Source organism: Suncus etruscus, chromosome 3, assembly GCF_024139225.1.
Source record: "Suncus etruscus isolate mSunEtr1 chromosome 3, mSunEtr1.pri.cur, whole genome shotgun sequence".
NCBI classification, from domain to species: domain Eukaryota; kingdom Metazoa; phylum Chordata; class Mammalia; order Eulipotyphla; family Soricidae; genus Suncus; species Suncus etruscus.
The window spans coordinates 109774634-109846510 of record NC_064850.1 but is presented as its reverse complement, the minus strand read 5'-3'; the positions used below and the strand labels follow the sequence as shown (position 1 = coordinate 109846510).

Below are 71877 nucleotides of genomic sequence, written 5' to 3'. Positions count from 1 at the left end.
CTGTTTCTGCCTGAGGAAAGGCAGCATTTTGTGATTCAACCTTGGGAGATGGTGATCTAGAAACAGGCTTGATTCTTCCTCAGCAGAACAGATGCTTGAGTGATGGGGTCCATGTCACAAGCTTCCTTCTGTCCTTTTATTTTTCTCCTTCACCCATCCTGGATGCTGCATGGGTGATCCCCGTGAATCCTTGCTGGGTGCTTTCCAGTTGGATTCATCCAATGAGAAACTCCAGGCAAGGACAAGGGTAAGACAAAGAAGCTAGAGCTCTGCTCCCTAGCTATGCCCTAAGGATGGCTATGACTTGACTGGACCCAGCTTCCTTGTCTTCTTTGCCTTTAAACATTGGTGGCTGAAGATTCATGACAAAACATTTGCCACTGTGACCATTTTAGGTGTCCTACTCCATGGTGTCATGGAGATTTATAGTATTGTGTGACCATAGCTAAGCTACTCACCTGTTGATGTAATGGCCTTTGAACATGCCTCTTGGATATCCCACTGTAATGACAGTTGGACCTGGAAGTGCCCCCTGGACACACCCCTTGGACATGCCCCTGTAACATTGGGTATAAAAAGAAAAACTTGGACAGTTGGAGGGGAATTCAGGGTAGTGACCAGAGCAGTGCCAGCTGGTCCTGGGGTAGGGATAGGGGGAAGATAAAGCATCAGCAAGATGCTGCCTGCTCTGAACTTACCCTTTCTTTTCTATTCTCTCTCAAACCTGGGTCTACAGAATTCCTCTGGCTCCCTCTAGCCAGTGAAATTCTCTCTCTCTCTCTCTCTCTCTCTCTCTCTCTCTCTCTCTCTGTTTTTCTCTCTCTCTGTTTCTCTCTGTTTTTCTCTCTCTCTCTGTTTCTCTCTCTCTGTTTCTCTCTCTCTGTTTCTCTCTCTCTGTTTCTCTCTCTCTGTTTCTCTCTCTCTGTTTCTCTCTCTCTCTCTCTCTCTCTCTCTCTCTCTCTCTCTCTCTCAACCCACAGGCAGCAGCAGGCTTCAGATCCAGAATAAAAAAACACTTGGTGGGGCCGGGAGAGATAGCACAGCGGCATTTGCCTTTCAAGCAGCCGATCCAGGACCAAAGGTGGTTGGTTCGAATCCCGGTGTCTCATATGGTCCCCTGTGCTTGCCAGGAGCTATTTCTGAGCAGACAGCCAGGAGTAACCCCAGAGCATCGCCTGGTGTGGGCCAAAAAGCCAAAAAATAAAAAAATAAAACAAAAAAACACTTGGTTTCTACTTCTCTCTTCTCACCTCTCTCCCTCCCAGGCTGACCTGGGAGCTACAAATTAGCTTCCCTAGGTGGGCATTTGGCCCACCTAGCAGCTGAGCCTCACAGGCTCCTGGGAACCTTGCAGTACCCTATACTTACAGTCTTGGGACCATGTAGCTGTGCAGTCAAGCAGCAATGTAGCCGTGTAGCTTGTGGCTCTTATAGCAGAGCAGTAGCTGAGCAGCCTGGCAACTGTAATAAATAACTGTAAATAACAGCAGTAGTCTGCACTCACCAAGGTCAAAGACCTGTTCATGGACCCCGAGAGAACTCAGGTGTAGAGCACAGGCCTTGCATGCCTGAGGTCCTGACACTCAGACAGACCCTGGACAGATTCATGAGCATCTGTGCTGCCAGTCTTGAGGGAACAACCCCATGGCTCTGGGCACAGTCAGTCTCCAGCCCCACCAGAAAGAGGGAGGGCTGAAGCCCAGAGAAACAGCCAGACTGACCCCAGTGCAGTCCTCTGACCTGCAGGGCGGCCTGGCCCCAGAGCAGTCCTCTGGCCTTCAGGTTGGCCTGTGTTGGAGGGAAGCCAGGAAAACTTGCCAAACCACTTGATTTGCAAACCCAGCCCTGCCTTTTCACCTTTACTTCAGGCAGCAGCACTTACCCAGGGCCCCATCCCTCCTGATTAGTGCTGCCCTGAGAGAAGTGATTGCTCAGCATGGAGAGGCCTCTCAGAGCCTGACAACTGTAACCAGGCCAGATGGCGAGCATGTCAGCCACCGGGTCCTTCCTGTTGTGCTTGACTCTGCAGATGGATTGTTCTGGGAAGTGATGTGTGTGTGTGTGTGTGTGTGTGTGTGTGTGTGTGTGTGTGTGTGTGTGAGAGAGAGAGGAGAGAGAGAGAGAGAGAGAGAGAGAGAGAGAGAGAGAGAGAGAGAGAGAGAGAGAGAGAGAGAGAGAGAGATGGAGGGGAGGAAAGAGAGAGAGAGAGGAAGAAAAGGAGAGGAGAGAGGAGAGAGAAGTGGGAGGTGGACAGGCAGGCATTTGTCGCCTGGAGAGATCTACAAGGTGCAGCTGCCCAGTCTCCATGGGCTGCAGCACACATCATCAGTGAGCAGCAGAGTCCCCAGGAGACGCAGCATGACACCCAGCATGAAGGAAGCCACAGGCGTGCTCAACTCTCCCTGACCCACACCCGGCAAACAGGAAAGCATTTGCAAGCTTCCCTTGTGGCATGGTGAGTCCTGCCGGCCTGAGCAGGAAGACAGCCTTGCATACTGTGTCTTGCAATGCGACAACAGAGAAACCATCTGCAGCTGCATGTGTAGACAGCAAAAAAGCCCAACATGCTGGCATTTCAAATTGGGAGAGGGTGAGGGAGAATCTGCTCCACTAAAGAAAAGGGAAGTCAGCGTCTAGAATTGACGGCAGGGGCTTCTGGAAGCTGATGGAATTCGGCTGTCTCCCCTGCCCACCCTCCACCTGCTCCCTTGGAAGGCCCGGAAAGAGAAACTGAACACAGTGGGGTTGTCTCACCCGTTTGCAAACTCCTATGATGGAACAGCGAGCCAGGCAAAGCAGCCTCGTTATCATTATGGTCAAGCGATCTGCTCGCTCCAGAAGGGGTGTTTTCAAGTTAATCGTAGATCAACTGAGCAGCCACTAAAAAGATGATGCATTGGCTTAATTCCGTGTTGTTACAGAGCCCAGCCGCTGAGTTAATATCTAAGTGGAGATGTTGGCAGACGGCTCCTTCTGGTAATAATATTCATTTTTATGAATGGCTCATTTATTTTTTATACTTTCTTCTTTAGCCTCGCCCTTGTCTCTCCCCCTCGGAATGGAGCTGACTCCCAGAACTAGGCTGTAGCCAGGGCAGGATGCTTTCTTTGCCTTTGTGCTGCCACTCAGCACAGCATCCACAGGGGGAGGGGGCAAGGAGGGAGAGTAGGAAAATGCATCTGTGGCAAGATGGATATGCGAAGTACCAGTCAGCTAGTGAGCAACTGCACCTACGCAGGGTATCTTGGTAGGTGTGTTTGTTTCAAATCTAGGAGGTGATTCATCATCAGAGGGACCAACTCCCACACAGCTCACCTCCTGCAGGAGGAAGCTTTATATGCAGAAGGCGTTTTATCTTCTCCCATCTAATCACCTGAAGAACAAGAGGCGCATACTTACTTGGGAAAAAGGGGGGGGAGACAACTCTCAAGAAAAGGAAAATGCCTTCGTGTTCAGAAGGAGCAAGCTGTGTCCAGCTCCCCTGGCTGCTCAGGGGTTCCTGAACATGAGCTTTCTCCTGCTGCTCTGCCCACCAGGCAATTGCATCCTCTGCTTGTCAAATGTTTGTGGTGAAGCAGGATATTGAAGCTGAAGTCCCCAGACCCCTATCAGACCTCCACACTGCTATTTCCTCTCTGGCCCTTAGCACTCTGCCTCAGCTTCCCACAGGACAAAGTTGCAAAGGAGAAATCTGGGAAAGGAGGTCTTTGGCATTGCAGGCCTCTCTGGATGGAGAGCGGAGGTTCATTAGAACATTCCAGATGCAGAACTCTGTGGGTCTACTGGCCCACCTGGAATCCAGGATCTCTGCTTCCTCGAAGTGTGATTCTTAGCCAGGTGCTCAGATTCTTTGTGCCTCTGTCTCTGGAAAAATGAATAGAATCGTCTCCCTCACTTGCTGAGAGGTTTGTTGGGAGATTTAATGAGCAAAAGAAATACAATTGCTTAGATCATTGTCTGGTATGAGATATTTTTAGCCACTGTTGCACCTGTGGTTTGAAGTTTCCCCCATGCTAACTACACCATCATCTTAAGCTAGTGAGCAGGAGGCACATCAGAGGGACTAAGCCTCTCCCCACTATCCCCTGGGTCCATAATACAGGAGCTGCTTTTTGAGGTGCAAGGTTTGTACTCCATCTTTGAGCACCCATCCCTGCCACATGATCTCTGAAGGAAATCGCTTCTGGGCCCCAGCAACAGATACTTAAAGAGGGCTTCCCCTGGCCCACAAGAGGGGAACTGGCACCTTCTGGGTTTCAAAGCTGGTCCTGCCTCACTTGTGATGGGGTGGACTCCATGCCCAGGAAATCAAAGCAGATCCTGCAGCAGGAGGACTCAGACTTCTAAGAAGATTGGGAGAATTCACCCTGAGAAAAAACTTCAAGGGAGTTTAGAGGCTGGCCGGGGAAAGGTGGTGATGGCCCGGATTCACAAAGGTTCTAGGTTGTGGTGCTCTCACTTTTGTTTGTGCTGCTTGCCAGGGATAGAACCTCTTCCCTGTGCTGCCCACACACACCTGGCTGCCTTGTGGCCAGAATCTGCATTGTGGGGATCACAGACATGAGCGAGGCACTGTGGAGTGAACTCCAGGCTTCACTCTTGCAAGGTAAGTTCGCAGGTCCACCAACTCATTCTTTTCCCCTTTTATCCTTCTTGCCCTTTCCAGTCATCTCCTCTTCCTTCTCCTCCTCCTCTTCTTCCTCCTCCTCTTCCTCGTCCTCCTCGTCCACCTCTGCCTCTTCCATTTGCTTTCAGTTTATTTCAGGGGAAGATTTGACACATGGAGGCTGCAAACAAGGCCTTGTGAATCTCCTGGCATGGTCTTTGATTATCTGCAATGCTGATAGACACCTCCGACCTTCCACCAAACCTCTGGCTCCTGAGTTGGTTTCTACAGCAGTATTTTGGGACATCAGTGATTTTCAGCTCTGCTCAGATGCCTTTTGCGTGTGTTTCTCTGTAAGGACTGTTGACTTAGACATGGGTTAATCTAGTTTCTTTATTTTTTTCAAGCAGAGAAACTGAAGGCCAGTTAAGCAAAGCCACATTCTTGAAATTCACGTTGTTAGTGGATGACAGAAGCAGAAATTCATGGCATTGGGACTTTCATTATACAAAGAGCTTTGGGCTTTTGGATGCAAAACCTTCCCAGGCCTGCAAATGCCAACTTCCTTTTCCTCCCCTTGCAGGTATAATAAGCCTGGTAATGGGGACTTGATCAAATGCCATATTTAACAACAGACGTAAATTCTTTGCTTCCTAATAAAACTGGAATGTGGTATGTGCCCAGAAGAAACCAATTACCTGCAATAAGGACCACATTTTGTTTATTATTTTGCTTGTTTGCTTTGTTTGTTTGTTGTTTGAGTCTACAACCATCAGGGACTTCTCCCTACTCTGTATTGAGGTCACTTCCAGCACTGCAGAGGTCAAACCTAGGCCCCCCACGTGTCTATGCTTTAGTGCTCTGAGCATCTCCTGGGTCATGAGCTTCCTTCCTTCCTTCCTTCCTTCCTTCCTTCCTTCCTTCCTTCCTTCCTTCCTTCCTTCCTTCCTTCCTTCCTTCCTTCCTTCCTTCCTTCCTTCCTTCCTTCCTTCCTTCCTTCCTTCCTTCCTCCTTCCTTCCTTCCTTCCTTCCTTCCTTCCTCCCTCCCTCCCTCCCTCCCTCCCTCCCTTCCTTCCTTCCTTCCTAACTCACTCCCTTTCTACTTAAACACCACGGTTAACGAAGTATTCATAATGCAGTAGTTTTAGACTTTCAATATTTCAACACCAATCCCAGTCTTCCTAAGATAAAAATAACATACCGGGGCCGGAGAGATAGCATGGAGGTAAGGCGTTTGCCTTTCATGCAGGAGGTCATCGGTTCGAATCCCGGCGTCCCATATGGTCCCCCGTGTCTGCCAGGAGCAATTTCTGAGCCTGGAGCCAGTAATAACCCCTGAGTACTGCCGGGTGTGACTCAAAAACCACAAAAAAACAAACAAACAAACAAACAAAATACCCATACCATCTATATAGCTGTTTTCTAGCCTTTTAAAATCCCACAGAAATTACTAGTAACAAAACTATGTAAAGTAGTACGGAGCATGTAATCACCAAATTAGGGAAATGCTCGATGATAAAGGAGCCAACGGAGCAAGCGGCTGTCCGGATATGAGCACCACACTCCAGAAATTGCTTAGAAAATGCCATTATGGCTCCAGCATTTATCATCCTATCAAAGGTGAGTCAAGGCCAGAGTTTATGACTCTTGTCTTCTTTGTGTTATTTTTTTCACAACACCTAACTCAGTCTCATGAACACTTAAAGCAAGTCGTCTGATGAATAGGAATGGAGAAAAGGAAAACAATTGAATCCTTTGAAAATGCAAAGTGAATTCTTTACACCAGTAAGGCCCTTTGTTCTGCTAAGGACCATTTGGATATTTTGATTATTTGCAAGCCATACAGTACAACAGACAGACAGGTCATAGGCAGCTGACTGAGCATTGGTGTCTGTCCCATCATGCACCAGGGCCAGATCTCCACACATTGCTTTCCAGGCTTAGAGTAGGGGAAGTAAGCAGTTTCCCTGGGGACAGTGGGTGATTGGCTGGTCAGCCACAAGCAAGGGAGGAAGCTCAGATGCTACTAAGGAAAATGTGGAAAGGTGAGGTGCAGGGACCTTCCCTCCCAGCTTATACCAGCAGCCTGACTATTGGAAATGAATAGGTATCAGTACTCTGGTGTGTGGTTCAGCGGTAGAGTACATACCTTATATGCATGAGATCCTAAGTTCTGCTCCTGACACCACATGGATTCTTGAACACCACTGTGTATAGCAAGGGTCCTCAAACTATGGCCCATATCTCTCACCGATGTTTTTTCCACTGCGTATGCGTGGGATGTGTTCTGCACTCTGATTCCCCTCTTTCTGCTTCTCAACTCCTCTGTTCCATGCAGGGGTCCTCAAACTACAACTTGCCAAAAGCAGGCCCATAGTTCCATTAAAATATTGGTGAGTTTGTTGGTTTAACTTTACTTGTTCTTTATTTTAAATATTGTATCTGTTCCTGTTATTTATTTATTTTTACTTTGCTTCAAAATAAGATATGTGCAGTGATTTGTGCATAGGGATTTGTTCATAGTATTTTTAAAAGCTATAGTTTGGCCCACCAATGGTCTGAGAGACAAGTGAACTGTTTAAAAAGTTTGAGGACCCCTGGTGTATATAGTTCAGTGGCACCATCATAAGTATGGAGGGGCCTCCCAATCAAGAAAATAAGGAAAAAAACAAGAATGGTAGGAAGGGATGTATGTGATTCACAGATTACCAAAGCGTCATACAACCCCAAGGACTGGAGAGATAGTACAGCAGATAAGGCAATTGCCTGGCAAGCTGTCCACCCATGTTCGATCCCCAGGATCCCATATGGTTTCCTGAACACCTCCTGGAGTGATTCCTGGCCAAAAGTAGTCCCTGAGCAACACCAGGCAAGAGCAAAATATTTTTAAACCATAACCTAGACATCCCTCAACCCCTCATCCCCTTTCCATCTATCCTTTTTTTAGGTACAAAAAAATATAAGCCTTTGAGCCAGAGAGATAACACAAGGGTAAAATTATTTGTCTTTCACATGGCTGATCCAAATTTGATCCCCAGTACCTCATATGTCCCCTAATCACCACAGTGAATGATCCCTGACACAGAGCCAAGGGTAAGCTCTGAACACTGCTAAGTATAGCACACACACTCTCCCCTATCAAAATAAAAAGGAAAGGAAAGCGTGGCTCTTATAATGATCTCTACAGACATTGTTCTATGTGCAGGCAAACAAATTCTCATTGATAGACCTATAAACTCTACCCTCTTCCTTTCTCTATAATGCCCTCAAGTTGTAGTGCTAAATTGGTTCTGTCTGAACCAAGTGACAACCTTCTGACATCCCTAAATCAATTTGTCCAACACTGGATTAAAATCATTCCTGGAAAACCATTTTCTGGGTGCGCCCTGTTCCTCTTGCTGTTGTTAAAAGTCCACTGTTAAATTTCATCCCTCTTATTCAATCAGTTTCCAAATCCGATGCATTCTCTATTTATCGATCTAACATTTTGAGGGCATTTTATCTTGAGATGATTGGTACTGAGGGCCCAAGGCTAAGCCAAACAGGTATTTATCTCAAGAAGCTGACAACCCCAGGCAGGCATTTATCTGTTCTCCAGAAGCTTAGTATAATCAAGACAGGCACTCCTGGAATAATCACACTAACAAATGTCAAACTGCAAAGGCAGCAAGTTCTACAAAGAAAAGGCACAGAGAACATACCCTAGCAGTAGAGTGGCTTTGATGGAGTTGAATTGGAAGGATGAATGGCACAGAATGGTGCCTAAGGCAGGGAGCGCTTCGGTGACGGGCTCCATTGAGGCAGCAGGAAGAAAGGGCAAGGTGTATTGCTGTGGGTTGAAAGTAGACAACTGCTGAAGCACTAGGAGCTGCTAGGGAAGCAAAAGCATAAGGCAGAAGGGTTCAGACCATATCAGGACTTTGAGCTTACTCGGGAAAGCCTTCGCAGGCATGTGGAAAGGGACTTGTTATATTTCCATCATGCCCCTTCTCTTCCAGCCCTCTGCCACTTCTCTGGCTTCCTTCCTGAACTCACTCCCTCGTTCATTCCTCTGGTGCTCCCCAAAGTCTGCCTCAGAGCCTTCCCCCCCACTTAATGAAATTAACTTTAAAAAGGCTGCGCTCTGCCACCTGTCCTTGTCCACTCCCACAAGTCCTGCTGGGACCACAATGGGCTCTGATTCTCCCTGCTGGTGCCACACTTCTTGAGGATGTAACTCTTTATGACACCCCCCTCCCCATACTATAGTCCATTCCCACTTCTCACTCTCTTAAGAGAAGACCAGTGTAAATGCCAATGACCCCAAATACAGAAACTAGTATCCTAAGGTAGAAGACTTTAGAAGGATTCTGGGGGTGAAATTTCAATCAAACTTGGTTTTTTAATCACTTGTTTTATTCTAGGAAAGATCTATGTTAAATACAGAAACTTTGGCAATTACAGGTGCTCACAAGAAAGACTATTCTAAATGAAGTGTAAATTTAGGCTCTTTATTTAAAATTTCTTTAATGTTCAATGGTCATTATAGTAAAAAAAAAAAGCAATTTACGTGATTAGATTTAGTGATTTAAGCTGCAGGGGTGGGACGTTTATTCTGCTAGATGCCCTTTAGTTGTGTAGAACAACGTTCCTGGGCCAAGTAGTGCAGGCTGGTGGTCTGTGAGTGACTGACGGAGCATCTGTGTCCATTGTCGGGGACCAGGGTCAGCAACAGGATTGCAAGGGCTTTCTATGGCCCATGGACCAGATGTTCCATACCCTTGGAAGGGGAGAGAGGAAAAACACAATTCTGCTTTGCTAATTTGTTTGCTTTTCTATGGCCTTACGACTGCCTTAATACTCTCCACTGCAGTCTTGTATGGCAAATTGAATTCTAAGGTAAACAGAGTTGCAGAAACTCTGATTTGTCCACATTTGCTGAAGGGAAAGGCTCTCTAGATTATGCCAGTGGGAGCTCAAGGCTCTCCAGCAGGACTGGGTGACTAACAGGGCCAAACAGTTCAGTGTAGTGCAAATGAGGGTGTGCTGAGGGACTCCAGGGCTGTGCTGGCAGTGCTCGTGGACACCCTGTAGTGCTGGGGATTGAACTCGAGGCCTGAAGAAAGCAAAGCTGACTCCAGCCTTCAACGCATTTCCCAGACCGTGGAACAAAATCTTTGTGGGTTCTTTCCTTCTACTTAGAAAAAAAGAATGCTGGTTATATTTAGGTCAAACTAGTCACTTGGTTTTGCAACTAAGATTCTGAAGACATTTGTGTGTTGGAGTGGCAAAATACAAAACAAAACAAAATTTTGTGCTAAAAGAATATTAAAATTAAAAAAGGGACTTTTTTTTTTTCTATTTGGCTCTTACTGTTTGTTTTGGTGAATGAAAATTGACCCACTTTGGATTTTAGACAATGATTTCAAAAGGAAAACAGACAATAGGACATTTAGAAAATATTAAAAACACATAAGAAGAAAATGAAAAGCATCAATAAATGCTGCCCTGACAACTGGACTATTCCCCAGACCTGACCAAATACCACAGAGAAGAGGATGGGTGAGAGGTGGTGGGAGCGCCATGGGCGTGCCAGTTGGTTGGCATGTCAGTGGGCGTGGCATAGATGTGTTGGTGGATGTGGTGCATTAGTGGGCGTGGCATGTCAGTGGGCGTGGCAGGGCTCTGAGCTGGGCAGGGCCTGGGGCTCTCAGATCCCCTTAGAAATTATCTACAAAACCCATTCATTTTCTCCACAACCACCTACTCACCTACAAGGCCAATCAACCAGTGTATGTGTTACACACACATATACACACAAGCACAACACACACATTACACAGCTATCCCTACCCCACACATATCCATCACGATCATACCCTAGACACATTACACATATGATATACCCCATACACCCCACCTCCTTCTCCCCATACCACACACATACCACATATGACTAAGTCCTCCATAGACCACACACACACACACACACACACACACACACACACACACACACACACTCACTCACTCACTACTTCATTCTGGGTTTCAGTAGCCCAATGCCTGCACCCACAGGGTTAAGTACCATGCAGCCCATCCTTTCAGGAGGCATTTTCTCATTTGCTACTAAGAAAGAGTCTCCCTAGCATGACAGAGCATCCTGCTGCCCTTGTGACAGTCCTTGGAGAAGGAGAGAAGAAAGCCGAAAAGACCAGACTAGGTCTGGAGGCCCCTCAGATGAGCTGCATTGGGTTTCGGGGGCCCTGGAAGTAACACACGTGCAGGTTGTGTGCTGTGCTGCTGAAGTCACATCTCTGTCCTAAATTAGGGCATTTACCTGCCCCACCTCCACTCACTAGTTAGCTCAATTATGGTAGTACATTGCTTCCTTCCAAACTGGATTTAAGGCAGCTAAAAATAACACCCAGAGAGAAGAGGCTAATTGCAAATAAAGAACCTAAAGATGATAGCAAGTTTCGTGAGATGGAAGGTGAATGAAATGCAATCAAACCAGAAAATTTGGGGAGACAATGGGGAGGGGGGATGAATTATTCTATATTTGGGTTCTGTGTGCACAGGTGCTATTTATTAGGTCACTGGAGAAGAAGGGAAAGGTGATGACTCAATGTGGTAAGTGGTTGGTTTGGCTGTAATTATTGAGCCTCTATTAGCACTGAACCTGGCCAGCACCAGAGACGCCCAACACTTAATCCTGATTCTTCCAGAGCTCATGGTGTCACTGTTCCTGATTCTAGACTCAGAGCTCTGGCCCCTGACTCACCCATCAGCTGCTCTGCTCCACTGCTCCAGCTTCAGGTAGTGGGTGGAACCAGTCCTCCCACCTGCCTGAATCTCAAGTTCAATACTCTCAGTCCAAGCCAAGGACAACCACATATGCTCTGGACTCGAGGGAAGACAGATGTTCCTGAGGACACCATATCATATATGACTCTGCCTACCATCTCTTCTTCCATATTGCTTTGGGTCACATCGGCTTTAAGAGATTCTATTTCTGCCAAATGCCTGCATCACTTGAACTTACGATGGGCCTGAGAAGAGTTCATGTCCTCTGCTTCCTGAGCCTTTCCATTGCCTCCACCCATGGTACCACAGGACATTTCTGAGGCCATCCACATGAGTTTCCCAGCACACTGCTCCAGGAGCCCAGCTACCAAATCAAGAGGAAAGAGTTCATGGCAAAGACCACAGGGTCAGCACAAAGGCCTGCAGACCTGGCCAGGCACCAGCCTTACTTGCCAGCTGTGTGTACTGTGTATAAGCCATTTAAAATAGATCATCTAGGGGGCAGGAGCTATAGTACAGCAGGTAGGGCTTTTGCCTTGTATGCAGCCAAACTGGGTTTGGCCAAACCAAAGTCAGGGTTCTATCCCTAATACCCTATATGGTCCCCTGCCAGGAGTAATTTCTTAGTGAAGAACTAGAGTAAGCTCCTGAGTGCTGCCAGGTATGGCCCCCAAACAAACAAACAAACAAAATAGTTCATCTAGGGACCAGGGTGATAGTACAGAGGGTGTGTGCCTTGCATATGGACAACAAGAGGTTCCTACCCCTACATTTCATAGTGTCCCCTTAGCTCCTCTGGAGTAATTTGTAAGCACAAAACCATGAGAAAGTCTTGAATACTGCTGAGTGTGGTCCATAAAACTAGCAAAAACAACAAACAAACAAAAACAAAGGAGTAGCACTTAGTGCTGGAGACTTAACTCAGGAGGTAAGGCACTGTAGGTATAATGATCTTGACCATGGTTTCACTCCTTGGCACCACAGATAGCTCCTCTAAGTACCACTGGGGGTAACTCCTGTTCACAAAAGCCAGGACTAGCCCCTTCTCATAGAAGGTATGGTTTCAACACTCCAAAACACAGAACGAAATTAAATTGATTGCCTGGGTGCAGCTGAGCTGCCCAGCAAATGTTGTGCGAAACAGGAAGGGGTGCTATTTACAGAGTCTCTGCCCAAAGCAACAAATTCAAAAATAAGTAATGGTTCCTTTCTTAAACTACACACTTTCAAAATGATTGGTTAGAGCCATAGTCAATCAATCACCAACCTAATCACAGCTTTTCTCTAGGGAAGTTTGAGTGCTAGATGCTCACAGAAGGGCTGCGTCCCTAGCCTGGCTACTGGGCCTGTTCTGCTCATAGTTCTGCATGCCAGCTCAGCTTGGCTGAATGACCTATAGCTGGGAAAGGCATGTGCATTCAGGCACTGGAACTGTGGTCCATTGGGACACTGAGGGCTTGTTCTTGGGCATCTCTGTGCATGCCCCAGGGCTGCAACCTTGAAGAGTACAATTGCTGTCCTGATCCTGATGACTTCAGAAAATGGGACCCTGATTCTTCATCAAGTGACCACACATTTGTCAGCGCCTCAAAGGCAAAACCAGAGGTTTTCCATATCACTTCTATTCCAAATATTTTCTCTCTCAGCCTGAAATAACCTTTGCACTGGCCCCCAGATCTCTCGCTGATCATTCTGCAGCTTCCACGACTTTGCTGTGGGGTTATTTTTCTGAAGAGGGAGGTTCATGCATGAGATATAGAGTTGTGGGAACATGGGAAAGTTTATATGATTTTTGTTGTTTTGTCTTTTTTGTGTGGGGGGTTTCATCTGGTGATGTTCAAGGGTACTTCTGGCTCTGTACTCAAGTATCACTCCTGGCAGGCTTGGGGACCACATAAGATGCAACCCATGTAGGCCATGTGCAAGGTAAGCACTGTATCTGCTGTACTGTCTATTACTCAGCCCCAAGTTTATATGTTTTTGGGTTTTTTTTGGTTAGGTTTTTATTTTTATTTTTGGGCCATACCCAGCAGTGCTCAGGGATTACTCTGCACTCAGGAATTACTCCTGCTGGGCTCAGGAGACCTTATTAGATTCTAGGAATCCAACTTAGGTCAGTCAAGGCAAGCACCTTACCTGCTGTACTGTCTCTAGCACATTTATATGTTCTTGGTTTTTTTTTTTGTTGTTGTTGTTGTTTTTGTTTTGGATTACACCCGGCGGTGCTCAGGGGTTACTCCTAGCTCTGCACTCAGAAGTCGCTCCCGGCAGGCACAGGAGACCATATGGAATGTCAAGATTTGAACCACCATTCATCCTGGTTCAGCTACGTGCAAAGCAAATGCCTTACCACTGTCCTATCTCTCTGACCCCCTGTTTATATATTTTTTAAAGCTGCCTTCAAAGCATACTGACAGTGAAATATATAGGTGAAGTGTTTAATGGTCAGGATTGCCACCTCATTTCCTACCCAGTATTCTTTGCTCCTCTGAAATACAGCCCTAATTTTCGGCTCTATTTGGGGCTCTGATTTCCTGCTGTGCTGAAGCTTGGTGTGCCCTTGAGACTCTTGCAGAACAGGTGGGTGAGCTTTATTTTTCAATGAAGTTCAGGCATGCTTTGTGAATAAGTAATTTAAAATACAGATGTGTATACTCACTCTTGTTTATAAAATATAAAAAGCCATCCAGCTGATAATTTACACATATATACATGTGTAGCTGATATTTATAAAGCAATAAGCCATGCAAAAAAAACTATTGTTATGTGTAAATTCTCAGCATGCCTGGCAAGAGAGACATTACAGCCTTCAATCAGTCTTGCAACTTCAGTAGTTTCACAAATCAATTCTAATCAGTAGTAATAGACCACTGTTTGTATAGGCCTACATGGTAGGATTTATATGTTGTTAGGGCAAAAATTAAGAGATAAATGACTTTTAACTTTACAGATATTCTGAGGAAATGCTTCATATTAGCCATAAAATGAGAGAATTGAATATTCTTGGAGATTTTTTTTAACATAATTTCACTTAATTTTAAATCAACATATCAAGGTCCACTGGGGTGGTAATCAAATAGAACTTTTCCTTTGCATAAGTGAGGGCCTGAGTCCAATTTCTGCCCCCTCACAGATAAAAATCATACAAATAAACACTAATTTATCACTGATTGACCAGATTATTTTTCAACTTGATGATTATAAAATGTGCTCTTTCTTTTTTTTTTCTTTTTTTTTCTTTTTTGGTTTTTCAGGCCACACCCATTTGATACTCAGGGGTTACTCCTGGCTAAGCGCTCAGAAATTGCCCCTGGCTTGGGGGGACCATATGGGACGCCGGGGGATGGAACAGAAGTCCTTCCTTGGCTAGCGCTTGCAAGGCAGACACCTTACCTCTAGCGCCACCTCACTGGCCCCAAACGTGCTCTTTCTATAAGTTGATATTGACTAGACATGCGTTATTTTTCAGGGCTAGAGATTAACATGCTTCACAACTATGAGACTCTGGTTTTGATTCCTGACTTCACAGAATTAAAAAAGTTAATAAAAGTTTTTGGTTTTTTTTCACACATTTTTGATTTTATTAATAATGTCGTAATTTTCACCTAAGTTAGAACAATACAGAAACTACTCTCAATGGAACTTTCCCTGAAGAAACTATTGCTTACTATTATAATAAATAAAAATGGTTTTATTATCCTATGATTCAACTCCACCTAGAGCAGAGAAATGGAAAGGAGGATGGTTTCTATAAGAAGTTCAAGGACCTAAAGCTCCTTTCATTCTTTGTAAAGATCAAAAGCTTCTAACAGTAATATGAATGAGGTGAATGAGTACCCGAGTTCTCATACCTAAATTCCAGTGACCAAAACCCCACTCTCCTTTGGTTCTTGAATAGGTTGGCCTATTACTTCCTACCTTGAGTTTCTAGAGCAGAAGCCTTCATGTCACTATAAGCAGTTCAGTGCAGGAACTGAGCTTCTTAAAATATCACTTCCAAAAAACACTGGAGTGTCTTTAGAGTTGACTACCAGTTTTATTTTATATTGTCTGGAATTCTTGTTTCAGAAACACAACATCTAATTTAGAAAGAGTAATAAAACAAAGCAGACAAAACTTTCCACTGGATGTTGACAAAACACTACCTTCACACACACTCCATGTAAATGAATACAGGGCTCTCTCATTGTAGCCATGAGGCCATGGGCATAAAAGGGAAAGTACTATTTCAAGCCTTTGTGGCTTTGAAGTGGAAACCCCAGAGTTCCTTCTGAAGAGACCCCGGAGTTTCTTCTGAGAAGACACTGCTGTGAAAAGCATCTTGGGTAAATTTAGCTCATGGCACCCTTTCAAGCTTTCCCCACAGCTGCAGCATCCCAGCATGAAACCATATCTTCTCTGGTCACTAATCTTCAGAATTGGAATGAATTCTGACAGAAGGGAAAGTGGAAGTCTTGCATGTTTTCTCAGAATCAGGGTAGAAGTGCTGGTGAACAGTTCCAACAACCTCAGTACAGAACAAAGGATCTTTCCAAGTGCCATTTTCATTGCTGGAGCTCCAGAGTATGGTGAAGGAGGGCTGGCAGAAGTCTCTTCTCCAACCTGGATCTTACTGTGAGCTGGTGCTGGAATAAGTTTTGCATTTCCAGAGAGAACTAACATGACTATGTTAAAAAGTCCCAGATGGCTATTTTCATATATTTACAAAAGCAAGTTTTTTGAGGATTTTGACTAATACAATGAGTCTGGACCCCTCACTAGCTTAAAAGGTAGAAGAATGCAGTAAAACTGGTATTGCTTTCAAATATTCTAAAGTCAGATTCTTGCTCTTCATTACCCACTTAGGGAAAATGAATGTGATTTTTACAGACCATGTCTGAAACCAAATTAAGTTTGGGCTTACCAGCAAGTCTTAAAATTGTTAGCATAGGATGCCTATTGATTAGGCTATCATAAAGGTAGAGGGTAATAGGAATGACTTTTCCCTACTTTGATTCTTAATATCACAGAACATTCCAGAAGAAACTGTCTAAAAAGTGTCTTGTACATATGCTGTATAATTATAAGAATAGCAGAATTTTCAGATGTATACTCAAGGACCAGTTACTGGAGCTTGCTTCTCTTTTGTAGTGGGCAGGGGGTGCTCCCAATGGGTGCTCAGGAGGGCCATGGGCCCTGTTGTTGATTCTTGCCAACCAAGATGCTGGTTCAGTATAAGAGCCTGAGGTCTGATGCTGCTTGAGTCCTACAGTGCTGGGACACTCAGACCTCCAGTGCTAAAACCAAAGATGCTTGGGGGACCATGTGGGGCCAGGAATTGAACCCATATTGGGCACTTGAGAGGCATATACCTTAATAGCTAGACTAACTTCTGGCCCCTGGATCTTGTGAAATTTGAAATTACTTTAAACACTAAATAAGGACAGTTTCAGGATATCATGAAATATTGCTTCCTCAAAGTGGGACTTGAAAACCTTTTCACATCTCTGAATGTCTCAAATTATTTTTTTTCAAATTATTTGACAAAATTTAAGGAAGTTTATAGGCTTACACATTCAGCAAAATCATAGACACTCTGAGAGAATAAAGCAAACTGAGCTTTTGGGGAGTCAAAATGATGAAGAGAAAAAAATTTACAGACTCAACTGGGCAGAAACAATGATTCAGAAAATGGCAGCTTTGGCATAGACATTAGTGTCACTGGAAAGCACAAATTGGATCAGAGTCTTCAAAATAGTAGTGAGAACCAAGATGCCATGTCAGGCTGTACTAGTGAGAATCCAACAAACCAGACTGTCCAATTTATACATCACAAAGACTGTTTTTCGTTAAAGCTCTAAGCAGGCCCCAAACAGTAGAACCTTCCAACAATGTAAACACAACCAGAGAATTCTCTTTCTGTGTGAAAAGATCTCCTGGCTTGAAATTCAGCCTTTAAAATGATCATCAGCATAATTCAGAGGCAAGTACCAGAAATAATGGAAAGGGAAAGGAGTGACTGCTTCTGATATACATTCAGAGTCTCTTTGAATCCCCAAGATACTCAATTCAACAGCTAATGTATGATAAGCCTCATCATGTTTCAGTTTATATGTCATGACCCTTTGAGGGTCAGAGTTAGAAAACCCAAAATGAAGTGGAGACCTATTTATCATGAGTAAGTGAGGAAGAGAGCAGCAGGTCTACACTACATTTTGGCACCACTACTAATTCCACTCAGAATGTCATCTCCTAGGACAGTTGTGTGGAGGGGGACATAAGGCTCCACCCAACTTGGTAAGAAAGAATCTTCCCACGATCTCCACCACAAGCACAGGTATTTCCTGTTCTGACTGCCTGTTTCAGATGAGTGAAGAGATCCCAAGAGATGGGTGGGGGATATGCCCCCCCACCCTACTCTCCCTTCTCACATATCCCCTGAGAAAGAGGTATAGGAGACATGAGTGAGATTTGGGAGAATGGGACCAAACAGGTTATTGGTAAATTTCCTAAAGAGGGAAATTCTGTCTCCTTAATGGTTCATGTTCCTCGGAGAACTTTCTCATGATGACCGGAAATAGCCAACATGGAAGCCAAGGATCACCGAATGACACTTCCTTAGGACTGTGGACTCTCCCATTGTGTCTTCTTGGTGGGAAGACACTCCTCTACCTGGGAGGGGATCCACCTACAACCCTTCTATGAGCCTCAACTCTCTTGGAGAGAAGAATTTGTGGTAGGCCATAACCTAAGAAAGAAGGGCTTAGATAGTTAAAGGAAACGATCCAAAGCCAGTTGGGGAAGAAGGTGGCTCCAAGGAAACAAGAAATAAAACAGCTTCCTTAGAAGGCCTCAGCAAGGTCAGGTGAGTACGAACAGCTAGAGTGGGGCTAAGTAGAGGCAAATATATCCTCCAGACTCAAGGGTAGTACTGAAAGTTGGTGTGGCCTATCCCCACACTTCCCCATCGTGCATTCTTCCAAGCACAGGAGGAGCAGGATAGTGCAGCAAAAGGTTCTGTGTGTTCATGGATGGAAAATTAATGAAACTTAGATCCTCTTCATTCTCTGTTGGCAAGCCACAGGCTCCCCCGGGGGTTGCTTCTCTAGGAAAACATTAGCTGCATTCGGTAGTTGGCTTAGTGGTCACTGTAAAAACAATAACAACAATAAATAATAATAATAATAATAATAAACTATAAAACAAGAGCAGAATTCCATAGAGCTAGCAATCCTAGGTCGTTATCACTGGTGTTGACTGCAGTGGGCACCCATAGACATGATCAAGTGCAGGGTACAAGTCCCAGAACAAAGGTTGCTGAGCGGCTTCTGTGTGCTGAGATCCACGGAGGCCACCAGAGAGACTCCCCAGCTCTCACTCAAATATCCCTGCCCCACACTGCTGTGGTGGAGAGAAGCAGATGGAGCTGGAGGTTCCCCCTTTAATTAAATCGAATCCCATTCGGATATGAATAGATGCCAAATTGCCTTTTATTTCTCTTGAAGAAAGTTTTCCATGTGTTGTTTTCCCTCCAGAGAGTGTGGCCCTGGCCTATTCTCAAGAGCCCGTTTTTTTGTTTTGTTTTATTTTTTGTTTGTTTGGTTTTTGTCGTTCATAACCACGAGGACTCTGGAGGTGCCTGGGAGTGTCATTTGGAATTCAGTCACCAGGCCCCCAGCGGCGGTGTGAACAGACAGAAGTGATGGACGTGCTGTTTGGACAGGGCCATGCTGTTGGCTGATGTGTGCTTTTGTGTCTACTTGGCAGTCTCTGCTGAGTATCTGCCTCAGTGGTTTTTCTCCCCGCGAGACCACACGTCCACCCACGTCTCCTGGAAAGTCAGCAGCCCAGCTCCCCTCCTGCTGCCTCATCTATTTTGAGCCCCTTCCCTCAGTCTCTAAATGAAGTGACCCCAATCTCCCAGGACATGGCTGACAGTCAGAGAACACAACCTGCACTGCCACTGCTCCTAGGCCAGCCCTGTCTGCAGTCAAGCTTGTTTCCGAATCTCAAGTGCGTGAAGTCCGCACTGCCACTGACAGATGGACTGACTGATTGGTGGATGGGCAGATGGAGAGATGCAGGAAGAGAGGATGAAAGGGGGAGAGTGATGTTGAGCACATGTTTGTGCATCTGTGTTTCGCATTGTGTTGGAAAGAAGCTGAGAGAGGAGGCGAGCCGAGCTCACTGGGGAAGGAGGGGCAGAAGCTGGGCATGCTCTGTAGCAAGATTCGCTTTGAATGGAAACTGATTCCAAAGCAGGACTTCTCATCTAAAGAGCAGTTGAGTGACTCAGCCCGCTTGAAGAATGTGACCTTGATCAACTGCTTTGGGCAAACAGGGTTCAGTTCTTGGAAATGGGTGAGCCAGGTAAAAGTTCCAAGAGTCAGGAGTCCATGGTTACTGAATAGAAGGTTCCAGACTGCAGGCTTTTCTGTGGTCTTTGCTGTTTCAGTTCCTCAAAACAGAGGTTACAAGTTATAATGGCTCAGGCCTCGCTGGTACACTTCACTGAGCTGTGTGCAGCAGTTTCAGCAAAAGTGATTTTTAAAAATACATTCATCTTAAAATAGAAAATATAGGGGCTGGAGTGATAGGATAGCACGTAGCAAGTTTGCCTTACAAGTGCCAACTTGGGTTTGATCCCTGGTACCCCATATGGCCCCCAAACATCATCAGGAATAACTCCTGAGCTTAACCAGCTGTGACCTATTTACCAAAAAGAATTAGAAAATACAGATCAGCCAAATAAAAATAATACTAACACGATCATAGTTAACCTTAGGGTATTTATTCTTCTTAACTGCTGTCCGTGATGATAGTTATATTCCTTTGTAAAAATTTTTGTATAAAAATGAGATTGGGGGACTGGAGAAATAATAAAGAGACAGTATCAAAAGGTGTTAAGGTCATTGAATTACATGTGACCAATTCTGGTTCGATCGCTGGCATCACATTCCTGAGCACTGTCAAGAGTCTCCCTAAGCCCAAAGCCAGTAGTAGCTCCTGAGCCCCACCAGGTATGCCCTTCCCAAACAAACAAAAAGAAATCAGAGTTAGGGTTATGACTCAAAGGGCTGGAACAAATGCCTGGCATGCAAAGAAGTCTCGGTTCTGTACTGGCACTGAACACTATGGGAGGTAGCCTGGTGACCCTCGTACTATTGGGGAGATCCTCACCCAGATTAGACTCTATTTACGCTGCATTTTACCCAAGAGTCTGCTTTTCTTATTCATATTGACATGCAGGCACCTTGCTTATCAATAAATAGGATAGCTTTCTAGGGGGTTCTAAAAAATCCCATCCTTTCAGTAGACACAAACTGAATTTTAGCCATATCTTTATGATTAAACATTTAGTCCATTTCCAACTTTAGTTTCTAGCTATTAGAAAATTTTCTACACCTGGGCCAGAGTGATAGATATTATAGGTGATAGATATCTATCATATCACATTGTATCATATATCATATCATATCATAGGTGATAGATAGGGATGGTACTTTCCTCACATGCAGCCAACCTAGGTTCAATCCCTACCAAACGATGTGGTTCTCAGAATTTACTAGGAGTGATCCCAGAGTACAGAGTCAGGACTAATCCCTGAGAACCACATAGTATGGTTCAAAAACCAAATAAGTGAGTAAATAGAAAAATTTCTACATCTGGCACACTTCCAGTTATTACCTTTGCATAAATACCTAGAGAAGGAAATGTTAGAATAAAATGCACTTTTTTTCCCCTTTGGTGTTTGGATCACATCCAGCTGTGCTCAAGGCTTACTACTGGCACTGAGCTGAAGGATTACTCCTGACAGGGGTTGGGATGCCAGATTTGAATCTGGGTCAGCCATGTGCAAGGTAAAGACCCTACCCTACCTTTACCCAAGGTAAAGACCCTACCCTACCCACCCTACCCACTATCCCTCCAGCCCTCTAAAATGCACACATTTTAAAAGTTAGAGTAGCCCACACTTACATTATGCCCATTCTCTGGAACATCTGTACAAATATCTCAACACTTAACTTTAGAAAAATTCCTTTTATCTCTCAGTCTTTCCAATGATATTATTTTTGATTTTTTGTAATATAGTTATGATGCATTTACCTTTACATTTTTAATGACAAGAATAGACATTTTTCTTAAAGCTCTTCTGGTAATTTTAATTTCTTCTCTCTTGCTAAATTGTTTATTGATATTTTTTGTTCATATTTAAAATGTGAAAATTATATTTTTATTGGCTCATGTATTAAGACATTTTTGTTCATCATATATATTGCAAATAATTTTGCATTTTTTGTTTGTCATTCTATTTCTAATTTTAGTTATTGTTTTTTATTGTTTTAGGGTTTTTTTTTTTTTTGGTTATTTATTTATTGGTATTTGGGCCACACCCAGCAGTGCTCAGGCATTACTCCTGGCTTTGAACTCAGGAGTCATTCCTAGTGGTGGTTAGGGAACCATCTGGGATGCTGGGATAGAACCCAAGTTAGCTGCATGCAAGGCAAGTGCCTTACCTCTAGTCCCCCTGCTATACTATCACACCAGCTCTGTGTGTATATGTGTGTGTGTTTTAAATTTTTGGGGAGATAAGTATAAGGGAGGGTATATTTGTTTTCTGTTTTCTGAAATTTTTTTGATAGCATAAGGGCTCAAGCCCTGAGCCCTTTTATATACAAAGCAAACATTCTATCTCTGAACTGTAACTTCTTTCTCCTTTTGTGGCTTTTAAAATACAGAATTCTTGGAGCTGGAGAGATAGCACAGTGGTAGGGTGCTTGCCTTGCATGAGTCGATTCAGTACGGACCTTGATTCGATCCTCAACATCCCATATGGTCCCCGAGCCAGGAGCGATTTCTGAGCTCATAGCCAGGAGTAACTTCTGAGCATCACCGGGTGTGGTAAAAAAAAAAAAAAGAATGCTTGAGTTTACTATAATTGCCTACTTTTCTGATAATGGTTTCTGATCTGCAGGTTTTGCTTTCCTTACTTTTGAGTTATATATCCCTACCTTTGGGCTATATAACACTACTAAAAACTTTTTGAGAATCTCTTTTATCCTCAAGTGTGTTGAGTTCTAAATTTTCCCTACAAATGTTAAACAATTTATCATCATATTTACAGAATGTGACTTGGGGGAAAATCCACTTGCTATGAAATGTTTCCTTTAGAATATAGTCCACGTTCACACCTGTGCTTAAAACTGTTTCCACACCTTCTAGACTGTTCTCCCAGGAATAATCCTTTGCTGGCTCCAGGAGTCATCCTTAATATTGGCCAACATTCCCTGAGCAACCATCCCTTCAATGCACTTTTAAAAAAGTGTTCTTTTTTAAAAAAAAAAACAAAAAACTATCTTAGCCATTTGTACACAGTTATGCCTCCCAAGGAAATGTTCATTAGGCTCTTTAAGAGACAGGACTGAATATAAAATGATCATTTTTTACATTATTATCTTTCATTCAGACAGCATTGGTTCCTCTCCAGCTGCTTAAATCCCTATACCCATTTGTGAAAAATTGAACAATTTATGTTTTATTACCCACCCCCATACTTAGAATGAAGTGCATGCTTGGGTATTTTTTTTTCCCCTGTAGTTGGCTTTTCCTTTGTGTTAGTTGTTGCAAAAGGCACAGCGAGTAGTGTTTGAGAGGCCAAAATCATTCCAGTTGATTCTCAGAGGCCACTTGGTATCATAACAAAATCCAGGGCCTCACATATATGAGAGAAACACTCTCCCACTCTGAGCTACACCCCAGGCCCATCCTGGGGGCTTTATGGCATGTATTGCTTTTATAAGTGTTATCAATGTTGGTACCAACGTGAAAATTAACAGCTTTATATTTTTCAGAGCAGATATGAGTGCAGGGTGAGGGAACCATAAGCTTGAATCAGGCATCAGCCACTTCCTTGACTGGACCTGTTCACCTTCCTGAGCCTCAGTTTTCTGTTTCTCATCTCACCTGCCAAACACATCATAAAACCATGTGCTTGTGGGGTAAGTAAATCATGCATGAAAAAATGTAGGTAAAACTCAATGCAATAGGTCTGACCTTTGTGACAGGTGATAGTCTTATTAGGCAGTTTCTCAAAGGAAAACATTGCTCCAAATACTAAGACTCTTTAAGATACCAGCTTCTAAATGGAACTTTCCATTTCTGAAGAGATTCTTCACTATCGTTCATTTACAGGGGTCTCAAACTCAATTTACCTGGGGGCCACAGGAGGCAAAGTCGGGGTGATCTTTGAGTGCAAAGTCAGTAGTAAGCCTTGAACATTGTGGGGTATGACCCAAACAACTAAAACGAAACAAAACAAAACAAAAAAAGATTCCTCTAGGGTAGGGCCACAAAATGTTGTACGGAGGGCCATTTGCGGCCCGTGGGCTGCGAGTTTGAGACCCCTGATTTAGAACATTCTAGAAGCATTTTTGACAGCCCTTGTGTATGGAGTAGGAATTGTATATTACCAGAGCAGACAAGAGACATTCCCATGAGGGGAAATATTGCTTCAGCTGTGGGCATCGGTGAGACCTTCTCGAACAATCCTCATAGTCTAATCCTCACCAGTGGCTTTATGACCCTGGTGGCTGCAAGACCATAGGTAAGTCAGCTCAGCTGCAGGGCACTCTCACCCCACATTTCTTTATCTAGTTAGCCCTTCCTGGCTGTCTTAGTGGCTATTTATCATCCCTGAAAAATGATCAAATAAGCGCAGACATTTTTAACTCTGGCAAATCCTAGAGTTCCCGTTAAAAATACCTTGGCAAACTGCCACAGACAGCAACAAATGAAATAGAAATCCCACTTCAAACCTCTCTTGCTCTTCTCAATGGCATTGCGTGTGGTTTTAGCAACTTATCTCTGACGGCGGCTTTAATGAGTCATTTTCTGAGTGTCAAACAGATAATTTAAGAAAGTGGGCCACCCTTCCCCAAAGCCTGTCTAGTGACAAACCAACCGAGTGGGTGGAGGAGCAGTGTCTTTGTCCAAGAGCACCGAATGCAGCGCTGCCTGTGAAATGAGGACAGACAGAACTCTGACACCTGCTTTCATAACTACTCCTTTGTCGCAGTCACTGTCAGATAAGCCATCCATGTCCTCCTGTCCAGTTTATCTTGTAACAATCCCTATTTATGACCACAGCAGACACTCCCTGGCTCCCAGAATGAGGATAAACATAGGCTGGCCCTTTCTGTGGTACGAAGGTAGGTTTGTGGGGAGTGGAGAGCTTGCTGTCACACCAAATTCTCTGAGTGATTAGGTCCTTTGACAACTACCAGGTTGTCACCTCTCGCTCCTTGGAGGGTCATGGCCAGGTGGAACAAAGGAGCTCACAGAAGAGATGGCCCAGGTGATTAGGACACACACATCAGGCCCAGGGTCAGATCCATCTGGGCCACTGTTCAAGCAATGCTGTGGCCTTATAAAGCTCAAAGACCTTCTCATACCACCACACAATGTCTACACACCATATGTAATTCCCATGCACCACACACCATACACATGCCTTCCAATATATACATACCATATGCAATACACGAACCATACACATTCAACACAACATAGCCATCCTACATGCAACACAAGTACCATATATATATATAACAACATATACACCCCACATGTAATCCACACACCGTACATAATCTACACAATACATACCATAACATAACATGTTATATACATATATATACCATACAGTCTATGAATACACACTTATATAATCCATACAACATAATTTATAGGGGCCGGAGAGATAGTATGGAGGTAAGGCATTTGCCTTGCATGCAGAAGGTTGGTGGTTTGAATCTCAGCATCCCATAGGTCCCCTGAGCCTGCCAGGAGTGATTTCTGAGCATAGAGCCAGGAGTAAGCACTGAGCAATGCCAGGTGTGACCCCCCCCCAAAAAAAACAAAAGAAACAAAAAACAACATAATTTATATACCACACACAATAAACACACTATACACATAACACACACCAACACAGAACAAACAATATTAAATCACACAAACACACCATATTTCCACCTCTCCTTCCCCCACCACAGTGCTGTTTGAGGCTCTAGTCCAGTGGGTTTCTAACTTGTAATTTTTAATTTATCTCATGTTTGAGAGAAATCAGTTGGCACTTCATCCACTGTACACACTTCATAATTGTTGACTTTTAAATGACATTTGAGGGACTAGAGAGAGAGAGAGAGAGAGAGAGAGAGAGAGAGAGAGAGAAAGAGAGAGAGAGAGAGGGAGAGAGAGAGAGGGAGAGAGAGAGAAACATATAAATTAAGAGGAACTGCTATCAACCACAGGATCTACTTGAACAGAGAGGCCAGAACAAGCCACTGGGCCTGCTCTTCTCAGGGGATGAGGCCCCTTGGTCTGGCACAGGTCCACATAGGTGAGGCCTTGTGCTCAATCCCTGGTGCAAGACCAACCTACCAAAATTTCTAAACTGTTTTTACTTTGTCAATGACAGCACATCATACACAAAATATTGTCATATATTATTAGCCTTCAGCCTTCTGGAGGGTTTCTTAGTGCTGGTGTATTGTTTGTTTTATTAATCTTCAGTTTGTCTTATAACTACTGGAGAATCTCTTTAAATTGAACTAATGAAAAACTATTAGAAGAATGAAAATTTTAAAGCAGTTTTTTTAGAGCTGAGATTTATCATAATATATTGTGTGAACTAGGACAAGATAGATAGTTAACCTCTCTGAGCTTCAAGTTTGACTAGATGGAAAATGATTGTCTTGGTATGACATTTGACAGGGTTCAGTGTAGAGTAGGTGCTCAATAAATAGCATTTACCATATTTTTCCGGCATATAAGATGACTTTTGAAACAAAAAAAAAGTCAACCGAAAATCGGGGTCGTCTTATACACCAAGTATATCCCGAAAAATGTTTCAATATGCCGCTAAACAAAAATTGTCTGAATATTGCCACAAAACGAATTTTCCAACTCAATCCTGCACCAATCAGTGCAAGGCTGCTTGGATCGCCTCTCTAACTCAGCCAATCCAAGCAGGCTTTTTATGCATGCAAATTAGACAATGTTCTGGACCCGAACCTACACTGTAAAAAGCCTGCTCAGATTGGCCAGAGTCAGAGAGGAAGTCTATTACAGTAAACCTTTGAACCTTTGCTTGTTGTGATTGGCTCACTGTGGTACATACAGTTGCAGCACAGGAATGTTCTGTCTGATACAGCAAATATAGGCCTAAACCTATGTTTTAACTGCAAAATTAGGGGGTCGTCTTATACACCCAGTCGTCTAATACGCCAGCAAATATGGTAAACAAAAAGACACCAAAATTGTACTTTCTCTAAAAAAGTCAAAGCAAAACAAACAAACAAACAATAAAAATCCTCACAAAACCCAGAGAAGGCAAGAAATATAAGCCAGAAGATAACACAGCAGGCAGGGCTTTTGCCTCTCCTGCAGCCAACCTGGGTTTAATACTTGCCACCATGTATATATGGTACCCCAAGCCCTGCCAGGAGTGAGCTCTGATCACCAAGTTAGGTATAAAACCTGAACACCATCAGGTATGACCCCAAAAAGAAATTCTCAAAATGTTCCATTAATCTAAACTGAATTCCTTTGAGAAGCAGTGAAGCAAACCATTTTTATAGTGCCCCAGAGCTCAGAAACATGAATCATAGAAAAATCAATCGCCTGAGCAGAGAAGAAAGGGTTGATACCTCATACTACTTTCTGGCTTGATTCATCCCTCAGGAAAGCCACCGTGGCGCCTGACTTAGAGAAATGCTTAGTGCATGTCTCCCTGTTGTACTACTATCCTTGTGAAATTTGAAATCTACTTGGATGGGGCCAGATCAAGGTCTTTCTCCATTCCCCCAACTGTTGCTACTGGATCAAACCAGGACTATGGCCAGCCAACAGCACAGGGGAGGTAACAGGGACTCAGCTAAGTCAGGCTTAACCACTATCTGAGTTTCCAAGATGGAAATATGGACTTCCTGGGATTGGCTTATGGGACAGGATCAGGAGACAGGACCAGACTGGATGGACCAGCAGCATCCCAATAAAGGGCCACTTTTTTTTTCTTTTTGGTTTTTGGGCCACATCCAGCAGTGCTCAGGGGTTACTCCTGGCTATCTGCTCAGAAATAACTCCTGGCAGGCACGGGGGACCATATGGAACACCGGGATTCGAACCAACCACCTTTGGTCCAGGATTGGCTGCTTGCTATGCTATCTCTCCGGGCCAGGGCCACTTTTTTATGCTAGCTCTCACTCCTGGTGGGAATAGGAAGGTGCTGTGGGAGCGAGGGGCAAAGATGCTCAGGTTCTGTAATGCCAGGAGGTCCAGGTTAGCTAGCAGTGCATGAGTCCTTCAGAACCTCACTTAGAATTGATTCAGGACCATGTGGTAATGTAATTGAGCCTTGGTCATGCCAGGCATCGCTCTCACTACTGGACTATCCCTCAGTTCTCTACTGACTTTTTTAAATAAATTATCTTTATTTAAACACCGTGATTACAAATATAATTGTAGTTGTATGATTACAGTCGTGTAAAGAACACCCCCCTTCATCAGTGCAGGATTCCTACCACCAATTTCCCAGATCTATCTACTCCCCACCCCACCCACACCTGTACTCAAGACAGGCTTTCTTTTTCCCTCATTCATTCACATTGTTATGATAGTTTTCAGTGTAGTTATTTCTCTAACTGCACTTATCACTCTATGTGGTGAGCTTCATGTCATGAACTGCACCTACATGGGAAGATGGGGGGAAATAAGGGTTGGGATTGAGGCAGTAAAATATTAGAAATGAGATTTGTAGGGTGGTATCAAGGTCACAATACAAGATGGATGTTATGGATATATAAAATATATGCATACAATGCTATCAATAGGAAAACAAGGAGAAAAAAATGCCAGTGACTGTCCCAACATAAACCACTACTAAAACGGCCTGCCCTCCTCCCAAAGTGCATTTCCATTAGTGTAGAGAGAGGTAGGGGGGAAGCCTGAGGACCACTAAGAGTCCACCTGAACCCACTTCTAGCCATCTGAGCTGGCACCCAGGGAAGGCCTGGAGTCAGGGGAAAAAGACAAGGATGGCTGGGGGCCTGCCAAGCCTCCCAGCATTCCCCAGGCCAGGGAGAAGGGCTCCGGTATGGGGCCTCCCCAAACCCCATGCCTGGCAAGAGCTGTTCTCCAGAATCAAAGAGGAATCTAGAGGCCAGATGTCTGCCCGCCCTCCTCCCCATGCACCTCCCCCCTGGAGTACGGAGGGAGGGAGGAAGTCTGAGGACCACTAAGAGTCTACCTGAACCCACTTCTGGCCATCTGAGCTGGCACCCAGGGAAGGCCTGGAGTCTTTTTTAAGCATGAAAAATCTCATGTCAATATTCCTTACCCTTAAGAAAATTTGATGCCAAAGTTTTAAATCCACAACTCAAGGATTTGTCCAGAACATAAGGGGCAAAGGATTGAACAAGAACAGTGGGATATGGGAAAGAGTGGGGAGGGGGGAAAAAGAGGTGATGGACATTGGTGATCTTCATTCAGCCAAAATGGGGAGGGTCTTTTGCATACAGGGTACATTATTCAGCCATGGCCATCACTAAACTGCCCAAGAGCACATCAGGGTGTCTCTTTAGTATTAAGGACTAACGCCTGTAAATCACTTTTAGAGTTTTTTTTGGTTTGTTTGTTTTTGTTTTTGGGCCACACCCGGCAATGCTCAGGGGTCACTTCTGGCTGTCTGCTCAGAAATAGCTCCTGGCAGGCACGGGGGACCATATGGGACACCGGGATTCAAACCAACCACCTTTGGTCCTGGATCGGCTGCTTGCAAGGCAAACGCCGCTGTGCTATCTCTCCGGGCCCACTTTTAGAGTTTTAATAGAAGAAAGTGGGCATATATTTCCTCTAAGTTCTGTGTTGTCTACTTTGGGGACATCAGTGTTGTCTTTGTACTGGGTTATAAATTATACTATATATAGAACCTGGACACTAGTCTGGGGTAGGGGTGTCAATAGTGGGGAGCCAGAGAGCCAGAAACCATTGAAACTCTGTCCTGCCCACTTTATTTTACAATGAATCTACAACTGCTCTCCACAGAAAATTTTTGGTTTTGTTTTGCCTCTTGAATGGGAATGGATAGGTGGGGAGAGTGCTTGCCAGAGAAGAAAAGGAGTTTCTAGTTTTCCAGGTGCTTTAAAACATACAGAAAGGTTTATTCTCTTCTAGGAGCCTGTGAAACTAGAAAGACAAGTGTCATTATTTCCACTTCCAAGAGAGAAAACGGAAGCTTCGAGATTAAAGTGATTTGTCTTGGTATACAGAAACACCAGACATCCAACTGAGGTCTTAAAACCAGTTTTGGGGGCCAAAGAGAGCTTACTTCTGGCATGTAGTGACCTGGGCTCCATCTCCCAGCACTGCACAGTCCCTTAATACTGCCAGGTGGCCCAAGAGTCCACACATCCTCGCATGAATCCCAGGGTCAGAGCAGCACCACATTCCTAGCCTGGCATTAAACCATCTGCTGTTTGGCTCATCCCCAGATCCCCTGAGCACTGGTTGGGAGTCTCCTCATTCCAGCTCCAGTGCACAAGCCACTGTATATCTACAGCCTCACAAAATTTGAGAGAAAACACATTTTCCTAATTAGAGTAGATGTCTGGATGAAAGTCCGATCAGTTATCAATGTACAGCACTTAAAACCAGGACTTTAAACAATTTAGTTATTTACTTATTTTGGATTCAGGGCCACACCAAGGAGTACTCACAGCTTACTCCTGGCTCTGTGCTCAGGGATCACCCCTGGTGGTGCTGGAGATCAAACCTGGGTCAGCTGCATTCAAGGCAAGCCCCTTCCCCACTGTACAATCTCTCAGGCCTCAGACTAGAGCTTTCTAACTTTTTCCACTTATAGTCTCTTTAAGACAAGAAATACAAGATAAACAAGAGCGGCCAGATACCTGGGGCTCATGCCAAGGTTGATTTCTGATTCATTTTTGTGTATTGCACATTGAAATCATTTTCCTGTAGCCATATTTTTTCATGATCCCCACACTTAGCTTTGGGTTGTGACCCACAGCTTAAGAACTGAGGGTCTAAGATCATAGGAGAAAGAAATTTAAAAGAAATCATGAGAGAAAGATTATCCAAACCACAAGATGAGCCAAAGGACCCTTTCAAAAACTCCATACTGAAAGAGATTATTCTGAAATCACAAACATGAAAGGGCTCATAATAGGGAGAAACAGAAAGTTTCCAGATTATTTCTGGGAGATCAGATTCCTAACTTCTTAGAATTATTCCCCATCCTCCCCAAAGTCACTGGGAGACCAGAGACAAAAGTAATGCCTCCCCTCAAATTATGGATGAACCTGGGTCATAGAAAACATGCCCATTAACCCAGAAGGCAGAGTCTGTCTGAGAATATCCTTTAACCACCATTGCCAGCACTTACTGTTTCCCCCCAGTGCTTTGCTCTAAGTGCTTCTTCAGACTTTTCTGAGTTTTTAGTAAATAAGAAGCAAACTTGCTATGCAATATTGAAAGACCCTTTGAAACCATTAAGAATGCCAGAGGCACCTAAGTCTGATCCTAACCCCCCCAATCCCCCTGCTGACCCTGTAACACTGGGTCAGCACCCTACAGAAGAAACAAGCTGAAGAACCAACAGTTATCCTGGGGACCAAAGGCAGATTGTCTGGACCAACACAGGCCTGCACTGATTCCCTTTATTTTACTTATTTGTTTCTTTTTCCATTGGGGAGTGTGGGTTGGCCACACACAGCTCAGGGTTTTCTCCAGGCTCTGTACTCAGAGGGCTCTCCTTGCCATGCTCAGGGGACATGGGAGATGCCAGGGATTGATCTGGGCTGGCAATGGGCATGACAAATGTCCAAATCCAGCCTCAAACATTCCCTGGAAAAATAGCATAAAGTAGTTCTACATGTTGATTACTAATTTTTTTCCTTTTTCTTCTTTCCTTTTTAAATTTTCTTTTGTTTTGGTTTTTGCTTTAGGGATTGGTATGAATGAGTTAGAACTTCCTTTAAGTCTAATATTACAAAAAATAGAATTTGGGGGAGGCTACAGTGATAGTACAATGAGTAGAGGCTTAAATGCAGCTAACCCTTATTTTTTCAATCCCCAGTAACCCCTATGGTTCCCTGAGCCTACCAGGAGTAATCCTTGAGTGCAAAGCCAGGAGTAACTCCTGAGCTAGGTGTGACCTAAAAACCAATATATTATATATAATTATATATTATATGTAGTTTTTGTTTGTTTTTTTATTTTTATTTTTGGGGGGGGTCACACTCAGTGGCGCTCAGGGGTTACTCCTGATTCTGTGCTCAGAAATCACTCCTGGCAGGCACAGGGGACCATATGGGATGCCCGGATTCCAACCACCTTCGGTACTACTATCTCCCCGACCCCTATATAGCTTTTAATGAGCTCTTACCACCCTGCACTTCTCTAATGTTAAACAGCTCCTATGTTGCCAGTAGTTTAAAGAACAAGAGGCAAGTAATTATGAACAAGGAAGACCAGGAAGACAGCCCAGAGGGCTGAGTGCTGGCTTTGTATGCCAGAGCCTGGGGCTCAGTTCCCAGCATCAAAGTTCCCTGGCACCATCAGGAAACAAGACCCTAGTACCAAGCTGGGAGTAGCCCCCAAACCAACCAAATAAATCAGTTAACAAGTAAAACGACTGTCACTTGACATCACTTGGGGCACTCCTCAGAGATAATGTTAAAAAGACATTCAGAGGAGGTTAGTGATTCAAGCCACCGGTATGGTAAAAATAGAAGGAAATGACACCTTCGGAATGTTCTCTGAATTGTGTTCCATCTCCCACTATAGTTTTCTTCTATTCATTGTCAACATATACAATCTGATTTAAACTGTAGAATCATGTCTGAGTCAGTGAGATGGATCTTAACAAGCACAGAGCAGGACAGGCAACACTAGCTGCCACCGACCATAGGGTGTGAATTTTGGCATCGGAGGTTTACGTGCAGTGATTGGGGAGATAGGCAGGGAGAAGGAAGATGGTCTGGTCAGTTTAGGGAGGAGGGTGGAAGACAAACATTTGACTACCCCCATTACCGTTTAATCATCTTCCCCTGCAATTCTCAGCCTTAGGGACTTCCAGGACTGTCTACACTCTGGAAGCTTTTCAGATGATCAGCATAATTAATGAGAAGACATGAGCGCACAGACCTGCTCTAAAGACTTGTTCTGTGCTTTCTGGGCAGTGACCCCGCCCTGGTCACCTGGGGGTCTCTCCCCTGTCCACAGGCAATGATGCCCCCAAGTCACATCTGTGCTCTAGTAGGGAATAGGCTCTGGACGTGACGTTATCAGCCGCCCCTGGACTCACACACGTCTGAGCGAGCAATTACTGATCAGAAACGACCCAGATATCATCATTTCTCGCCTCACAAAAGAGAACATGCACGGGAGCCACCTTGGGGTGCTGAGCAGGGCAGGCCCCACACTCTGAAATGTTCTAGCGAGCGGAGCCCCCTAGTGGCAGAATGGAGCGGTGTTAAAACTCCAGTCTGCTAAGAATCCAGTCCAAGTGGGGTCTGCTTCTCCGTGGGTGCTGTGGACGTGTGCGCGTGCGCACGTGCACCCCTTTCCTTTTGTTTACTCTTCCCTCTTGGAGACCGTCACTCCATCTGGTTTTCTTCCCTATCATAGGCGCATCCGAGGTAACAAAGAGCCCCCCACAGTTTCTGTAACCAGAAAGTTTCAGGACTAAGAGAAGCCTACAAGAGTGTCCTTTGAAGGGAAATTGTCAATACTGATTTATTTTGAGAGATTTAGAATTCTGCTTTGAAATGATTGTCCTTAAGTTTCTATCCTCTTGTCCATTTATATCCCTTCCCCAAAGGAGATGCCCCGGCTATTCATATGCAAAAAAAGCAGGTGAATTTCCCCACACCCTACACACACACAAATAAATACGGAGCTTACCTGGGACTGAGGTTGGGTTCCTTTTCTTCTTTTAAGGGAGGCAAGCATACACAGTCTTCTACAACAGACAAAGGCAAACTCACTGTTAGCTGCTGAACTCCTGTTCTATCCACACCCTCAGACATCCCTTGTGTATCTTTCTGAGCATGCAGGAGCCCAGTGGGTCATGGTGCTTAGACTCTGCCTAAGGAAGAAATGCCAGCCCCACAGATCCAAGACTTTTTTCTATGTGCCTCTGGGCCTGAAGCAATGGGTGCGATAGGTCATGCGTAAATAACCCTCTCTTGCTTCCAGTTTCTGGATGACTTTGGAGTCATAGACTTCCCTGGGGGGAACCCCTGGACTATCAGCAGGATTTACTGGGACTGCTGGGTGGAGTGGGGTGGGGATTGGAGAGGATGCAGGAAAGCAAGGACCACTAACCTCACTATTATTTTGGGGGAGTGGCATACTTGGCAGTGCTGGGGAGACTATATGCAGTGCTGGAGATGAAATTCTAACTAGCCACATGCAAGGGAAGTGCTTCAATCACTGGTCTCTCTAAGGTTCCATCCAACATTATTTATAAGGGGATGAAGTTGGGGGAGAAATTTATCTTCTCTCACCCATGTGACCAAATTGAAAAATATCTTCTTCAATTTTCTGATTTTAGAGAATATACTAGCAGCATAAATTGTATTTCAATTATTTCAGGTACATTGAACTATTAAGAGGGTAGTGGGACATTTTTTTCTTTCTATTTTTTTAATTTCCAAATTGTGTTTATTGCTTTTGTTTATTTTATTTATTTTTGGTTATTGGGCTATACCCAGAAATTCTCAGGGGTTATTATTGGCAGTATGTGAGAGAACCACATGGGATGCCGGGAATCAAACCTGAGTCAGCCTCATGCAAGGCAAGTACCTTACCCACCATACTATTTCTCTAGCTCCTATTTATTGCTTTAAAAAATATGGGACTAGGGGTGGGAGTGATAACACAACAGGTAGGGCATTTGCTTTGCACATGGCTGACCCAATTTTTATCCCTGGCATCCCCTATGGTCCTCTGAACCTGCCAGGAATAATTTCCGAGCAGAGTCAGAAATAACCCCTGAGCACTGCTGGTTGTGACTCAACTCTCCCCCTCCCCAATTGGGACTAGAGCTATATAATACAGTATAGTTCTATAGGGTACTTGCCTTGCACATGGCTGGCCTCGATTTGATCCCCAACACCCCTGCAGGGGTCTCAAACTCAATTTACCCAGGGGTCGCAGGAGGCAAAGTCGGGGTGATCCTTGAGTGCAAAGTCAGTAGTAAGCCTTGAACATTGGGGGGTGTGACCCAAACAACTAAAACAAAACAAAACAAAAAAAGATTCCTCTAAGGCAGGGCCACAACATGTTGTATGGAGGGCCTCAATGGCCCGTGGGCCGAGAGTTTGAGACCCCTGACTTATGGTCTTCTGAGTCTACTACCAAGAGTGATTCCTCAGCACAGCCAGGTATGGCTCTTAAATCATCAACATCAAAATTCATCCATCTACCTGAAGGATGAGTTAAATGACCATCCTTACCCTCAAAGGTTCACCAGCACTGTTCTTTCCTAGATACTGTACATACTGTACTATAATATAAAACAGCAATTTCACCAGTTAGTCAAATCTTTTGGAAAACTCCTCTTGGCCAGCCTATGGCACCATGGAATAGATAAGTCTCTGGATATGAGAACTCCATAGAGAGCATGACTCCATGGGCCAAGGGATTTTTAAAAGATAAATGCTAAAATAATAAGAAAATACTGTGGATTCTGTTCATTAATTTGCACATTAAAATAATGTATTGCTATTTAAAGGAAGAAAACAAGAAAAATGGTGTCACTTTAAAACCCATGGGGCAAGCATGGTAAAATGATTGGCTATTAAAGAAGGTCAAGTCCAAGTTTGTAGCCACCACAGCCTCATCTCCAGGGCCCTGGCAATTTCTTTCGCTTTCTCTCTGTCTCTCTGTCTCTGTCTTTATTACCCTCTCTTTTCCTGTCTCTGCCTGTTTCTGTCTGTCTCTTTGTCTCTCTCACTCTCAGCATTTATGGTGTTTGCAAAGCAGTAACATTGCACCAGAGAGGAAGAGGTAGGCACCTACCGTGCTTTGTGCTCATCCACTTATCCAGCTCTTCCATTTCTATTTCCATGACAGACGGCGTGTCTTCCTCAAAAATAGGGCTAGAGAAAAACCAAACACAATGTGTGAGGAACTCAAGTGTGGCTGCGTGGGGAGGCATTATCAGGGGAGAGCCCAGACTCTGCCTCTTTGCCAGAAGAATCTGACTTGGGGTTTCACATCCCCACAAACCTTCAGAGGCGTCCATTGTTCCAGAGCCCCCACCTCAAGGCAGACCCAGGAACCTCCATATGTCAGGCATCTTGGAGGGGGCTTTTGGAAGGGGGGAGATGTAGGGAGGCACAGTGCAGAGGTAGAAGGGTGCAGTTCCCTCATGTTGCACCCCAGGCCTCTGTTTTTCCACCCCAATGGTCACATTAGGCATATCAGCCTCTTCTAATTTCACTTTCCTTTTTGAGGAACTGGCCTTAGCCCTCAGCATCTGTTTCCACCTGGGGTCTGGAGAAACAGGGCCAGGAACTGAAGGGATAAAAATTCTGGGCCACTGTGTTAGAAAGTGGGGTCACCTCACTGGACCTCACATCTGCAACAAAGGTGCAGAGGCAGCCACAAAGTATTGAAATGATGAAGCTTTGGTGCATGGGGGGAAGACACTCTTCTGGTTAGAGTCTCTGCCACCACTCCTCCCTCCTCCCTGTACTTCCCCTACACCCTTTTATCCCCCTCCCCGATAGGCTTCTAACATGCAAATTTTGGATTTTTAAAAGGGACCTCCACCCTTCCAGAGTAGATAGTCTTCCACATACACTTCCTTTGCACCCAAGGTTTTCACATGAGCCCAGGAGATGATGTGATCTGCTCTGCATTTAGGGTCAGTGGCAGCTAGAGAAAGATTCTATTTTTTTCCCCCACCCACCCAAAAGATTCTATTTTGAACTAAGAAACTTCTTTCAGCCTGGGGTTTGTGTAGACACATACACACACACACACACACACACACACACACAGCCCTGAAAAGGCATGTGGGCTCTGCCTTGTCCTAACACACTCATACCCTCTCTGGCTCTGACCCATTGGGGGAGGAGGACTTACACTTTTAAGTTTTCACTTCCCAGTTCACCTAGACAGGAAAAAATATAAAGGTCAGGTTAGTCTGACTTGGTCTAAAATCTTTGTTTTCTTTTCTTTGAGGGCCACAACTACCATGTTTGGGGGGTTGTGTGAGGGGAGGACTATAGGAGCCAAACCTGGGATTGGAACTTAGGGCTTCACATGCATAGTATGTGCTCCAGGTTTCTGGCCCTGAATTTTCCTTGTTAAGGAGAACAGAGTCAAGGTGAAGCCTGGACCTCTCTGGTGTGAATATGCGTTTGCTGCTCAGACCAACTCTAGCCCAGTGGAGGTAGTTTGGGGCCACAGAGACAATGGATCTGGTAAGACACTTGCCTTGAATAAAGTCAGCTTGGGTTCAATTCCCAGCATCACATACAATTTTTGAGCACAGCAGGAATGGTCCCTCAATACAGAGCTTGTAGTAAATATTGACCCCAGCTGGTTATTGCCCAACTCCCCTTCAATCCCCTCCCCCCAAAATACCAACTTGAGACAGCTTTTTTTCCTGGGGAGGGGAGAAGGGTGAGGGGTAGTTGATCTATACTGAAAGATGGCTGGATACTACCAGCTCAGTGGAGGGAAACCATTGTTGGGGTGGGGAGGGAAGGAGGGAGGATGGGGACCAGGCCTCTTGCAAGCAGAACATGTGCTTCTGGCCTTCCAGCCATCTCTTTGGCCCCTTGAGGTAGATTTTTTCACAGGCACAAAGTCAAACTCATCTCAGTGGAACAAAAGCAGATTGGTTCCAAGCAGAGTAAAACCAGTTTCCTTTCCGGGGCGCCCCTGGGAGCTGCTCACTGTATTTTGTTATTCACACCAAGGGACCAGTATAGGAGGGGCCAGGATAAGGGGTGGGGCTCTGCCCACAATGCCCCAGCTTAGAAACTACTGCTACATCTTCTGGTGCAAGCGGGGAGGGTGGGGAGCTCAGCCATGATGTCCTCTGTCCTGGAGAAAGATGCAGGGAGCAGCCTCCATGGCTCCTTCAAACTCTTTACCCTGCTCCAATCCTAGGTTAGAATTCAGAGGCTGTGAAAACCAACAAGCACATCCTTTGCTGTGGCTGCAAGTAAAAGCCTTTGCCAAAGGGCTCTAAGCAGAAGCCAACAAGCATGTGGCCAAAATTCAGCATCCAGTAGTCCAGCTCGGGCTCCATCCTGCTTGCTGGAGGGACCAATGCCTTCCAAGAAAAGAACCTTATCTTAATCTTACAAACCAGGGGGCCAACAGAGATTGCAGCACCTTCTAAAGGGAAAGGCTTTGATTGGGTCCAGAGCCCATGTGGGGGCTTGCCTTGTATGTGGCCAACCTGGGATTGATTCCTAGCACCGTGTGAACCCCTGAACATGGCCAGGAGTGATCCCTGAGTGTAGAGCCTGGAGTAAACCCTGGATACTAGCAGGTATAGCCCCAAACAACAAAAAATAAAAGAATTGGATTTTTCTATTTTTTTCCTTTTTTAAATTAATTTATTTTTATTTATTTATTTTGGTTCACACTGAGAGGTGTTTGAGGCTTATTCCTGGTTCTGTGTTCAAGATCACTTGGTTTGGCAAGGGGGCCCCTACAGTGTGCCAAGGATGAAATCCAGGTCAGTTGCCTGCAAGACAAACACACCCTCTCCACTGTCCTCTCTCCATTCCCCAAAGCAGACCACACGGTGGAGGGTCAAAATATAGTCAAGGGTGTTGATCATTGACAGTGGCGCGTGCTTGTGTGCTTACGCGTGCGTGCGTGTGTGTGTGTGTGTGTGTGTGTGTGTGTGTGTGTGTGTGTGTGTGTGTGTGTGTGTGTCAGAGTAGTCTTTCCTCTCTTTGTCTGGCCTGTGGAAATGCAGATCCTGGAGAGTCAGGGCATGGGGCGCAGGTGTGATTCTCAGGCCATCACCTCCTCTACAGGTTTGTTTCCTGCTGCCTAAGAGGAACCCCAGAAACGCTGATGGGGGAAGGAGTGTACTTTCATCTTTTATTATGTCTATGCATATTCCCGCTAACATTTGCGGGCCAGCTCCTTAACTATTTTCCTCTAAAGCCCCTGCTCCTTCCCTCCAGGTGGCCCATAAAGGTCCCCCCTTCTCCTCCTCTCTACCCCGCCTTAATAGTCTCCTGCTAACTCCTCTGAGAGCGAGAGCCCCTCACGTACCCCACAGTTGAGGGCATCGATTTATCTATAATCTGGCTGCTCGCTGTGAATCTAAGCGAACCGTGCAAGCAGATGATGGAAAAGTTAAAAAAAAAAAATACAGAAATGGTCCAGGATGCACCCAACGCGATGCCCCTATAATCAGTATTCAAACAGAGCAAAAAGCCTTCTCCGGCTCCTGGCCATTACCCGGCCCAGCGCCATGGCAACAGAGGAACATCTGGGCGCCGGCCGAGCCGCGCATTAGAGCCGGAGGGAGCCCAATTACTCGGCCCCGGCAATCAGGGGCCTCTCCACCTGCCTCCTCGCCGCCTACTCCCCCCCGCGAGCGGGAGGCATCCGCAGCCCACCCTGCTCGGCGCCCTTTCCGCTCCTCCATCCCTTCCCATTGCATCTCCTCCCACCCACTCTGCGCCCCGCTCTGCGCGCCCACTTAGCCCGGCCGTGCGCCGCCTGCTCTCAATGGCGCGCACTTGACAGCGGGGTGCGGGGTGGTTCAGGGCTGGAGCCCAGCGGGGAGACGCTCACTGATCACCCCTGGGGCCGACTGGGCAGAACGGGTGTCCTGGGGCCGCCTGTTTAAAGGGATGCCTTACAGCCAGCTGTGTGGGCGCCCCGCAGCGCCCTCAAATACTCGCCCTGGGTGGAGACTGTCAGATCTGCTCAATAGTATTAACTGTAAGGTCTAGTTACAAGTGCAGGCGGGCCCAGAACGAACACCCAGCACCCAACATCTATCTTTTTTGGGAGAGAGGCCAAGATGGACCGAGGGAAAGAGACACAAGTCAGAGAAAAATGTGCTTTCTAAGAATGCTGACTATTAGGGCTGGAGAGATAGTGCGACTAACCGGCAGGGTGTTTGCCTTGCACGCTGTCGACCTGGGACACCTGGGCAACACCGCTGGCATCTTATATGGTTCCCCAAGCACTGCCAGGAGTGATTCCTGAGCACAGGGCTAGGAGTAAATCCGAAATATCTCCGGGTGTGGCCTAAACATCAAAATAAAAATTGTAATAAATTATTTTTTTTTAATGTTGGCTGTTGGTTAACTCTGGTTAGATAAACCCCAACACCGAGGATAGTTCTGAGCACTACCAAGTGTGATCCTTGAGCACAGTGCCAAAAGTAAGCCCTGAGTACTGTTGGGCATGACTCGCTTCCCAATATATCTTTTTTCAATTTTCAATTTTAAAAAATAAAATGAAAAGATTGGCCTTTGGTGGTGATGGGGTGTATAAATGTCCTATACTCTAGCAGGAATGAAACCAACTAACTCAATCTTTAACAAAACAATTGTTAAATGTTGATCACGTTCCCACCCCCATGCCAGCCCAATTTGAAGTCTTACTTTATTACGTCAAAGAATGTCAGGTTTTGTGCTCACAGACAGAAATGAAGCACTTACCTCGATTCCTAACTTTTTGGGAGTAGGGGACACCATTCGTGTTCACCCACAAAATTCTCCTTTGGGAAGTTCCTAAGCTAAATGTTGGTCTGATCCAGGTTTGGTTTTCCCTAGGGAATATTATTTAAATCAAATTTTGTCCTGTGAAATATTCTCCCTCCATTGACTTGCCTAATACTGTTTAAGTATGAATGGGTGGAATTCGGTGGACAGTGGTTATTAACCTTCTGGCAAGGAATTTATCTAAGAGATATTTATCTGCTAAGCAATTAGCTTATTGAGTTATTGCTTCATTTCATGAAAAAATATTAAGGGAGGAGTTAAAAATAGAAAATGCTTTAATAAAGCTGTCTTTAAAATAAAAACAAAACAAAACAACAATTTTGTGTGGGCACAGAGATGAGGCTCGGTGGTAGATGCCTGCCTTGTAGTCTTCAGGCCCAGGATTTGATCCTGAGCACCACCCCTTGTGCTGAATGTGATTCCAGCAGCATTGCTGGTGTGATCTGCCATGCCTACAGAAAGAGGAAGTGCAGAGATAGGATAGCAGGCCATGTGCTTGCTTTGCATGCAGACACCCCAGGTTCAATCCCGACTCCTCATATGGTTCCCAAACATGACCAGGAATGATCGTGAGCACAGAGCCAGGGGAAAGCTCTGAGCATCATTGGGTGTGCCCCCTCAAAAGAATGTGTGGGGGAACTTCCATGAAGTGTGTGACCCCAGACATCACCTTCAGAGACAAAGGAAAGGGGGAAAGGAGGATATCTTATATAATAACCAGACATCCTCAAACTGACTTTCCTATGTTATAGTTCCTAGAAATGAGCCAGATTTAGACAAAAATGGTACCAATTTTTAGAAAGGATAATATGCAGATATATTTTTACCTTTGAGAATAGGTGATTAAAAAAAGTCAAAGTTCTGGGGGCCAAAGAGAAAGTGAAGTGGGCTGAAGCATGTACTTTGTATGTAAGAGTTCAATTTTTCTCCCAGCACCCACCACAGGATCCCCCAAGAACTGGAGCAGCCCCCCAGAATTAAGCCAGAGTCGATCCTGAGCACTGCTTAGTGTGGCCCCTGAATCAATAAATATTACTCAAAATTCTGACATGTTTTCATTTTCATCAATTTAACACACATTCATTAAGCAGCCCATTTGGGTTTTGACTTGAACATTGTTAGTTAAAAGGGATCATGGTAATAAGTGAACACCAGTAGGATGCCAACTACTGCATTCTCCTCAGCAATTTACAGAGAAGGGTGAATCTCCAGCCTCTCTATGACATAGGTATCATGAGTATGCCCATTTCACTGATGAGAAAATGGAATCAGAGAGGTCACAGAGGCAGAAAGTATCACAGCCAATAAGGTAGTGTAGTTCTCACATCTGCTCTTTTATTCTGGGTTTCATGCTGTCACATAGGTAACACACTCTTGGTTCTTGTAAACTTTAAAGAGAACTTAACCCCAAAAGAGAGAAAGAAGGAAGAAGAAAGTAAAGAAGGAAGGAAGGACGGAAGGAAGGAAAAAAGGGAGGGAGGGAGGGATGAAGGGAGGAAGGGTGGTAAGAAAGATGGGGGAGGGGCCAGCAAGGTGGCGCTAGAGGTAAGGTGTCTGCTTTGCAAGCGTTAGCCAAGGAAAGATCGCGACTAAGGTTCGATCCCCCAGCGTCCCATATGGTCCCCCCAAGCCAGGGGCAATTTCTGAGCGCTTAGGCAGGAGTAACCCCTGAGCATCAAATGGGTGTGGCCTGAGAAACCAAAAAAAAAAAAAAGAAAGAAAGAAAGAAAAAAGGGGGAGAAAGAAGGAAGGAAGAAAGGAATAAAAAGAGAAAGAGAAAGGAGAAAAAAGAAAGAAGGAAAGAAAGGCAAGCAAGTTACCAATTTAAGACACATAAGTGATGAGCACATATAAACCTTTCCAGAGAGCACAGCAACATGCTGCTCCATTTTGCCAGGAATAATTAAAATACATAAAAATTGTAAGTATTTGGGCTTGAGTGATCCCACAGTGGGGAAAGAGCTTGTCTTGCACACAGGTTTGATCCCTGGTACCACATAAGGTCCCCTCAAGCACCACCCTGAGCACAGAGCCGGGAGTGATCACTGAGCACTGCTAGGTAAGGTCTCAAAACCTGAAAACATATTTTTAATTTAAAAAATCTGTAGAGTGGGCCTTGAAGAATCGAGTGTCAGTTTGCCAAACAGGCCAGAAGACCATTCCAGACAGAAGTGTTGCTGGGCATGGAGGTGTCAGAAAAATGCTACCATTTTCCCGGACACCAGATCTTTCCAAGAGTCTGGAGAGAGAGAGAGAGAGAGAGAGAGAGAGACAGAGAGAGAGAGAGAGAGACAGAGAGAGAGAGAGAGAGAGAGACAGAGAGACAGAGAGACAGAGAGACAGAGACAGAGAGACAGAGAGACAGAGAGAGACAGAGAGAGAGACAGAGAGAGACAGAGAGAGACAGAGAGAGACAGAGACAGAGAGACAGAGAGAGACAGAGACAGAGAGACAGAGACAGACAGAGAGACAGAGAGACAGAGAGAGACAGAGAGATAGGGACAAAGAGACAGAGACAGAGAGAGACAGAGACAGAGAGACAGAGAGAGACAGAGACAGAGAGAGACAGAGAAAGAGAGACATTAGTTCTAATGTTCTAATCTTAAATCACATTTGAACTTCGGGATTCTCATTACAAGGCTCAATTAAAAATCTTGTTCTGGACTTAGCTGATAAAGCAGGCCCATTTAGACACCCCCATATGACTTCTTTATTTCAGACCTGGGGTGGGGCTCTGGCCAAAACAGAAAATTCTTACTTTCTCTGAGGTTAAAAAAAATGGGGTTCAAGGCCCAGAGAGATAGCACAGCGGCGTTTGCCTTGCAAGCAGCCGATCCAGGATCAAAACAAAACAAAACAAAACAAATGGGGTTCAGACAGCACAGCAGGTCTATTTGCTCTTCTTTAGCAGCTGTGACAGCAGCTATAGGTCACCCTGAAATTTCAGGCAGTAGAAAACCCTGCATTTCCTACTTCCTTCAAACCCATTTCCAGTAAATACGAGTTTCCTATTTACTCAAATCTCTAGCTCTTGTCATCAAAGGTGATGCACTTTGGTGTGCCTCGCCTGGCTCCCATTTGTCGATGCTGCTGGCAAAATAGAAAATGATCATTTTCATCTCCAGCCAGCTGCTTTCAGGCTCTCCTGAGACAGGGACAGTAGACACTGAAAGATGCTTGGTGGCCAAGGGCGTGATTTGAAAGGCCTGTTTGTGATGTGAAGGACACAGAGTACATCCTGCATGCGTGTAACTCTCAGTATCTCATCAGCGATGCCTGGCCCTTGGGTGGTCAGTGGAATGGCTTTAATGCAGTGGTTCTCAACTGCCTGGCTGCTAGTCCTCGGGTGTGGAAAGGTCAAGAGAATGGTCTGCTATAGTGGCTGTACTGCCATGGACCAGTAAAGTGCTGAAAAGCATCACTTTAAAAGGCCTTCACAGAAACTGGAGTGATAGCACAACGGGTAAGGTATTTGCCTTGTACATGGACAACTGGGTTGGATCTGGCATCCCATATGGTCCCCCGAGTCTGTCAGGAGTAATTTCTGAGTGCAGAGCCAGGAGTAACTCAGCCAGGTGTGACTCAAACCACCCTCTCCCCCAAATAAGGCCTTTGCTCAAACAAATCATGTTCCTCAGCTCAAGGAAAACATAATCTTTTTTTTTTTTTTTTTTTTGGTTTTTGGTTTTTGGGCCACACCGGTGACACTCAGGGGTTACTCCTGGCTATGCACTCAGAAATCGCTCCTGGCTTGTGGGACCATATGGGACACTGGGGATCGAATCCAGGTTCGTCCTGAGTCAGCCGTGTGCAAGGCAAACATCCTACTGCTGTGCTATCCCTCTGGCCCTGGAAAACATAATCTTGAATGTGTGTTTGAATAGCTTTGAAATGAGAACCGGCCTGAAACTTAGTGTTCAGTGCTCTCAGAATCACCACCCCTGCCCCCCAAGTGCTCGCTGTGTGTTGCTTTGACCGAGGGCATTTGCTCTCAGATTGGAGCCACCTGATGACAGAGACCATTGGCCTAGACAGGTCTGAAAGCTGGCAGTGTAGTGATGGGGGTGAGGTCAGTGCTTGTGCCATTCCAGCTTCTATGGGGAGGTGACATGAAGGAGAAACCACGGCTGTGGGAAAGGGAGAGATGGGGCATTTCTCTTTTGGGGGGCAGGGCAGCAGGGTCCCCAGCCCCCCACCAAACCCTACTCAGGTCACCAGCTCTATTCATGTAGGGCTTAGGACCAAATATTAAGCTTAGTTCTCTACTAAGAGCTTGGGCATGGTTTAGGCAAAACAGCAGGTTTAGGACATGGCCCCAGAGAAACTGCCTTATCAGCTGGGTTTCTCTCTCTCTCTCTCTCTCTCTCTCTCTCTCTCTTTTTGGTTTTTGCGCCACACCCGTCTGAGCTCAGTGATTACTCCTGGCTAAGCGCTCAGAAATTGCCCCTGGCTTGGGGGAACCATATGGGATGAAACGAGAACCGAGGTCCTTCCTTGGCTAGCGCTTGCAAGGCAGACACCTTACCTCTAGTGCCACCTCGCCGGCCCCTGGGTTTATCTCTTTTATTTTTCTTTTTGAGGTTGGGGGTGGTCTACATTTGGTGGTGCTTAGGGAGAGTGCCTCTGAGAAGTGCTCTAGAAACCAACAGTGTCAAGGACCTAACTCCTGTGTGCAGAGTATGACCCAGACCTTTGAGTTATCTAGCTGGTTCTCTTTCACCTTTTTTTTTAAGCCAGTCAAATTGAGCAGTGTGTGTGTGTGTGGGGGGGGTTTATATACCAACTTTTGTGATACTAACGTTAATAAGTTCTGATAAACCACTGCCATCGGACCAGCCCTCTATCACCTTTTTGCATTTTCATTGCTCTGTTCTACTTGGGGGAAGGGGCAGGGGCTACATTTGCTGTACTCTGGGTTTACTCCTGGCTCTGTGATCAGGAATCACACCTGGGGAAGCATTCAGGGGACCACATACAGTGCCAGAGATAAAACTTGAGTCAATAAGGCAAGTGCCTTAACCCCTGTCCCCTCTCTTCAGTACCTGAAAACTATCTTTCTTTTTAAAGAGAGAGAGAGAGAGAGAGAGAGAGAGAGAGAGAGAGAGAGAGAGAGAGCGAGAGTGAGAGTGAGAGAGTGAGAGAGAGAGAGAGAAGAACAAGGTGTTGCTCATCTCTGGAAGACTTTGGTCATCCTTGACTATTTCTGTAGTTTCACCCTGAGACTTCTCATAGTGACCCGCTCCCCAGCACAGGCAGGTAGGGGGTACTCACATGTCTGTAGTGCATTCTGCGACCCTTGGCTAGAAGGCTCTGCAGAAAGAAGCAAGAAGAATTACGTTTAGTTGATCACTCATCACGACCCCAGCAGTTTATTGGAACCAGAGACAAATTCTTTACCTTGTTTGGCTCTTTTTCTCTTATAGAATATTACAAAGACAATCACTAACAAAATGAGGAAGGCCACTAAACTCAATGGTATCACCAGCATCAATATGTCCGACTGATTCTCCTGCTCATCAACAGTGGTAGAATTTATCCCCAGTTCTATGTCTGTCACCGTCAGAACAATAGTGCTTGGGGAGGCCATTTCTGCATCTTCCGGTGTACTTTCTGACAGCTCTAAGTCCTCTGGATAACCTGAAAGAATACACACACACAATTGAAATTGCCATGGAGACATAGCTAGTGTGTTAGGTGGCCCTTACATTTATTTTTACAAGTAGCCCCTGTGCATCCACTAATGAACTCAGTTTCACCATATTTGGTCTCTGGTTCAGCATGATGGAACAAAAATGGAGCTCATGCTGGGAATATATTGAACACGGAATCAGCCCAGAGATGAAGCTCCCCACCACAGGGCAGATAGCCTTGATGGGCCAGGTGCCTTTCACTTCCTTAATCAAAGAGCAAGAGTAGAGAATCTGGAGTCTCTTTTAGGGTATCCACAGAATTTTCAGTGCATTTTCAAAGCAATTGAAATTTATATTTACTACAAGTCAAGTATTTGCCACATAACTTATGTATAAAGGAAGGCAGTATGTTCCAATTTTTAAGAAGAATTAGCTATATGTGAAAAGAATACTTTGAAAATGAAGTGGGGGGCCCGGAGAGATAGCACAGTGGCGTTTGCCTTGCAAGCACCCGATCCAGGACTAAAGGTGGTTGGTTCGAATCCCGGTGTCCCATATGGTCCCCCGTGCCTGCCAGGAGCTATTTCTGAGCAGACAGCTAGGAGTGACCTCTGAGCACCACTGGGTGTGGCCCCCCCCCAAAAAATGAAGTGGGGGTAAATGCTTAGAATTCAATGGAGGGGGGCCGGAGAGATAGCATGGAGGTAAGGCATTTGCCTTTCATGCAGAAGGATGGTGGTTCAAATCCCGACATCTCATATTGTCCCCCAAGCCTGCCAGAAGTGGTTTCTGAGCATAGAGCCAGGAGTAACCCCTGAGTGCTGCCAGGTGTGACCCAAAAACCAAAAAAAAAAAAAAAAAAGAGTTCAATGGCAGATCTCAAAGTTCCTTAGAAAACACAGTCTGGCAGAAATCTGCCTGGATGCTAAATAAAAATAAAAGTGTGTATTCCATTTGTAAAGTGAAATTCTCAAAGGGATCCCTTAGATTCTAAGGAAACTGCATCACTATGTGAGCACAGGTCTAGCACATGGGAGGCTCTAGATTGGATTCCTGGATCCACCTAGTCCCCAATATATATGTCTCCAAACAAGATAACAACAAAATGTGAATTTATTAAATGAGGGGCTGGAACAATAAATAGTACATTGGGTAGGAGAACGCTTGCCTTGCACGCAATGGACCTGAGTTCAATCCTCAGCACCTCATAAGGTCCCCTGAGCACTGCCAGGAGTAAGCCCATTGGGTGTAGTCCCCAAGCAAAACACCAAAACAAACAAAAATTTCTTTTTTTTTTTTTTTTGGTTTTTGGGCCACACCCGTTTGACGCTCAGGGGTTACTCCTGGCTATGTGCTCAGAAATCGCCCCTGGCTTGGGGGGACCATATGGGACGCCGGGGGATCGAACCGTGGTCCTTCCTTGGCTAGCGCTTGCAAGGCAGACACCTTACCTCCAGCGCCACCTACCCGGCCCCACAAAAATTTCTTTAATGAGTGGCATTCTTAGAACTATTAACAAGCTACAAGCAAGCTTAGCCATTTGTATTGAAGTTCTGTTTGTACTTCAGATTCTTTAAGAAAACCACCCAGTGGTTTCCCACAGGCTAAGACAGGGATATCAGCACAGCTGTTTGAGGGAAAAGCAACTCTCCATAGGCTAGGCATGCTCAAGGTAGGTTAGAGTTTTGTCTTTTTGATTGTACTGAGGGCTCGAGGATACTGGTCAATGTTCAGACTCTGCACTTAGGGATCATACTTAGCAAGGCTAGGGAGACCATATGAGATATCAGGGATTGAACCTGGGTCAGCTGCATTCAAGGTTGAACCTCACCTACTGCACTATTGCTCTGGCCCCTTCAAGTTTTTATATTTTTGTGGTGTTGCAAGTCATCCAGGTGGGCCCATTGCAAAAACTGCATATATTAGTCTTTAGGAAACCTATCAAGCAAGATCTTATGAGAAAATGCTTTCTACGGGCCAGAGAGATAGCATGGAAGTAAGGTATTTGCCTTGCATGCAGAAGGTCAGTGGTTCGAATCCTGGCATCCCATATGGTCCCCTGAGCCTGCCAGGATCGATTCGTGAGCATAGAGCCAGGAGTAACCCCTGAACACTACCTGGTGTGATCCAAAAACCAAAAACGAAAGAAAGAAAGAAAGAAAGAAAGAAAAGAAAGAGAAGAAAGAAAGAAAGAAGAAAGAAAGAAAGAAGAAGAAAGAAAGAAAGAAAGATAGAAAGAAAGAAAGAAAAGAAAGAAAAGAAAGAAAGAAAGAAGGGAGGGAGGGAGGGGGGGAGGGAGGGAGGGGAGGGAGAAAGGAAAGGAAGGAAGAAAGAAAGAAGAAAGAATGAAAGAAAGTAAGAAAGAAAGAAAGAAAGAAATAAAGAAAGAAAGAAAAGAAAAGAATAAGAAGAAAGAAAGAAAGAAAGAAAGAAAGAAAGAAAGAAAGAAAGAAAGAAAGAAAAGAAAGAAAGAAAGAAGAAAGAAAGAAAGACAGGAAGGAAGGAAGGAAGGAAGGAAGGAAGGAAGGAAGGAAGGAAGGAAGGAAGGAAGGAAGGAAGAAGGAAGGAAGGAAAGAAGGAAGGAAGGAAGGAGGGAAGGAGGGAGGGAGGGAGGGAGGGAGGGAGGGAGGAAGAAAGAAAGAAAGAAAGAAAGAAAGAAAGAAAGGAAGGAAGGAAGGAAGGAAGGAAGGAAGGAAGGAAGGAAGAAAGAAAGAAAGGAAGAAAGAAAAGTGCTTTCTAAGGTCAAAGGTCATGTGCTAAAGGAGGTGTTGGCTATTGTGGCGGAAACCATACCTGAGAGGGACTTGGGGGGAGGGCATTTCTCCCTGCAATTCTGAATACTAAGCCCAGGCTCCTGCATTTTTGGAGCATCTCCCAGCCCCAAATGAGGCCTTTTCAGCAGATCAGCCCAAGGCCCCACAGAAGTGAGTGACTACAGAACCAATTTAATACCTTATTATCACCGTGACCTTCCAGCAATAAATCTCTTTCGTTTGGTTTATAAGAATATTTGATAGATATCACAGTCTCGTTTCTAGGTTATCTAGATAAACATTTCCATTTCCTCTAAGAGAGGGAATCGGCTTGATAATCATGCTGGTAAATGCCTCCCCAAACCATCAGAATCAATTACCAGCTGTAGAATATCATTCGCTGCTATTCTTCACACAGAAAAAAATTTAAAAGTGATTTACCCAGTATTGACCTCTGCTTCCTAGATTAAGTGATTTGTGTCCTATAGTTATGTCTTTAAAATAAGATGCTTCCAGGGCCAGAGTAATAGTCCAATGGGTAAGATACTTGCCCTAGCACAGGCCAAATCAAATTTGATCCCGGGAACCCCAGATAGTTCCCCCTCCCCACACTGCTAAGCCCCACCAGGAGTGATTCTTGATTGCAGAGCCAGAGAGAAGTAAGCCTTAGGCACTGCCAGGTGTGTGTGGCCCCAAAATAAAATAAAAATAAGATGCTTTCAAGCTCAGGCTTTGCTTGTGTGATGTCTGGGTTTGAGCCCTCAAACTCATGGTTCCTGACCACAACCAGGAAAATACAGGACCAACAACACCAGGAGTAGCCTCTGAGTATTGCAGGGCATAGCACAAAACAGGAACAAAGGAAAATGAGTACAAGGTGTCTCAATAATGTTTCTGCACATACTGGAGGGCTCTGATGGGTCATGGATCACCCTGGGCCAGGACAAGCTATTTATTTATCTACTAAGTCAACCTCTCACTCCCCTCCGAGTTCCACCCAATGCCTAAGAGCATCCACTTCATGAAGAACCATGAATCTGTCCAGAGTAAGTGGTTGGCGTTTATCATATGCTTAGTAGGCGCGTTGGTAATAGAAGAGTAGCTTGTACTGTCCAGTTAAACCTTCTCCTTAACTTTATTGTTAGTGTTTTACAGGTGGAGAAACAGGTCTCCTATGTCTGCCCTGGGGGCTCAGCCCTATCCTTTCTGGAAATGTTCTGCTAATAGAGGTTTGCAGCAGTGTGCGCTTGGATATAGGGGACCCAGTGACAGCAAGGCTGTTGGTAATTGCAGGAAAGTCAGACAAAATACCCCTAATGGCTTAATCTAATGCGGACGTCCCAGGAGTAATCCCCCAAGGCCCAGCTAAAGTGTTTTTAATCAGAAATTTCGAGTAGGTTCTGATTACAAGTACTGAACTCAGGGAAGGCATTTGCTGAAACTCTTGCCTGCCCCCATCTTGGTGAGTGCCCACAACAGTAACTGCTCTTTCTCTGTCTTCCATAGAGACTCTTTGCATATACACCGGTGGGGGTTGTTTCCTGTTCTCCTTTTTTTTTTTTTTTTTTTTTTTAATTTTTGGGTCACACCCTGCTGCGCTCAGGGGTTACTCCTGGCTCTATGCTCAGAAATCGCCCCTGGCATGCTCGGGGGATCCTATGGGATGCGGGAATTCGAACCACCGTCCAGCCTGGATTGGCTGCTTGCAAGGCAAACGCCCTACCGCGGTGCTATCTCTCCGGCCCTCTGTTCTTTTCTAGAACAAATAAATGGCAGCAAAGTTGAGACTGTTTTTCCCCTGGCTTGCCTTGAGGAGGACTGGCTTGTTTGCGTGTGATGAAAAGGAGGGGGGCCCAGGGCTGCCATTTGCACGGGTCTTAGTTATAATTGCTCGTGGAAATTTAGGCCGTTGCTTCTGCATTCCTGATAGTGCTGCAGCGAGCACCCCTGGATGCTTCGGTTTACTAGCCGCAGAGGGTCTTAGTCAAAATAGGTGAGATACAGGCTGTGGGATATGGAGCTACGGGGTCGGCGCCCAGCTCCACCTAGTGGTCTGCTGGGCCTGTTCCTCCGAGCCAGCCAGGGAAAAGACGGGAGGTAGAACTGCAGGTCTGCTGCCCCAGTGGGGTGCCTGGAGCCTCAGGAGGCAACAAAAGGGGGGCTGGCATGCTGGCTGTTGCCCTGAGGTCAAGCAAGGGATGGAGTGGGATCCTGAGGATCAGCAGCAAGTGGGGCAGGAAGAAACTGAGGGGTGGACCAAAGCAGGGGTTCACCTGAATCTTGGGGGACTTCGGACCAGCATCACAGATGCTCCTCCCAGGACCCCGGGGCACATAAACTCCTACCCTGGTGGATATTGAGGACCTCCAGCCTTCTCTAAGAGCCTCTTACAAAGGTCCATGCAGGTCGCTGGGGACCTCCTATCCCTCTCATGTTAAGCTTTGGGGGATCAGAGCGACCTTCTACCACAGGACAGATGGAACCCTATCAGGCAGCTCCTCCAAGATTATCTTTTCAGGAAATGAACCAGGCATGTATGCGCCCCTAGCATCAGGACAAGTTTCTGAGTCATGCTTGGACTATGGGGATATGCTGAGGCGTGGGGATAGAACTTTGGGGTATAGGGCGCTCCTTTCTCTTTCAAGAGCCAAGGAGAGACAATGAGGCATTTTCTCACCTCTATAGAGCTCAGGGCTAACTCAGACTAGGGGTTAGGAGGACCAGCCTTCAGCCTCAGCCCCTGGACTCTGCCCTCAGCCAATCCTTCTTCTCTTTTAACTCCATGATCCTAAGTCTTAGAGAATCACCTGCACACACACTTAAAAACGCTGTTGACAAATCCACACAAACACATCTGGGGCTCCTACTGTACACATCTGGCAGAGCCCCTGGGGAGAATCCTTGTGAGAAGGGAAAGTGGGGAGCCATGGAGAAGGGCCCCACAGCTCCAACAGCAGATCTGTGAGACGTCCCACCGACAGCAGCTCCAAACACCTCACTACATGGAAATGACTCACGCTTGCTCTGGTGCAGTGGATTAGTGAACTTCTCTCACAGCAAGTGGATTCACTCACAACTCAGCTCGTTTGTGAGAGTTTGTGTTAGACACCAGCTGAAACCATCACACACTAATCTCACAAGGTAAATCAAATAATGTCGAGAAAATTTAAGAACAGGTTATTAAACACAGAACATCATGCAGGGAGGGACCTCAGTCAGTTGCTTCCAACTTTCATTGGCTGTGTAGACAACATGCACAACTTAAGAGGTTGCAGGGTTCAGAATTTGAAAGAAAATGTATGCTGGCCAAACTCTCTGGAGTAACTGGACATACGGGTCTCAGGAGGTTCAGCCTGCCTGTTATTCTCCCCAAACTTGGGTAGAGTTTGCAAAGCAAACAGGTTAATATTCAGTTGACTTAGAAAAACAATATGAGACTAAAATAAGTTATGAGCATTTGAGTCTTTTAGTGTAAGTTAGGGAACACAAATTTAGACATTAGTTCCAATTGGGTTGCTCTTAGTTAAAGGAAAAAGATGGGAACAAGGAAAATAAATCTGACTAAGAACTAGGATGGACTTATGGTTCTTAGAAGTCAGAGTGTTCAGTTTTTTTGGTCTTGGTTATGATGTATGGGGAGAAGAAAAAGAAACACATCTTTGTGCAGTTCTCAGAGAAGCCAGGCCTAGCTGAAAAGGGGTTCACACTGTTCGGTAAGCTCACTTGTTTGTTTTTAATGACAGTTCACAAAGATAGTGTTTTGAGCACAAGATGGAGTCACTGCAGTAAGGCTGAATGCCCCTGTTCACAGTTAGGTACACAGACTGTACCTCAAACTGTTGCATCGAGATGGCTGAAGGCAAGCCAGGCTTCAGCTCTTCAGGCAGAGAAAGTTTTTGCAGTGGGTAGCCATAATGAGGAACATTGGTTGGACCTTAAACATCCAGTGCTGACCTGGTTTACCTCAAACTACTCACTTTTATGATACATTTGAGAAGAATCAGAGCCCAAGGAGTTAGATACTTAGCAATTACTGATCTTATCACCAGAAAAACAGTTTCTGAAAACCCTTAACAAACCTGAATGCCTGAGAGCCTCTGGGTAGGATTTCTAGAGAGACTGTGACGATCATATCTTCCCCGGGTAAGATTGAAGGAGAGAGTGCTGGAGTGTCAAACCTGTCTCTCTAGCCAAGATTGCTGTTGTTCAAACAGCTTAGAGATTTCAGCCAGTGGTTCTCAGCCCTTAACAGGCAGCAGAAGCACCTGGAAAACTTTACATGTACAAATTACTGGGCACTGTTCCCAGTGAGCAAGCCTTAACTGAGCAAGTCTGGGAGGACGCACAAAAATGTTTATTTTCAATGAATTGTTGATGCTACTGGCCTGGAGCCAGAGTTCAGGATCTACCAGATCAAGCTACCCCAAACACATCTTTGAATTGTGTTCAATGATTTAACGCATCCATTGTTCTCAGTCCCGTGTCTCCATCACCTAGGGAAGATATCTGGGCAAAGGTAGATTTTCGAAGCTCCCTAAAAATTCAGTGAGTATGAAAGCTGGGTTGAAAATTCCTGAGCTAGGAGGAACAGTTCATATAGGAAGCTTTCTACAAAGAGCAAGAGAGTGATGTTAGGCACTTCTATAACAATGATAGTTGGAAATGATCACTCTAGACAAGAATTGGGTGATGAAAGTAGATAAAGTGATATACATGATACCCCTTCAGTGACAATATTGTAAACCACAGTGTCTAAAAGGAAAAAAGAGAGAAGAAGAGGAGGAGGAAGTAGAGGAGGAGGAAGAGGAGGAGGAGGAAAAGGAGAATGTCTGCTACAGATAAAGGCGGAGGGGAGGGTGGGATGAAAACTGGGGACACTAGTGGCAGGAAATGTGCACCGGTGAAGGGTGCATATTGTATGGTGTATATTGTATGACTGAAACTCAATCATAAACAACTTTGCAACTGTCTATCTCAAGGTGATTCAAATAAAGAATTTATTCAAAAATTAAAAATTAATGGGCCAGGAGATAGCATGAAGGTAGGGTATTTGCTTTGCATGCCAAAGGACGGTGGTTTGAATCCTGGCATCCCATATGGTCCCCGAGCCTGCCAGGAGCGATTTCTGAGCATAGAGTCAGGAGTAACCCCTGAATGCTGCTGGGTGTGACCCCCCCCAAAAAAGAGCAAAAATAAAAAATTAAAATTAAAATTAAAAAAAAAGAACAAGGAAATTTCTGAGCTAGACTTTGCAACCTTGCTAGACCTAGTAACAGTGAGGAGATGGTCCTGACTTGCTTCAAGGTGACTGATTGGAAGCTCTTACCCAGAATTGATGACTTGGGGACATTTTTTGTCCTAGGGATTGAACCCAGAGTCTCACACATGTAGGAGAAGTGCCACTGGGCTACATCCACTCCCTTCTGATACTTAAAAGAACAAAAACCAGTTGTTCAGCGTTTGTGGATTCTGGCTGGGACAAAATACACCATGGGGGTGAAAGGCACTGTGCCAGCAGGATGCCAACCTAAAAGGGCCCTGACAGAGTGCACCCACATTCTCCTTGTCCCTGTTGGCCTCCAGTATAGTTCACTCAGGTGATCTGAGTCATTCACATGCACTCTGTCGAGTCTTTGTGTGGACACTCTTTGTGCCATATCTCCTACACCTGTACCCCGGCTTCTGCCTGGCAGCTACTGCTGAACAGTTTAGAGAAAGTAAAGCAAGCCAGGCAGTCTTGGGTCCCATTAACCCACCTCTCACCTTTCCTCAAGACTCTGACCCCCTCATACTTTCTTCAAACATGTTCTTAATCATGGTGGGCTTCTCTTGAAATGCTGCCTGAATTGTTCAGACAACATGGGAGTGGGGTGGGGGGAAGTTAGAGGTATTGTTGGATGTAAAATTTCCAATCCTAAATTAGGAAATTTGCTGTTTCTACTCAGGGGGGGGAGCTACCAGCACAGTACTCAGGAAATACTCACAATTGTGTCACCCATATTGGCTTTTGGTCTCCAGATTCCAGATCTGCTTTTTCTAGCTTGAAGTTTTGAATCTATGGCATGTGCTCCCCAAATGCTCAGCACTCCCGGGCCTTTCTGCAAGAGAGGCAGTTCATGGCCCGAGTACAGAGTCAGAACCCCCATTCCTGAGCTAAGGTAAAGGCAGGTGCAAACACCTTCTCTGTGTTACTAGACAACCTTTGCCTCAATAATCATGGGATGATCTGTGATTTGTGTGGCCGGCCTCTCTGGAGATAGTGGACATATAGTCTTGACATAAAAAAGCTAGTGAGACCAGCTCCCGATCTCACTGCCCAGCATACTGACTATAAAATAGGAACATGAGCATGAAAGCCAGTTCATGGAGAGGTTCATGGTGCCCTTCATGTTTGTGACTGGCACCAAGAAAAGAGATGTGGCACTTTGTCATCTTTCTCTTTTTGTTCAGTTCCAGGCCCCTGCCAGTTGACTCTGTAGCAGACACAGAGGCACTCACTGGTGACTCTAACACCTGCCAAGGTGTGAGAAAAAGCAGTGGAGCCTCAGCACACAGCAAGGCTGGGCTAGTTCACAGAATGTTGTGTGTTGGGACATGCTCAGGATTACATGGCAAAAGAACCTTGCTCATAAGGGATATTGACATGGTGCTGAAGGGGTTAGAATCTAGTCCCAGTTAGATGGTTTTCGATAGGTGAACCCCACCCCCAAGTCATAAACACAAGAGAATAATTTATTTGGTTTTGGTTTGGGGACCATGCCTGGTGGTGCTCAGGTGACCATATTTAGTGCATGGGAGTGACCCAGGTCATTAGCATGTAGGGAAAACACCTTACCCATAATACTGTCTCCCCAGCATCAAAAGGATGATTTGTATATTTTCATTACTGAATGAGCACTATCAAGAAGCTATGTGAAAATGGACTGAAGTAAATGGAAAGGTGGGAGGAAAGATAAGAAGATTATAAGGTAACCAGGTAAGAGATAACAAAGACCTTAACTAGTCTTGGAATATGCTGAGCTTTTGGGATGTCACCAAACATGTGACAAGGCAGGTCAAAGGTTGGCCAATGAGACTTACTTGAACCATCTGATTAGGAGGAAGAAGAAAGTCATCATGAGCCAGGAATGACAGAAGGGAGATGAGGAAAGATGAACATTAATGTGAAATAGGAAAGTGGAAGAGCAAGATTCATATCCCAGCAAGGAGGAGACTAAGCAGCAGAAAGTACCAGGAAGAGAATTTTAACAACAGATTATGCAAAGTGCTGCAGAGAACATGCTAAATTAAGGACAGATATGGGCTTTTGGGGGTTGCCATTAGGCCCCAGAGACCCAGACAGCAGTTTGAGAGCTATGCCTGATGCAGAGGTAGGTTGCAGGAGGCTGAGAAATAAAAGAGAGCAAATGGAGGCATGAAGACTTTTTCATATTGATATATTGATGCTGGGATGGAAGGCTGGATCCCAAGGCATGCAAGGCATGTGTTTGTGCACTGAGCCACATCTCCAGGCTCTGAGGACTATCTTCCAGTGAGGTGAGGAATTGGGGAAAGGGATAAGATGGAAGATAATGAGGGGAGCTAGGGAAAAACCTCAAAAACTCTCTTATAGTTTTTTTTATTTTGTTTTGTTGGTTTTTTGTTTTTGTTTTTTGTTTTTCGTTTTTGGGTCACACCCAGTGGCGCTCAAAGGTTGCTCCTGGTTCTACACTCAGAAATCACTCCTGGCGGGCTCGGGGACCATATGGGATGCCAGAATTCGAACCACCATCCTCTGCATGCAAGGCAAACACATTACCTCCATGCTATCTCTCTGGCCCCTCTCTTATTGTTTTCATTATAAGCAAATCAACAGGTTTCCACAGATGCCTCCCATTCCCCCCACATTGACGGGGGTTGGCAATGTGTTGGGTGGGTGATGGTGGTGAAGGTTAGTAGGCCCCAAATAGTGCATTAAAAATGTTCTAGAATTTGAAACAGATTTTTTAGAAGCAAGGTACATGTAGAATAAAATGCCTGAAGATTAATAGGACAGACCAGATGATGGCATTAAACTCCTGTCCCTTCTTGCCATCAAAACACATGGACAGCACGCAAGCACACTATGCAGTTCTTGTTTTTCAACATCTTTGCTAGTTCTGGAGGGTGGTGCAAATACCTATGGATGTAAATTGCAGGTTACGGTGTTTCTCTGCAGAGCCAAGCCCATCCCAGCCAAGATCCTGCCCTCCTAGGTAGGTTCTCCTGGAATTCAGACTTCCAGACTCAGTCTGCCCATCTCTAGCTAATCTCTTCCTTTCTTTTAGGTCACTGAAAGATGTTTGGTCCTTGGGTCTGTTCTCGGCACCAAGCTGGTCTTCTGCCCCTGGTTCCCAACCCTGAAGCCCTTTTCTTAAGCAGGAAGTCCACATTCCTGTTGTTTCTGCTTCAGGTGTCAACTGTACTAATCCCCAGATTCTCTGTTACTCACTTCTACACCTTTCAGCCCCACCTTTCCTCTGAAACCAAGTTTAACCCACTCTTTCCATATCTTACCCTGAAGCCAGCTCTGACCGAGCAAAGGGAGTCTTTCTATTGATACAGAGTAACTGCCTCCAAGCTTCATCATAATATATCTACCATTGGGAAAGCACATAATTTCCAAAATATATTTTCATAAATCTGAAATGAGACAGTAGCAAGGCAGACCCTTGAAATTACCTGTCAGAGGCGATCAAGTATGAGAACATGGACTCTAGAGGCTGGATCTCACTTAGATCTACACTTTGCTGAGTGACTATTGGCAAGGTACTTTACCTTTCTTTGCCCGTTTTCTCATGTAAAAGAGAGATAATCTACCATTTTATACGATAATTCAATGAATTGGTCTATTCAACGTCTTGTTCGAAATATATATAATTAGACTAACATATAATTGATTGGTCACTAAAAGATATTACTGTATATACATTTATCATATTATAGAAAACAATGAACATTGTATGTTATTTATCATTATTGTAACTTGAAACCAAAACTGTTTCAGAAAATAACAATTGTATCAGTAGTAGAAATTGCCAAATCATTTATGCAACTAGTTCTTTCTTCTAGTCCTTCTCTCTAAGGTTCCCCCAGTAATTATACAGTTCTAGCTCATCTCTAAGCTCAAAACCTCCCAGTCCTCTTTGACCACCTCAGTGTGGGACCACAAAACACCCATGATCTTCTCATTCCTGTCACATTCTCAAGCTCTTCCTTCCACCAACAATCCTCTTTGCAACAAGCATCCCCTCTTGGTACCATCCTTGGTATCTGGAAAGATGCAATAAATAACTCCAGAGACCAATTAAGTTGATGCTCACCGAGTATGGTCTGTGAAATGAGGGAAACGTGTCTCCTTACTCCTCTGCAGAGTCACCCAAGTCTGACCTTTTTTAGCCTTCTGCACTGTCCAAGAAAGCCAGGCCCAGAGCTTTGCTTTATCTGCTTCTGTTTTATCTATCTTAGGTCCGGGAAAAGCTTTCTCCTCCGTTCTTGCCTGGTGCCTGCTAATCTAAGTGGCTATTTCAGCGGGATGGCAATCAATTCTGCAGCCTACTCTTTCCCAGTAAGTAAGGAGTGGAGACGCTGACTCAGCGTCCATCCTGCTGGGCTCAGGTATTGGTGGGCACAGATAATGATACTGGTGTGTAGTTCATAAACGCTGGGCTCAAGACATATCCTGGAATATGTTTGCAAGGGGGGGGAGTGATCTATTCGGTAGACTGCAGGTCCTTGAGACAGTTTCGGAAGAATTTAAGAGCACCTTGAACACACTCGTAGGATACACACATGACACTAGAAACAAAGTCATATCCTGAAATCTTAGGCCCTGCCAGCTCCAAAGACAACTGTACATTCATTTATGAACATTACTAACCTAAAGCAGCCTGTCCCTTGGCCAACCTCAAAGTGACAAGCCTTAATTATACAGCTTCTGGTAAGTGGGCATTTTTACACTTTTCAGGGAATCCAGGCAGAGCCTGATAAAAGGGTTGGATTATCTAGAGTGATTCCCAAATGGCCTTGGCCTACTTTCCCCTTTTAAGAGAGCTAAAAAAAAAAAAAAAAAGCGCTTCTGCAGCCCCTGGAAACCCATCTTTTTTAAGAGAATAAGCAGAATGTGCTCCCAGTTGCACCTGAGACTACTATACCCCTTAAAGTTTTGGGGGTTCAGGGGTAAAATCACCTTTGTCCTGGTGCCATCTGACACTCTAACATTGCCTGTTTTCACAGCTCACTAGTTCTCAGAGATACGCCTCCTCTTGGTTCTAGGAAGATTTTAATATCAGCCCATGGTCCATGAGCTCCTGCTAATGTCCGTTGCTTCCCCAGAGGGTCTATGGGAGCTGCTGATAAGCTGCAGAGGATGTTCCCTGGAGGACGGGTATCTACGGACAAGGGCAAGGACTCAGCGATGAGCTGTGTTAGCAGAAGAGGGAATGGTGGGGATGGTGCAGTGAGAGGAGGCGGCTGGCTGGGCCTTTCCGACTCTATCCAGCCCATTGAGTGGAAATGATAACCTGTAAATTACTTTCATCAATAGCTAATAGATCTGAGCTTCTGCTGCAAAAGGGGCTTGGGGGCACAGAGCAGAAGAGGGCAGAGCTGGATGTAGCCCAGAGCAGCTCTTCTAAACTGGGTGTCCTATGGACCACTAGGATATTCCCAGGGGACCACAGTTGCAGATCACAGAAATGGGAAGCCATGGCATGAGACTCAGGGGCCAACCTATGGGAGAGGAGAGGCACAGGCAGGAAACCAGCTTCAAAGCAGCCCTGGGGTTTAGCAACACTGGTCTAGGAACTGAAACAAGGGGCAGCTGTGAGTAGAAGCACCCAGCTGAGCACAGGAGGAGAATTGACTGAATTCTGATCGAGGACTCTCTAGGTCCAGCTGCTCACAACTTCAGACATAATTTTTCAGATGCTCAAGAAAATCCTTGGGAAAGGCCAGGGAAACAGTAAAGGCTTAAGAGAAGCACCAGCCTTGTACATAGAAGATTTTGCACATAGCTCGTTCAATCTCCAGAAGCCCTAAGAGTGATCCCTGAAGACAGAACCAGGAGTAGTTCTCCAGGCACTGCTGTGTGTGGCCTCCAAAATGTTACCTCTCTCCTTCCTCTAAAAGAAAATCCTCAGACAAGTTTCCATCTTGCTCTGGGGAGAGTGAGAATCCTGAGGTCCATGTTGAGACAGTGCAAAGGGGTGATGGGGTGGCTGGGCTCTGCTGCCTCAGTTTCTTCACCTGAACCCCCAGTGTAGTTGCTTTCCAACAGCCACACTTTGTGCATTAAAAGCAAACACCCCCCTTCCTCAATTCCTCCCAGGCACTCACTGCAATTTCAATCCAGCCTCCACGGAAATGACTTGCTTTTGTGAAGCAAGTTCTCGGGAGTCAGAGTCACAATTCAAAGCGAGCATCTAGGAAAAGAGAACTGGGTGTAGGGGCGGTTGGGGTGCTGGCGTGAATCACTAGAATGTGGCCACGTCTCTGAGGTCAGTGCTGGTGCCCCTTGAGCACTACCTAAGGAGAGTGCTCACTTCCGCAGCACATCTACTAAAATTGAAACTAAACAGAGAAGATTAGCATGGCCCCTGAGCAAAGATGAGAAGGGCTGAGGCAAGAGAGCCTTTCTTGAACTGGGAGATTGACCGCCTTCGCTTCAAGTAGGCAGATGGCAAGAAACCACTGGAGTTTACGCTCCAGAGCAAGTCAACAAAACTGTAAGAGCCAGTTGAGGTTGATGGCTGCTTGTTGTAGCAACTGCCAAGAGTATAAATCAATTGCCGCTCTCAGCTCCAAGTAATGAGATTTAATATTTTGTCTCTTCCAATACCTGCGATTTGTGATAATCTCTTAACCCTTTCAAACAGCACTTCACTCAGAGCAATCAATACAGAGTAAAACTCCTCAAGTATCAAAATCAGAGAAAAGCAGATGAGACTTTTCTGGAGAAGTCAGAGGGATGCTTGAAATGCCTCAGATCATTTCCTGTTTACTTTAAAAAACAAACAAAAAGAAACCTGGTTTTTTTTTCCACTCTTTTGTCTTTTCAGGAGTAAATTGCCATCCTGGCTTTATCCAGGAAATTTTGGAACTAGCAGACTTCTCAGCCCATCTGACTAAAAGCAAATGCTTTGACACGAATTGTCGAAAGGATTTATAGCTTTCTTAATATGTCCATTAAAGTGGGTAAATTACAGGGACCCACACATTTTAGAAGACAGAGCTAGAAAGATTACATCAAGCAAGTGAGCCAGCTCAAGACCAGGGTCAGCCAGCTGCAGGGAAAGCCAAGTTCAACCCCTCCAGTCCTGCCTCCCTCATCCACCCACCCCCAGACAGTTCTCATTTTCTGCCTTTCTTTCACAGCAAGGTTTAGAGTTTCTGGACATTTACACATTCCTCCCCAGTTCTGTGTAGCCTTGAGCACCCCAGAAACCTTCACTATCCACCGTGACAGGTGAGGAAGCCTGCAGGTAACTTACTCTGAGCCTGGCCGGTGGGCAGGAGCCAGAGGAGCAGAACCCCAAGCAGGACGGCCCCTGGAGCCCCCATGGCAGCTGGGATGCTGCTCGCTGCACTGTGCTTCACCCTCCCCGAAACCCCAACATTTCCTGTTTCCTGCTCGCTCAAGTCGGTTCTAACTTAAAGGAGAGGTGTTTGCCTGTTTTTTAGGAAGTGATGTAATTCTGCAGGAGCCTGTCAGACCAGCAAGGATTGCAAAAGAGAAGTCGCACACTCATGCCTTGATTCAGGGAGCCTCTCCCAGCCTTCTGCAGCCCCAGCCCTGCCCTGGGCAGGCCTCTCCCCCCAAAGCTCTCTGAGCCAGTCAGGTTCACAGCCCAGATGCCATCTGGATCCGGGGCTGCTGGTGGCGGTCCATGTAACTTCCCCGTCTCTGGGGCTGCCTAGAATCTGGAGAGACACGAATGACCCAGTAGCACTTTCTGAAATCAAGAAGGTGCTCCCCCTCTGCAGTCTACCCAGGACCTGTAACCTTAGAGCCCATGGTTCCTCAGGCATGAGGCTGTGGCAATGATGGTCTAAAGTGGATAGCGTCACCAGCCTTTATGGCTTTTTTGTTTGTTTTTGTTTTTGGGGGGGCCACACCTGGTCAAGCTCAGGGGTTACTCCTGGCTATGCGCTCAGAAATCGCACCTGGCTTGTAGGACCTTTGGGATGCCGGGGGATCGAACCTAGGCTAGTGCAGGCAGCAGGCAAGGTTGACGCACTACCGCTTGCGCCACTGCTTCAGCCCCAGCCTTTATGTCTTATTCCCCTGGCCTCTTCCGCTTCAGCAATGGTGGTTGTTGTAGTGACAACATTCATTGACTGCTCTGTTTGAGATCTCACAGAGTGAGGTGGTGCTGGGAATCACTTTGCCACTGAGCTATCCCCGGGCCCTCAAACTACATTGAAAATATTTTATTCATTTAAATAGAAATGGCTCCATGTGACTAGTGTCTGCTGGGTTGTACTTGGGGACAGCGATGCCTTCAGCAAATTTTCCCCAAACAGTGCACTGGGCAGGTGTGTCTGCTTTGCATGCAGGAGGCCCGTGTTTGAACGCCAGCATCACATGGTCCCTCCACCAGTGCTGTGATGTGAACCACCTCCCAAGGACTCCCAGATGCAGCCCCTGGGCCCCCAGGATGCTCATGGGGAGGGCAAGGGCTGTGCTCTGTATCGCCAGGGAGAAATGATATTTCCATATTGGTTGCTGTTGTGCTTGGTTTTTTTCATTATAAAAATTTACACGTTTGAGAGTTTTATGTTTGCAGAAAATTAAGAGGACAGTACAGAGATTTCCCATCAGCTCTGATCTCATTCCTCCATGGTGGATTATTTGTTATAAGCCACTGACTCTCTGGTGCATCATGGTAGAACTTAGTCTGTGGATTTGTACGCATGTACTATAAAGACTCCTAGCAAAGTTGACCCTTGAGCTCCATGGGCTGAAGCGTGTGTGCTCATTTATGTGTAGATTTGTCTTAATGGTGAGTTTCGTTTTCAACCACTCACCAATGTCAAGGAGCTGAACCCACCTAACAGAGGGCAATTGGATTTTCGATTTCAAGGAGTGTCGGTATCCCTGCACACTGCAGTTTAATTGCTTTATGTACTGTGTATATTGATCCCAAACACCACACACACACACACACACACACACACACACACACACACACACACACACATACACACACTACCCTGATAACTACAGCTCCTTTTGTTTGTTTGTTTTTTTCTTCCTAGAACTTGAACCGAGGGCTTCACATATGCCAGGTGCTCTACTACAAAGCATCTCCTCAGTCTTGATCCCTGAATGTCTCTATACATTTGTCTTTCCCAAAATACCCTACTGTTGGCCTTCTCAGGCTGCCTTTCTCCACTTTGTAGCATATTTTACACTCCTTCCCTGTTTTCACGTGGCTGGTTGCTCATTTCTGCATAATGCTAAGTAATATTTATTCTCAGATGGCACTGTTGACTTATCTACTCACCCACTAAAGGCATCTTGGTGCTTCCAGGTTTTGACAATTAAGGAGGAAAAAACTGCTTTCAATATCTGTGAAAAGGTATTTGTGAGTACATAAGCGTTTACTCCTTTGGAAAAACTGTACGGCTTGATTGCTGCATCACACAGTGAGAGATATTATTTTTTATTATATATATTTATATATATTTAACACCTGACTCTATGCTCATAGATCATTGCTAGTGGGCTCAGGGAACCATATGAGATGCCATGGATCAGACCCAGATTGGCTGCATACAAGACAAGTGTCCTACCCTCTGTGTTATTGTTTCGGCCCCCAGGAAGAATGATTTTTCTAAAAGGAGTATTTCTAAAGCAGAATCTGCTACAGGGGAAGGTGGCAGAGTCTGTATTACACCTTCTTTCTTATTGCAGAACAGTGAATTTCCCAGAGGTTTATAACAACAAACAAAACCATACAAATGAGTAGGTTACAAAGGGGAGTGGAAATCCTGCCATGTTAGAACAATGCTCAGACTCATACCAGGGGAGATTAGTCTACCTTTGGTTTCTGAGTTCTAATTGACATCTTTGGGCTTAGGGCCTAATTTCTGCGAAATGCAATTTCATAACCATGTTTGCTGTGGTTTCAAGAGGACCAGGCAGAGAGGGAGGGTGTGAGAGAGAGAGAGAGAGAGAGAGAGAGAGAGAGAGAGAGAGAGAGAGAGAGAGAGAGAGAGAGAGAGAGAGATCTAACCTCTACCTCTCCACCAATCCCTGGGTTACCTGAGACCTTGTCTTCAGTGACCAGGTTGATCTACCAAGCATCTGGAATGCCTCTGCCTGCAACACAGCCTCTATTCAATTATTTTTATTGTTTAGTGCATGCCTGCTTTCCAGTGAATCTCAGCTCTTAATCCACCAGCAATAAGTCTGTGATTCATTTAATGATTGCTTAGTGAATGGACTTCCAGTAGGCATTTTAATGTTTCAAATAGGCAATTAAGTCAACTCCAAATACACTTTTACACTTTTGGTGACAACGCAGAGCAAACAGCAGAAGGAAATAGACAAGTTCAAAACCGGGTGATGGATTAGGAAACTGCAGGGATGGAATCATTTTCTCAACTCTCACTGGGTTAGTGAATGAACCCCCTCTTGCAGACCCATACATGCCCAGTTGGGCTGGCAATTGTTTCTAGTCCTGCAGCCTTTCCACAGCTGGAGCCCACATATTTGAGAGGAAGGTGTGGGGCCAGGCCTTCTCCTCATTGTCCCACTTTCATCCTATTAAAAGCATCATAGTCTGGAGGTTCATGCAGGCTAGAATGTGGCTTGGATTTTGGAACTTCACGTCTTGCATTGCAGGAGGCTTTGTAGAGCTGGGAAGCTTCATTGGTTTCCACAGTTTGCACCATTTTGTTGTTGTTGTTGTTTTGTTTTGTTTTTAGGCCATACCCGGTAACGCTCAGGGGTTACTCCTGGCTATGGACTCAGAAATCGTTCCTGGTTTGGGGGACCATATGGGATGCTGGGGGATCAAATTGTGGTCTGTTCTAGGTTAGCGCAAACAAGGCAGATGCCTTACCACTTGCGCCACTGCTCCAGCCCCAGTTTGCACCATTTCTGAGTAGCAGCAGTACCTGACAGTGAGCCACATGCAGCAGAAACCAAGGACGATGAGCAAGTGTTATAGCCGTGAACTTTCACCCCTGCACTCTGGAAGAGACAGAACATGAGGAAGCTGTTCTCTGGTGGTTAGAAAATGAGCATCATGATTGCACTTGTGGTAAGCTTCCTACCATGAACTAACCAGTCCTCCTGGCCCTCATCTCTATTGTTTCTATCATTAATCTTTAATATTCCACAAATGAATATGATCATTATATGCCTATCCCTTTCCCTCTGATTCTTAACAGAATAATCTCCATATCCATGCATGTATAAGCAAATTTCTACTTTATTTTTCTTATCAGCTTCATACTATTCCATTGTGTAGATGTACCACAGATTCTTTATCCACTTACTTGTTCTTGGGCACTTGGGTTGTTTTCAGATTCTGGCTATTATGAATAGTGCTGCAATGAACATAGGGGTGCAAATATCTTTTCTCTATTATGTTTTTAGGTTCCTAAGATATATTCTCAGAAGTGGTATTGCTGGATCATATGGAAGTTCAATTTCTAGTTTTTCATTTGTTTGTTTGTTTTTGGCCACTCTCGGTGGTGTTTAGGCATTACTCCTAGCTCTGTGCTCAGAAATCACTCCTGGCAGGCTCATATTGGATTCATTGAAGCCATGTCAGTTATGTTCAAGGCAAAAGCCCTACCTGCTGTGTTATCACTCTGCCCCAATTTCTGTTTTTCTGAAGAATATACATATTGTGTTCCAAAAAAGGCTTGAGCATTTGACATTAGCACCGGCATTAAACGAGTAACAAATTTGCAAACCATAGTGCCTCAAAGCTAAAAAAAAGAAAGAGAGAGAGAGAGATGAGATATGGGTGAGGGGTGAGGGAGAGGGAAATTGGGGACATTGTTGGCTAGAAATGTGCACTAGTATAGGAATGAATGTTGGATATTGTATTAATGAAACGCAATCATGAATAACTTTATAACTGTATCTTATGGTGATTCAATTAAACAGTATTAATAATAATAAAAAAGAATATGAGCACCTTGGTCAGAAAGGGTCGCGCATTGGTAATCTGAGTTGTGCTTGGTATTACAGAATGGCTGTGTGGGAGGCAATGGGCTCTTTACTTGTTGGTTCTAAATTTTACCAACACTTAGGCAAGGGGCCGCCTGGCCTGAGATTACTTACATGCATGAGAGGCACTGTGTGGTTAGAGTGAGAGCCAAGTGAAATCTGTGGCTGGATGTGAGGGTCAGTGGCTAGAAATGAAGGCCTGTGACCTGGCAAGTGGGGGCTTATGGACATCAGGAGGTGTGAAGGAGGGAGCCTGAGGAGCAGATGGCAGGCCTGCCAGAAGGGGCGGTGTGCCTTGAGGCCTGCTAGGATTTCAATGAAGAGAGGAGGCTGAGGGGGTACAGGCTGGTGGCGCCAGGAAATGCCCCAAGCTTACACCTACTCATGAGGGCAGGGGGAAAAACACTACCAGTTCTAGGAACCTAGGAATGCCTTAATATTTTACGGAGAGTCTGTCTCACAATCAGTGACTCCCACTTATTTTCTCACTTCTCTTACAGAGGAACAGAGGAGATGCTTTCAGGGAACAAGCTGAGAAGTGAAAGATCTAGTGTGAGGGCAGGCACCCTGCCTCATGTTTTACAGAGCTTCCCTCTGGCCAGATCCCAGGCTCTCACAGGCATACACAGCTCCTCTGACACACTCAGGAGGCTCACACACAAGGAGGCCCTTGTGACAAGGGACACCCCCACGTCACTTCCCCTTTGGGGGAAACTTGTAGGGGTACTTGAGAGTGGAAGAAGAAGTCTTGGGAGACAGGAGTGAATGTGGGAGCCCTGATGGAAGGTGCAGGCATAGAGGATGAGAAGCGAGTCAGTTCTTAGATCTGATCAGTTAGAGCTGATTCTCACAGAACCTTCTTCGAGTCTGATTTATTAAGGTTGGCTTCCTTGTTGTTTGCTACAACTGTAGATCAGACTCTCTCTCTCTCTCTCTCTCTTTCTCTCTCTCTCTCTCTCTCTCTTTCTCTCTCTCTCTCTTTCTCTCTCTCTCTCTGTAGGTGCTTGTGCAACATGGCTATGTCCAATTGCAGAACAGTCTCTTAATACATATCCACATGCTGCATGTTTCTCACACACACATACACACACATGTACACTAGACAGACTTACATTCTCTGCAATTCCTTTCTCTGTACAAATGCCAGCTGATGGTTTCAGTGTTTGCTGGTCCTTAAACAGGGCAGGAGTGACATCAGGTAGGGCTTGGAAGAATCCAGGACTGGAGAGGGAGGGTATGGGCTGGGGCTGGGAAGAAGGGATTCTATTGAGCTCCAGAGGGTGCAGAGAAAAGAGGATCCTGGAGAGGAGCTGACAGCACTTCCTCTGGTCCAGTCAGCTCCAGCCACCATGGAAAATACCACAGAGCTGAAGCGTAACCCACAGCCATTTCCTCTCAGTCCTGGAGGCAGGAGCCCCAGACAGGTCATATGGGTGAAGTGAAACTCCACCATTTTTCTCAATGGCTGCCTCCCCACTGGTGCTCACATGGCATCGGACACTCCTCTCAGCGTGAACACCTTTGGAAGAACCTCTGAGAAGAGGAAGCCAAACTCCATGGCCTTCTTCTAACTGATCAAAATGTCCCTTAGGCAGAGGATTCTCTATATTTTCATGTATATTTCTAAGGGATTGACACACTTAGTTGTTTTTTTGTTTTTGTTTTTTTTTTTTTTTTAATAAACCCACGAAGAAATAAAGAAATCCTTTCTTTCCTAGCCATCTTTTTGAAGTGGGCTGGGGTTGAGAGCACTCCATCAGGAAAATTTGGGGTGTGCGTGCTAAAGTTGATTTACTCCCCACAATTCTGAGTTGAAATTTCTGAGTTGAATTTTTATGATTTGGGGGGTATTTCAATCATGAGAAAACAAGAATCGTTAAAAATATTTTTAGCTGGGCCTGGAGAGATAGCACAGCGGCGTTTGCCTTGCAAGCAGCCGATCCAGGACCAAAGGTGGTTGGTTCAAATCCCGGTGTCCCATATGGTCCCCCGTGCCTGCCAGGAGCTTTTTCTGAGCAGACAGCCAGGAGTAACCCCTGAGCACTGCCGGGTATGGCCCCAAAACCAATATATATATATTTAGCTCCCAGAAAGGGATGTTCCTTTTTTCTCAAAAAATAAATAGCACATCCCTTTTCCCCATGTTTTCCAGGAAGCCCAGAACTAAAAGTGAAGCTTGGCTATGTGACTTGCAGTACCTCTTCTAGAATTTTTCTTTCCCTTGATAATTCCAGTTCATCTGTCAGGATTTAAGTGACAGCTACACCTGGAAACCCTCCCAGAATCATCCCTAAGCCCACTCCAGGCCACAGGTCCCTTCTTCACCCCTATGAGAAAAGCATAGGCCACGTGTTTCCCCCCACATGGCCCTGATCTTACTCATCTGTTACTTCCCACTATTACTTCAAGAAATATTTAATTTTAAAATCAAAATTTTTAATAAAATTCTATTTAGGTGCATTTTAAAGTTCCTAATCTAGTCAAGCATTTTTTGGATTGAAATAATTGAAGAAAATTAAGACATACATCATTATAAAATTTTCCCATGGGCCAGGGTTAGAATGCATGCTTTGATCCCTGATACCACGTGACCTCCTGAGCCTTGCCTAGTGTAGCCCTAGAGCACCTCCTATACAGCATCACAAGGGGGGCTCTAGATATATCTGGCAGCTTGACATCCTCAACTCCTAGCACTGGACCACCAGCCTCGTTGGCCAAAGACTGCTGGGATCCCAAGATCACCATTTGGGAGACACCCTCATCCTTCACCAAAACAAAACAAAATAATCTATATTGGAATCTACTTTAGAATGACAAATACAGGTGAGTAGTCTGAGTAGGTTTTCTTTTTCTTTTTTGCTTTCTGTTTAATTTGACTACCCAAAGTCATAGCCGATTTGTCTATAGTATAGACTCTATACCTTCCTCAACAACAAACCTTGAAAAGATAAAGCACATAAATATTTGGGGGAAATAGTAAATTGCAGTTGGATTAGGAATGATGCTAAAAGGAACAATTCCAGCACTGGGGTATGAGGAATATGCTCAAGACACTGAAGTGGAGAGAATTTGAACCTCATAAGAACCTGTATCAGGTAAGATAAGTCTGGAGAAAGGGTTCATTGGACTGAGTACATGCTTTGTAAGTACCTCTAAGCACCAATGAATAGGTCCTCCAAAAGCAGAAACATAAAAGAAGGCAAAGGTGATTTTATTTAATTTAAAAGAATATTTTCATTACAAAGATATGACACATTTTTTGTAGAAAAATGACAAATTCAATAAGCAAAATAAAATTATTTTATTTAAAAATTCTTCCAAGTCTCTCTCTGCACTTAGACCTTCCACTTTGATTTTCAGGCCCTGGGCTTAGTTGACTAGCTTGTCAGCACTTTATAGCTATAAATTCTCAGTCACTAGCTCAGGGCAGGAATGTGGGACCCTATTTTTCAACTGTGGCATCCACTTCAAATTTTATTTTCAGGAGTGGTAAATTTGAATAAGTCACTTATAAATACATCAGTCAGTTGAGTGACATCCCAGTTATTCAGAATGAACCTTAGTGAATTTGGAGGCTCTCCTAGGCCCCGTATCTTTCAGTTTTCTCTGAGATTGCCTTGAGGATGCTTGTATTGGTTGAGAAGATTGTCTTTAAAATGTAATTCTGGTTTGTTGGCCCTAAAGGGATCAATAACTAAGAATTCCATCTTTATCTTTATGTTTTAGCCAAGACAAATTGTCAGATTGGTTCGTTTGGGGGACTTTTTTTTTTTTTTTTTTTTTGCTTTTTTGTGGGGAACACACCTGTTGACATTTAAGGGTTACTCCTGGTTATGTGCTCAAAAATCGATTGCTCCTGGCTTGGGGGACCATATGAGACGCCAGGCATTCAAACCTAGGTCTGTCTTAGGTTATCTCGTTTAAGGCGCTAACCGCTAATTGCTGTGCCACTGCTCCTGCCCCAGGTTTTGAGGACATTTGATGGGTGTGGAAATAGAAGACAGAGCTCCTCAAATCCATCTACTGATAGAATTTTATTTACTTATTTGCCACAGGTTTTTGTGACAACTTTATTTTATGGTTTTGGAGGCTACACCCAGTGGTGCTCAGGTATTACTCCACTCCTCCTCTGTGATAAAGATCACTCCTGCTGGTGCTTAGGGGCCCTTCTGAGGTGTCTGGGACTGAACCAGGTTACTCATAAGGAAAGAAATTGTCTTTCCCCTTTTACTATCTCTCTGACCTCAAAACTAGTTTTCTTTGCTTTGGAGTCATTGTGACAATTTTAATTGCACTGACTCTAATAGCCTCTTGAGAAGGTTGGATGAAGTGAGAAGGCTTGGGGTTCACAGGGTGCAGAATCAGAACCCCCAGGTCCTACCCATCCTTTTTACACTAACAAGATTCTCTGAGCCTCATTTGCTGTATTTGTCACACTCTGAGTCTACTGCTAAGTCCTCAGCATTCACATTCCACCAGTCTCTGAGGCACTTTGAGGGCAGCCTCATATGAACTCATCCACAGGAGAAAGAAAGTTCAGCTTCTAAAAATAGAACTTGTTACAATCATCTCAGCCAGGTGATTCTTGGGCCTTTTTTTTATTATTGTAATTCAGTAACATTGGCATATCTGTACTCCACATAGCAGTGTGGTGCTGGATTGAGGCACGAAAATTGTACGACTATCAGTGAGCTAGTGTGACTGAGTTGAAGTGTAATGGTCATAAACATGGTGGGCTGGAGAGCACAGCCATCATGGAACAGGCACAAAGGAGCAACAGAATACAATCTCTTCAAAGAAAAATGAATGGAGCCTTTCCTTCGCTCTTGCTAGGGAACAAGCTCAATGTTTGGCTGTGTGAAATCACCACATGCCATATTTCCAACCCCGGGTGAGCTGATCTGAATCAGGGTAGCCATGAAGAATTAATAAATCAAGCTAGTCTGAAGAGAAACATTTAGTCAGTATGCTTCTCACCTCATGGTCTCACTCTGATACAAGCCAAACTGGAAATCTCTCTTTATTCTCCCAGTACAAATTCAACCGGGCAGGTAAGGGTTGAATGAGATCCAGATGAATTTTTTTGTTTTTGTTTTTGTTTTTGTTTTTGCTTTTGTTTTTGGATCACACCCAGTGGCACTCAGAGGTAAATCTTGACTGCTCAGAAATCCTGGCAGGCACGGGGGACTATATGAGATGCCAGGATTTGGTGCCTGGATGCCACCATTCGTCCTGAATCTGTTGTGTGCAAGGCAAACGCTCTACCACTGTGCTATCTCTCCGGCCTCCCAGATGAACTTTTATGTATCAAAGGGATGGGTAAAAAGGAAAAGGAAATTGTAGGAACACCTTTGTTTTGGATAAAGACAGTATGTGACCTAACAGACTGAAGCCAAGAACACAAGACTTGGAGTCTACTGTGGTAACCATTTTCAGTTATAACCACCTGGACATTGGTTTCTCAGTAGTCAAAGGGCTGCAGCAATTCTAGTCCATGAAAAGAGGCCATTAGCTTACATATACCCTATTGCTGAATTCTACAGAAAACTGGAGGTCAATTAGAGTGGATTAGATTATTATTTCTGCTTCTTCCTGCTTCTCTGAATGCCACAGATAATCCCCAGGCCCTTGCGATGCAAACAGGCAAAGCGTATTTCTCTGCTTTATCAGTTTTGGACCGATTCAAAGAGGATTTATTCAGACCAAAGAAATAGGAATGAAACAGACTGTGTAAAGGATGCAGAGTGCTTCAAAGCCATCTCACCAGGCCTTCATGTATACATGTGACTGTGTGTTTCTGGGATCTAAGATTATGACCTTTGCAAGATCAGAGCCTGGGATACAGCCCAGATGAACCCAACTTAAGCAGGTTTACAGATCCTAGAGTGACAAAATAAATGTTTATGACTGTGAGATAGGGAGATAGTTTGGATCATTCATGTAGTATTAATGTTGCAATAACAGATAAAAATATCTCCTAAGAGCCTTCACTCATAAGTTACTTGAATGGAGAAAGAAGAGAAAATGAAGAGCTGCTTTTGGCACAGTGGTGAAAGCATTGAGATATATGATTGCCAACACCAGACAATAAACAATCTCAGTTTTAACT

General features: G+C 44.9%; 1 protein-coding gene and 1 non-coding gene across 2 annotated transcripts; one reads left to right on the top strand and one right to left on the bottom strand.

Annotated features, from left to right (window-relative positions):
- Positions 1-32921: 32921 nt before the first annotated feature.
- TMEM154 (transmembrane protein 154) lies at positions 32922-61155 on the bottom strand. The gene is made up of 7 exons (XM_049770866.1): positions 61069-61155; positions 45574-45813; positions 45448-45486; positions 36545-36572; positions 35474-35553; positions 33353-33410; positions 32922-33111 (listed from the first exon to the last, which is right to left on the bottom strand). The coding sequence occupies exons 1-7, from the start codon at positions 61136-61138 to the stop codon at positions 32922-32924; spliced, it is 705 nt and encodes a 234-aa protein (XP_049626823.1). The 5' UTR covers positions 61139-61155.
- On the top strand, positions 60113-60216 carry LOC126004820 (U6 spliceosomal RNA). Its single transcript, XR_007494066.1, has one exon. It is a non-coding gene; the product is annotated as a U6 spliceosomal RNA (small nuclear RNA).
- Positions 61156-71877: the final 10722 nt, after the last annotated feature.

Bases quoted from the DNA above. Each gene is read 5' to 3' on its own strand.
- TMEM154 (XM_049770866.1), bottom strand. From the start codon at position 61,138: ATGGGGGCTCCAGGGGCCGTCCTGCTTGGGGTTCTGCTCCTCTGGCTC. The intron at 45,814-61,068 runs GTAAGTTACCTG...GTATTCTTTCAG, and splicing joins GCCCACCGGCCAGGCTCAGA to GTTATCCAGAGGACTTAGAG. The intron at 45,487-45,573 runs GTAAAGAATTTG...TTCTTTCTGCAG, and splicing joins GAGAAAAAGAGCCAAACAAG to AGCCTTCTAGCCAAGGGTCG.